General features: G+C 43.8%; 1 long non-coding RNA gene across 1 annotated transcript; it reads left to right on the top strand.

Annotated features, from left to right (window-relative positions):
• The first annotated feature begins 54,708 nt into the window (after window positions 1–54,708).
• LOC142830606 (uncharacterized) lies at window positions 54,709–60,298 on the top strand. Its single transcript, XR_012906001.2, has 3 exons — window positions 54,709–55,094; window positions 57,119–57,300; window positions 59,714–60,298. It is a non-coding gene; the product is annotated as an uncharacterized LOC142830606 (long non-coding RNA).
• The last annotated feature ends 11,791 nt before the right edge of the window (window positions 60,299–72,089 follow it).

Raw genomic sequence — 72,089 nt, 5'->3', positions numbered from 1 at the left:
GTGTAAATGTATTCTGTGCTCTGGCATCAACCAGATGCTGGATATTCCTTTATGGACAGATACCAACTGGTGGGAATTTATGGCAGTCCCAAAGAGCTATTAGTAAGATTACGTGGGTTAAATTTAATAACCTGGTCAAATTCCAAATCAAGTACATTCTGTCAATCTAAAATTCCCCCTGCAGTTTTATATGGGTAAAACATCCTTCACATGCTAATCTTCCAGTAGTGTTTTGCTATTTGTGGTGCAGTGCTAAACAGTTACCCAAGAGAGCTACATTTTATTGGTGGGATAAAAGACATATATATTAGGAGAAGATGCCTTTTATAGAAAACTACAACATTTAAACTTTCATGAAATATATTGAGTGTATTCAAAGATAGTATGGAAAACTTCTATCACTGTTATATCTGTAAAAAGAGTATATCAATGAAAAATTAAATCATACCTAGGCCCAATACCATCAGCCAATTTTCAACCCTGAGACATTTTTGAGTATGTTAAGGTTTGTAATATAAGAATCGTGACAGACTTAGGTGCTATAATCTGTTATTTGTATTACTGGTCCAAGTCACATGAATCATTTAAAAAGCCTTCTTCATCTGTTTTAATACAATCAACATGTTGAAGAATTAAATTAATTTAATATATGCCAGAGGTAATAAAATTAATGAAGATGCTCACATACGTTTTATATGCAGCTGGCACTGATGGTTATTTTGAACAAGCAATAGCAACTCTGTCTCCTTTCTGAGTCATGTAAGCTGCATTTTCTAGTACCATTAAAGAAAATCATCAGTCTAAATAAGACAAACAGAATTCTTGGCACAATTAGGTTTTTCTTTTCTTGCAAAGAGTTCAGTGACTTTACAAGTGTATCCTACTTACAGATGTTCAAGTTAATTTTACCATCAGATTTCAGATGGATTGCACAATTGAATTTTCCTTTTGATTATGCCCTAAATAAGGATGAAATATATAAAATTGTAGTAAATTTATCTCAGAAGTCTAAATGGAGCAAGCAGATTGTCAGGAACAAAATGAACCATTTTTGTGGACATATGGATAGTGATGAATACCAGTGTTTCATTTCAAATTTCAGTCAAAGTGATGACCTGTTTTTCATTCTCTCTTCACTTTTCATAGATTTAAAATCATTTTTCTGAAATTGTCAGTGACCATTTAAAATAAGCAATTTATAAGTAAATACTTTGTCAGTTTATATTATGATTTGTAGTGTGATTAAAAAGCAGACTGTAATTGTTTGCCTCTTATATTTTGATGTAACTAGAAGTCATTAATGGAAATATTTAATGAATCTATGAAACTTCATATACTGAAATTAGGTTTTATTGCCAAAGGCTAGAATAGCTTTACAATGATTATCTAGGAAATTCTTGGAAGATGAAGTAATGTAATAAATACTTGAATAAGATAAAAAGTGGTATTGATCAAATAAATGGTCATAAACACAGTTTATGTATATTGTTTACTGGCTTTTAATCCAGGTTTATTTTTCACTGTTGACACCTACTCTTCACAACTTAAGTAAGAAACCACATTTTCAAGCAACCAATTGCCATTGTTCATATAAAAGTCATATCAGTCACAATGTCTGCAAAGTGGATAAAGAAGAGGATGTATTTATTAAGGGCTCCTTATTTACCTGCAGAGGTCCCTTTCAAATTCAATTATCAGAACAGTCTCCTTCTGACCCTCTTACAGAGCTATAGAGAATTACCCAACAGAGGAGTTCAATAAATCTGTACACAATCTGCAGTTTAAATCTTTAACATTTAGTTAGTTAGCACTCCAAGATGAAGTCACTTGAGTATAAAGTTGTGAACTGTTTGAGTATTTGTGATTTTTCTTATGCTTCCAATTTCCAGGGAGTAACCCAGATCATGTCAGAAAACTGAAGCAGTGGAAATCTCACAAAATAGCCTGTTCTTGAGGTTTTCCATCCTACCTCTGTAGACTCAGTAGACGTAACTATAGATCAGAGAAGAGTGCTTTTTTAAAATTTAAATTGTACCATATATCCCTTTGAGGTTTGCTCATCATCATTGTTGTCCAGACTGTGCCAATACAATCCATGTTATTAAAAGAAAAGATGTATTTTATTTAGCTCTTTTGTTGCAGTCAATACTTAAAATCAAAGTCTGTACTGTGTGCATTCATATCAAATCTCCAGACAAAATATTTACCACTTCCTTCTGTTATCCATCTTTTTTCATTAGGATTCTATTGGACCAGCTGGGGAATACATATTCTTGGAATCCTTAAGGGCAGGAGTTAGAACCTCTCTCCATCTGTCTTCCTATTATTCCCATGGATCTGGGTAAGAAGAGATGGGGTAGGAGGGCCTGTGACTTGTTACCAGTAGCAAATGCTGATTCACCCGTGCTAAGTCTCTTGGCATCCTTTGGCTAGTCACCGGAGTTGGGAGGAATTTTGCTCACACCTCAGACTGGCATGAACATCTTTTCCAATACATGTGGGATTTATTAAACTGTCATTTTGGCATATCATTTTGACATATTTATTACAACTTTTGAGGGTAGACATCCAGGATATAATTGTGATAACAAGGTCCAGCCTACAGTCACCAAAGAGCAGTATAGGAGAGGAAAGCCTTTGTTTGGGATCTGCTGTGGTATGCAGGAGGGAATGTTGTACAGATTGAATTAACCTTTGTCAGGATGCTGAGCTCTTGCATCAGTCAAGTGTGGACTGTCCTATCTGAGCCTATAGACAGGATTAAAAGCAGGAGGCAAAATTAGCATTCCCAAACAAGATGGGGACTCCACATCTAATGACACATACCACACTGGACTGGGATGTTGCTAGATTTTTGGGGTAATGAATTAAAGCTGGTTGAAAAGTCGGAATTTAAATAATTTACATTCTGTGCTCAATCTGCAGTTTAAATCTTTAATGTTCAGTTAGCTAGTATTCCAAGATGAAGTCATTTGATAATGGGTAGATGCTGACATTTCAAACTCTCATTTTGAAATGTAGTGAAAAGTAAAAATGTGGCCATTAAACATCTGAAAAATTTGGATTCAGAAACATAAAATTGTTTCATTTCAATGTCAAAACATAATATTAAAATATCATATATATATGTATGTAAATTATTAAATGTATTAAATAATGTTAAAGTTGATATCCTTTGCATTATAAAAGTTTAAACAAAATGTCAAAATGAAACTTTTTGCATTGTCAGAAGGAAACATTTTCACCTTTTCAAAATTAAATGATTTATTTAAAATTTGGTCAAAACAACACATTCCTCAAAAAACTGCATTTTCTAAAGGAGGCAATTTTTAACCAGTTCTTTGTTTAACCTTTCACAGTTATTTGTACTCACTTACATATTTCAATAAGCCTTAGTTCTGTAGTTAAACTATATCACTACATTTCACTACATTTAAAAATAAAATTGAAATTCAGCATTTATCCACAGAATGTAAAGTATTTCAATTTCATATCAGGTGCGTTTTGTGTCTTATTGACCTTACATAAAAACAACAATACTGAGTCAGAGCAAAGGTCCATCTAGCCCAGTATCGTGTCTCCTGACAGTGGCCAATTCCAGGTGCCCCAGAGGGAATGAATAGAACAGGCAATAATCAAGTGATCCCACCCCTGTCACCCAGTCCCAGCCTCTGACAAAGAAAGGCTAGGGGTACCATTCCTGACTCTCCTGGCTAATAGCCATTGAAGGACGTATTCTCCATGAGTTTATCTAGCTCTTTTTTGAACACCATTAGAGTCCTCTGGTAAGGAGTTCCATAGGTTAACTATGCATTGTGTAAAGAAATGTTTCCTTTTTTTTATTTAAAACCTGCTATCTATAAATTTCAGTTGGTGACCCCTAGTTCTTGTGTTATAGGAACAAGTAAATAGCTTTTACTTTACTTACTTTCTCTACCCCGTCATGATTTCATAGACCTCTGTCATTTCCCTTGTTAGTTTCCCCTTTTCTAAGCTGAAAAGTCCCAGTATTATTACTCTCCCCTCATATAGTAGCTATTCCATACACCTACTCAATTTTGTTGCTCTTTTCTGAATTTTTCCAATGCCAAGATATCTTTTTATGAGATGAAACAACCACATCTGCACCCAGTAGTCAAGATGAGGGTGCACCATGAATTTATATTGAGGCAATAAAATATTCTCTGCCTTATTCGCTATCTCTTTTTTAATGATTCCTAATATTCTCTTTCCTTTTCTGACTGCTGCTGCACATTAAGTGGGATGTTTTCAGAGAACTATCTACAATGACTTCAAGATACTAGAGTGGTAACAGCTAATTAATCCCCATAGTTTTACACATATAGTTGAGATTGTTTTCCAATATGCTTTACTTTGCATTTATTACCATTGAATTTCATTGGCCATTTTGTTGTCCAGTTGAACTTAACTATTTTGAGCAATTTTGTATCATCTGCAAATTTTGCTACCTCTCAGTTCACCCCTTTCTTTAGATCTTTTGTGATTATGTTGAATATGCTCACATCATTTTCTTCTGATCCTACTTATTACTATGGCAAAGAAATTCAATTTTTAATTGAAAGAAATAAAATCTAGGTAATTGAACAGAATTTGACCAGGGAGGTTGTTTTGTTTGCTTCATATTGGTTGCAGCTCTCTCTGAGTGCTCAAACTATTTGTGTTTTAAATTACCTATTTAAATCCTAGCTTCTGTCATGGGATCTTCTTTAAAGACAAATACAACTACACAAAATTTGGAACATCATTCTTCTTCATGCTAAAGAATATTACCAGGAGAATTCTGTTTTCCTGCAGCTATGCTTCAAAAAGTTAAACAGCATGCATGAAGTTCATTATCACAAGCTCAGGACTTAAAATATGCACACAGTGGGTATGTGGGAGAGACTTAAGGTCTGTGCAGACCAAATTTATGAAGTATGATCTACAGCCAAAAAGTAATTAAAATCAGTCTTCACTACCCATGAATAACATATGTTTCCTTTTGACTAGATGATCCACTAGTGCTTCAGAAGAGCAGATTGCTAATCTGAAAACAGACAGTTTTATAAGGATTTGAGAAATAAGTCTTGATAGCAAAGTAGGGAACATAACTGAAAAGACTCCAGCGGGTCACACCATCTGTCCTGCATGGTATCAGTGTTCATCAGCTCAAATTTTCATGAGCTGGAGTGATGATCAAACCATTAAAACTGACTAGGTCCACTGCTTGAACACACAACTCTTACTGAAATTGTCACAGGTGCAGAGAAGCAGGAACATTTGATGAGTCCCTAAGCACCAATTTAAGGTAAGACCCCCCTACCCCTGGTATCTCCCTCATTTTGCCTGACACAACCAAAATCTCAATTTAATTTTTCCTTCCTGACAGCTTAACTCTTCTCACTCCATTCCCTAAGACTGCTCCAGAGCAGGCAGTATACATAATAGGTTGTCTGTTCAAATGCAGGTGAGGTAAGAAGAAAAGTAACCCAGGTAAGAGACAATACAGCTATGCTGCCTTGCCTCTGACTTCAACCCCACCAGTGACTGCTCTAGTGGCCTGAACAAGAGAAGCAAATATTTTTCTGAGCAACTTACTATGGAATACTTATGAACAATTGTTTGAAACTAGTACAAGCAATATGGAGAACTCAAGTTAAGAAAAATAAAATGTCAAGTAGTGAAACACTAGGAACAGCGAGAGTATCAAAATAAATCGATGTTGGTGCTCTTTCTGATAGGCAGGACCATTCAGATGAACTGTTGTATTATTTATCAGCCTACAGTCTGGGTCCCAAGTCTAAGTTTTTCATTTATGTGCAAAGCAGGGGCATGAAAAATTCACCTCATGTAAATCCATGAAGGTGAGTAAACTGAATAGGACAATGTTTCTTCCATACCAATATATGCAGAAAGTGTAACTGAACAGACAAATGTGTGGTTTGTCTGGAAAAAGGTCAGCATTTAGATATGGTTTAGCCTGACAACTAAATACAACAAATACAACAAAAAATCTTTCAAGTCTTTTCTTATAACAGCTTTGTCAAAAGAATTATATATTTTCAAATGCATGTTGCTATTTTGGGGCCTAATCCAAAGCCCAATTGCTTAAAGGACGAGGCCCTTCATAAACCAATAGGTTATAAACATTCACTGTGAAATGTGATAGTATGGAATAATGTATTTAAATGGTATCCAGATTATTGCCATACCATTGCATGAGGTCTCATACTTCTTCCAGCCATAGAAGTCACCTGTTTGTACTATACACATATATTATGTTCACAATACAGGTTGAATGTCTGTAATATGGATTTCCCTAGTCTTGCAACAGCCCTGCTCCAGCATTGGAGCACTCAGGGTGTGTCTAGACTACATGGCTCCATCGACAGAGCCATGTAAAGTAGTTTACTCGACATAGTCAATGAAGCAGGTATTTAAATAATCCCTGCTTCATTAAAATAAAAATAGTCGCCGCGCTGTGCAGACAACCAGCTGATCCGGCACAGCATGGCAGTCTAGATGCGGCACGGTTGACAAGGGAAGCCTTTGACGACCGCTCCGGGTTGCCTTGTGAAATGACAAAGGCTTCCCTTGTCGACCGCACCGCGTCTAGACTGCTGCGCTGTGCCGGGTCAGCTGATTGTCGGCACAGCGTGGCAGCCATTTTTATTTTAATGAAGCAGGGATTATTTAAATCCCCGCTTCATTGACTATGTCAAGTAAAATACTTTACATGGCTCCGTCGACAGAGCCATGTAGTCTAGACACACCCTCACAGGGAAAAACTGATGGGCTGGGGCCAGGAGCATTGCTAGAGTAGGGAAAAATGGAGTCCCAGGACTGATGGCCAGAAGCAGAACCTCAGCACCACAGGAGCTAGTGGCTGGGAGTGGAGCCTCAGAATGTCAGGGCTGGCAGTCAAGAGCAGAGCCCTAGTGTCTGAAATTGGAGGAGCTGGCACTGACCTCCCCTCATTCAGCAAATTCCCTGGTTTAGTACCAGTCAGGTCCCAAGGGTTCCAAGCCAGGGATGTTCAACCTGTAGTCCTCACAATATACATTCCATTAGTGATGCTCCTTAGTGATGTGTCTCTGCAAGGCACAGCCTCAACCCACCACTGGACATTCACATTAAGTGCACTGCTCTGTTAAAGAATCAGTACATCATAGTTCATCTATTTAAATGGGATAAGTGCCATCCCTTCCCTTCAATCACACCATTCGGTTGATTTATAGGAAAAGTAAAATAAGGTTACTAACAAAAGAGCACGGGTTAAGAGATATCAAGAAAGAAAGCTAAAAATGGTTACCAGCAGATAAAGGTGAAAATGTATCTAAAAATCTAAAACTTAAATTAGCAAGATACAATCCTTATTCAAAAGCAGCAGGGAGTCCTGTGGCACCTTATAGACTAACTGAAGTGTAGGAGCATAAGCTTCCGTGGGCAAAGACCCACTTCATCAGATGCATGTAGTGGAAATTAAACAAAGACTGTGAATGGCTCGCTAACTACAAAAGCAGCTTCTCCTCTCTAAGAATTCACACCTCCAGATCAGCTACTAGAAGTGGGCCTCATCCTCCTTGATTGGATCCACCTCGTCATCTCCAGACTGATTCTGGCCTGCATATTTATACCTGCCTCTGGAAATTTCCATTACATGCATCTGACGAAGTGGGTCTTTGCCCACGAAAGTTTATGCTCCAACACTTCAGTTAGTCTATAAGGGTGTGTCTAGACTACATGTCTCTGTCGATGGAGGCATGTAGATTAGACAGATAGGCAAAGGGAAATGAAGCTGCGATTTAAATAATTGCGGCTTCATTTAAATTTACATGGTTGCCGTGCTGAGCCGACAAACAGCTGATCAGCTGTTTGTTGGCTCTGCGCGCTAGTCTGGACGTGTCATGCCGAACTGAAAGCCTTTTATCAACATCCTCCTTATGCCTCGTAGGATGAGGTTTACAGGGCATGTCGATAAAAGGCTTTCATTTCAACAGGGGAGCGTCCAGGCTAGTGCCTGGAGCCGACAAAGAGCTGATCAGCTGTTTGTCAGCTCAGCATAGCAGCCCTGTAAATTTAAATGAAGCCGCGATTATTTTAATCATGGCTTCATTTCCCTTTTTCGAATACACAAATCTATATGCCGCCGTCGACGGAGGCATGTAGTTTAGACGTACCCTAAGGTGCCACAGGACTCCTCACTGCTTTTTCAGATTCAGACTAACATGGCTATCCCTCTGATACTTGAGTCCTTATTCAAGTTATTTTCTTTTATACAGCTTTTTCAGCTTTTTACTTGCCATTCTGACCAGGACACATTAAAGAGATCAAATCACTGAGGGTATGTCTACACTACAAAGTTAATTCGAACTAACAGCCGTTAGTTCAAATTAACTTTATAGGCACTACACAGGCAAACCGCTAGTTCGAACTTAATTCAAACTAGCGGAGCGCTTAATTCTAACTAGGTAAACCTCATTCTACGAGGACTAACGCCTAGTTCAAATTAAGTAGTTCGAATTAAGGGTTGTGTAGCCACTTAATTCAAACTAGTGGGAGGCTAGCCCTCCCCAGCTTGCCCTGGTGGCCACTCTGGGCACCACCAGGGAAACTCGTCTGCCCCCCTCCCGGCCCCAAAGCCCTTAAAGGGGCACGGTCTGGCTATGGTGCCCATGCCAGGTACAAGCTTGCCAGCACCCGGCGACCAGACCCTGCACCTGGCATGGCACGAACCAGCCACCCGCTGCCACCCAGTCCTATGCCTCTTCCCGGGACCAGTTCGCAAGAGGCGGGTGCCCGCCTGGTCTAGTGCGGACATCGTGGACCTCATCGAGGTTTGGGGGGAAGCCTCCAACGTCCACGACCTCCGCACTAGGCACAGAAAAGTGGCTGTCTAGGGCAGGATAGCTGCCAGCCTGGCCTCCCAGGAGCAGGTTTGCATGAAAATCAAGGTGGTCCAGTGAGACCCCCGACCCTGAGCCCTGAGCTTAGAACATAAGAACATAAGAATAGCCATACTGGATCAGAGCAAAGGTCCATCTAGCCCAGTAGCCTGTCTGTCGACAGCAGCCAACACTAGGTACCCTGGAGGGGATGGACCGAAGACAATGACCAAGCCATTTGTTTCGTGCCATCCATCTCCAGCCTTCCACAAACAGAGGCCAGGGACACCATTTCTACCCCCTAGCTAATAGCACTCCATGGACCCAACCTCCATGAATGTATCTAACTTCTCTTTAAACTATGTTATAGTTCTAGCCTTCACAGACTCCTTCAGCAAGGAGTTCCACAGGTTGACTATTTGCTTTGTGAAGAAGAACTTGCTGTTATTAGTTTGAAGCCTGCTACCCATTCATTTCATTTGGTGTCCTCTAGTCCTTCTATTATGGGAACTAATGAAGAACTTTTCTTTATGCACCCTCTCCACATCACTCATGCTTTTATAGACCTCTATCATATCCCCCCTCAGTCTCCTCTTTTGTAAGCTGAAAAGTCCCATTCTCTTTAGCCTCTCCTGCAGCCCCCCAATTGACCCCCCTGCTCCCGGATGGCAGCCTGTGGCAAGTGCAGCCAGGCTGATGGCCGAGTGCTGTGATGTGCCGACTGTGAGCATTCAGGGCACTCTAAGCCAGGACTTCTTTGCTGTCTCTCATTGAGTTAGACAAGCGAGCGGGGAACCCCTGAGAACTGTCTGTCCGGGGTGGGGGTCGGGTCCCTTTAAGCACAGCCCTCGGTTAGCCTGAGACAGCAGCTCCACACTCTAAGTCCTAATCTGATGCCCTGTTGGCACTGCTTCCGGCCAGCCTTAACCTCGGTTCAGGGTCCACTCAATGTGGACATGCTAGTTCAAATTAGCAAAATGCTAATTTGGACTAGTTTTTAGGTCTAGATGCACTAGTTCAAATTATCTTAGTTCGAATTAACTAATTCAAATTAAGTTAGTTCGAATTAGTGCTGTAGTGTAGACATACCCTTAGTTTCTTAGCCCTTGTTTCAGAGGAGGATAAAGATGCAGTCTCTGTGGGTACATCTACACAACAATTCCATTATTTTGAAATAAATTTGAAATACCTTACAGCTTATTTCAAAAACTGTAAACCTCTTCCCATGAAGAATAAGGCCTATTCCGAAATAGCTATTTTGGAATAGCAGTTGTTTGGCTGCTCCACTGTTGCTATTTTGAAATAGCTCCTCCCCAGGCCCATTTAAAGTAATTACTCCACAATGCCTCTTTGGGCTCTAAATCGAGGTAGCATGTCTGCATTAGGGAAGGCTGCCTTGGGTTAATTTTAAGGCTTCCCTGTAGTGTAGGTGTGCTATTTCGAAATAAGTTATTTCAGAAAAAAAATCTGAAATATCTTATTTTGAAATAAACATGCTGTGTAGATGTACCCTGTGGCTGAGTCTACACTGGCAAGTTTTTCCACAAAAGCAGCTGCACTGCTACATTGGCCACTTGAATTTCCGCAAGAACACTGACTTCCTACTGTCTGAAATCAGTGCTTCTCGCGGAAATACTATGCTGCTCCTGTTCGGGCAAAAGTCCTTTTGTACAAAGCTTTTGCGCAAAAGGGCCAGTGTAGACAGCTCAGATTTGTTTTGTGCAAAAAAGCCCCAATAGCAAAAATGGCGATCAGGGCTTTTTTGTGCAAAAGCGTGTCTACATTGGCACGGACGCTTTTCCGCAAAAAGTGCTTTTGCGGAAAAGTGCCAGTGCCAATCTAGATGCACTTTCCGCAAATGCTTTTAACAGAAAACTTTTCCGTTAAAAGCATTTGTGGAAAATCATGCCAGTCTAGACGTAGCCTGTGAGTTTCTTATATCTCCAAAGGAATACTTTTATCTTACATGTAAGGAAGGCCTCCTGAAGAGTCAGTCTGCTGCATTTTTCTAGAGTGAAGGAGGCATGTTAATTCTCCATCTCTCAAATTCAGGAACAGGATGACACCGAGTAGTTTATGACAATAACTTTGTTTACTTCTAATATGTAAATTGACAGTCCTGTTTATCACTTTTATGTAAGCTAGGCTAACTTAAGACTAACACGTGCATTTTACAATGATATTAATAACCAACATGTTATTAGCTTTCACTTTATGTCTCACAAGGCATACTTTGTACAAGTACCAATGCATTGCAGAAGTGTGAAGGGTATGAGTATAGGGGTGGCAAGGGTAAGAGGGTCTGACCCTAACAAGTGACTTTAGATGTATCTGGAATTGGTAAAATTCATAAAGTTGTTCAATTAAAGCCACTAGATGAGCTTGTCAGAGAAAGTTCACTACAATATAATCTTTATATACAAGAAATGTGATGGATTAGAATTATAGTGTTGGACTGTTTTGCAACACTGTTATAGTAAAAGAAAATTTAGGATATCCAACTTCCTCTGAATCTTTTTCTTTAATTATAATATATTTCAGTTTCCAAAATGTGCATGAATTGAAGCTTAATGTATGAATAATGCAGTTTATACATTTTAGAAAACATGCTAGCTGAAATTTATACAATAGTTATCTATCTACTGTTCTTGTGCCTAATCTGTAGACTGAAAAACAGTTGCAAGGAAGGATTAAATTTTCTCGTTATTCTTATGCAATGAAGTTAATCAAAGTATTATTCAAGTCTTCTCAGGGATCCTGTTCTGGAGAGATATGTTACAGTCATACACAAGTCTAGTGCATGTCTGACCCTTTTCATACTATGTATGACTTATACATTAATTAGCTTGATTGTTTACCCTTCTTCCATAAAAGTTTTAGTATTTTAATTTGTCTCATTTATTGGCAAATTCTTTGCTGTTTCTTTTTTCTAGACTCTCAAGTCTAAATCATGCTCAGATTATAAATATTTTTGTGACAAAGTGAATTAAATTATTTATTTGCTCTGAATTTGATGTGATTGAAGAGCTCTTCTTGATCATTTTTATTATCAAAGGATATGTCTACACTTGCAGCCTATTTTGGAATAGGGCTGCAAATGTAGGCATTCAGAATTGCAAATCAAGCCCAGAATTTTAATATCCCACGCTTGATTTGCATCTTCCCGGCCGGGCACCATTTTTGAAATTTACAAGCCCAGAATCACTGCCCGCGTCTACACGAGGCAGTGAAATGGGCATTCGAAATAAAGCCCTATTTCAAATGACTTGTTATTCCTCCTGCAACCTTCATCCTAGATCTTTTAATGGAAAAGTGTGGCCTTTGAACACCTACCAAAATTTTGGAGAGGGCACATCAAAAATTATTCTCCACCCCTTAAATAGGCACTAAATTTCCTAATTAATAATGTAGTCCTATATTTTAGGAGACTGCTTCTATGAAACCATGTCTCCGTCCAAAGCTGCATGCATGTAGGTGGCCAAATTTTTCCATCTGACATACACACATGCAAAACAAAGAGATGGGGAAGACTGCACATATTTTAAAGTTATGTGGTGAGTAAAAGAGAAGTTGAAATTCAGGTTCATAGAAATACATGTTCTCAGAATATCCTGAAGTATATAACTTTTCTGCTTCAGTTTCCCTGTATGCTAGGGACAAAAGTGCCCATCTTCCTATCTAATAAGGATCTGGGAAAATAATTAGTTCATGTTTTCACTGAAATTTGAACCAGTGAATTATTATATTGATTACTGACCCCAGAACTGATCTTGGAGGGTTTATATAGTTCCTTTGTTAAGCATATTTTATGGAAGTTACGAAATCTGTAATAGCAACTTGCACAGATTACATAAGTAAGTTATTAAGCTAAAAGCTGGTAGGCCCAAGAAGATAGCCCCAGGTCACAAATCCTACACTTTCATTTTGAGACAAAATCAAGAAATTACAGAAAGTATTTGAAAACAAAGCAAGAAAGTATTTGAGCAATACAGAAAGTATTGTACACCTTAGATTTCTGTAAGAAGGGAGTTTTGGACGCTAAGGAATTTGGTTGCTAGGCAACAACTAGGTAGTTTGATCACAACATCATATAGGGATTATTAAAAAATGTGTGATGCAGTTTAGCAATATTCAGTATTTAAAGTGTAGCTATGGAAAACTGGAATGACATAAATGGCAATTGGTGGTGTGTTTAATCTAGTTAAGGTCATGGAAATTGATCAAAGATGGCTATATAGCTGGAGGGTTACATAAAGTTAGGATATAAAATGTTTAGTTTAGTTCTTTTTTCTTAGATTCATTGTATCCCCAAGACAGTATAAATTGAATGAGGACCTCCTTTTAGATAGCTTTCACTAACTTTGCCTTCTGTCGTTGTTTCCAGTGGTTTCCATAAAGTTTACTGATTTTCAGTAATTTCAGTTGCATTTGTCTGTATAAACTCAAAAAGTTCATAAATGTTGTTTGTGTATTTCACCAGATTTTATCTTCTCAATTAACTCTAAGTAGCTGCCTGAAAAAAGAACCTGCCATCTGGGACAAATGCATTTTGCAGCCCAGTGAGTAAGAGCAATAACTGATCAGGCTACAGCAACATGAATCATGTTATAAATAGCTTCTTACACTATCCTGATGGGTGAAATATTTGTACTTATGCGCCAACTGCTTCAGCCTGACTGGAGTGATTTCCCACAAAACTACAGTCTGTACAATTAGGAAGGCAGAAATTAGTAACAGATAATTGACTCTCAAAAAGAGTAACATAGGGCAAAATAGATTATTTCTGTGAAAAAATAAATTGACCATATATTGGTATGCCTGAATCATATTTCAACTACAGAAGAACACACAGCAATCTTTTTCTACAATTTAGCTAATTCATAAGATCAGTGAGAAAAGTAAGCAGCAACTAAGCTTCTGTGTTTGCACAGAACAAAACCATTATCTGACCTAAGACCTATGATCAAAGTTTGGAACTGTTCAGAACCTGGCAGAAACTCCCAGATCCTACTTAGCAGAGAGGCCTCTAGTGAAGTCCTTCTGGAATCAGACCCATCTTCAATATTTCCCAACAAAACAAAGAAATATGCCAGTCCTATGTCAAGAAGTGAGCTCCCTCCACAGCAAACTCCAGGCACAAAATCAACAGAAGCAAGTACATGCTCCAGAAGATTCATCAGCCCTCTGAAAGGCCTGAAAGTTCATAATAGTGCTCAAGACTAATGAAATAAAATTTTTAAAGTGTTAGTAGTGTCAATAATTATAAGGTATTGGAAGGGTTTTTTTAAAAACTCTTCTGTGTATATACTTTGGTTTTGAAAGTTTTATTTGTGCTGTATTACAGAAAGGGAGATTTAGTATTATTATAGACTTCCTGAACCTCCACAGCTCCCAGAAAGGACAAGGATGTTTGGAAAAGTTTTTCCAATAAAAGTATTTCCGCAAAAGAGCGTCTAGATTGGCATGGATGCTCTTGCACAAAAAATGCTTTTGCGCAAAAGCTTCCGTGCCCAGTATAGACGCGCTTTTGTGCACGAAAGCTCCGATGGCCATTTTAGCCATCGGGCTTTCTTGTGCAAAAAATTAAGGTGCCTATCTACACTGGGCCTCCTGCGCAAGTATTCTTGCACAAGAGGGCTTATCCCTGAGCGGGAGTGTGAAAGTATTTGCGCAAGAAGCACTGAATTCTTACATTAGAACATCAGTGCTCTTGCGCACATTCAAGCGGCCAATGTAGATAGCTGGCAAGTTTTTGCGCAAAAGCGGCCGCTTTTGTGAAAAATCTTGCCAGTCTAGACACACCCAGGAACTTTGAGGTAGAGAGTTCTCCAGTTACTGCTGAAAGCATGTTTCTTTTTCAGTATAACCTCAAACTACACTATGGGGCTGAGAGCCTGAGGTATAGGGATACAGAAACAGGTGAAGTGGCAGGAAAGCAGAGACTGACTACCCATTGGAAGGGAACAATTTTATTTGGCAATGTACATAAACAGTATAGATCCACCTGACCAGAAGCTCCAGCATGTTACTGTTAAACAGGATGGATACAACATTTATCACACTGACAGTTTGCCTATGAATTGCAAGGGCTTGCATTTTCCATTTGCAGCACCTCACACACATCTTGGACTGCTTACTTTTCTAACTGAGTGATGAACTGAAACACAGAATTAATCTGGTGTCCAAGTGTTTGTTATGAACAGAAGCATTTTTGTTCACTTTCATATTTCTTTGCTTGGCTCTTATGCAATTGCTAACAGCTAAGCTCATCACAGGGCCTTGCTGAGCTGTATTCTTAGTTTTGATAGACTTTTTTTTTTCCAGGTTAGCTATTTTCTTTGGTCTCCCATCCTCACTTTTTACAGTGCTTCACACAATTGACAGCATATGACTTACCTTAACTTATGCCTCATTATCACTGTTTATCTAGTGCTGAAAGATGGAGCATTCCATTCATCTTTCATAACAGAGACACTGGATGGGAGAAATATACCATTCTATATACCTCCTCTATTATAGGCCTCCTCCATTACCACCTTATCTGATCACCTCCCAGGATTTCATATTTTATCCTCATAACACCCCTGTGAGTGTGATTATCTTCATTTTTTCACTGGAAAGTGAGGCACAGAGACTAAGTACCTTAACCAAGGTCATTCAGGAAGAATGGAATGGAGCAAAGACATTGAAACATGGGTCTCTTGCCTCTAGTATCCTAAAACAATTGAACCATCCTTCCTTCTAATCCAATTTCTAATTCACTTATTGCTATGACAAAATATTTTTGCAACTACATTGGTGACATGCTCCCATTTTTTGCTCCCAGTTCTGAAAGATCTATCTTCGATGTTAGTACACTATTAAAAAATGTCCTCTAGAAAAATGCCCAGGGTTGCACCAAATTGTATATGAACAGCTCTCAGCAGGTCTCATTGTTCTAGTATAAAGGAAGTGGGGATTGTAAGGATTTAGAGACTTTAAAGAGGAATTATAAAGGGAAAGCAGGAGAAAATAAATCTTCCAATTGTGTTGTGAATGTGCTTTTCTCTCATGAATCCTCTTCCCAATCTATTTGTTGTGTTCTCATGTAGTAGGCAATCACCAGAGCTGAACACACAAGGGCTATGTCTATACTGTAACCTTTTTGCGCAAAAACATATGCAAATGAGGCTGTGCGGAATATTGCCATGCCTCATTTGCATAATTAATGAGTGCCCGTTTTTGCACAAGAGACTTTTGCGCAAAAAGGAGACATCTGCACAGCTCCTTTTTGTGCAAAACCCCCCTCTTATGCAAGAGCCGTTCTTCCGGAAAAAATGCGCAAGGAGTGAAGATGGCTCCTTTTTGCACAAAAGTCTTTTGTGCAAAAACGGGCGCTCATTAATTATGCAAATGAGCCATGGCGATATGCCAAGGTGGATGACCCTGCAAAGCAGGATGGTGTTGATGGCCCTGACCATCTGCAGAAGGGACAAACAAAGAGAGAATCACAAGAGTACCAGGGATCCTGGGAGTTACTCCAGCCCACCCCCACCCCGTCCCTTTTCCCTCCACTCACCAGGAGCAACTCTCTCCCCCCCACACACACTCACCCCAACCCCCGGCAGGGTACTGTGAGTGCAGAACTGAAAAAAAAACTCCTGGGGAGGGGGCTTGCACCATCACCACCACCACCACCACCACCACTCTGCAGCCTGCCTATTCCTGCAGTCCACTTCCCCCTTCAAACAATAGCCCGAGAATGCCATACCTGTATAAGCATGACCCCAACGGTTGATCTCCCCACATTGAACTGGTTCCCAATGGATTGGTAGCTGTCAGGTGTGGAGAGCTTCCAGAAGGTGATGGCAACATGCTTCTGGAGGGCATGACGGGTCTCATGTGAATGTGCGATTACCTGAGGGCAGGGGCTAGCCATTCACAGAACCTTCCTCATCCTGAAATTCTGGTTTCTGAAATTCTGAGCCATTGCTGGTTTCCCCACCGCTCCATGATAATCTGGTCCCACCAGTCTGCACTGGTCTCCATACATCAGAGGCGGTGGGGCATGGTTTTCAGGGAAGGGCAGGTCGGATCCAGCTGCGTGAACTGCATTTGCAGAGATCCAAGGAAGGTTTGGCAGGGATCAGAGGAGTTTGGAGTTGGGTTCCTGCGGCCTGAGCTGAAGCCTGCAGAAACTGCTGCATGAGTTGCAGAACAAGCTGCCCAGAGGCAGCTCTGGATCCATGTCTGGCAAGCTGAGGTGTCCACAAGGACAACAGCAGCAGGCAGAGAAAAAGCCTTTGCTCTCCTTTGAGGAGGTAGACAAATAGATAAAGTCTGAGACACTGCTGTACAGGGGTGTCCTTTTAAGCAAGAGTCTCATACAGCCTCAAGCAGCAGCCACACTAAGTAACCGTTGACCTGATGTCCTGCCTGAAGTGATTCCAGGTGGCCTTAGATGCAAGTTAGCATCCAATCAGTGTGTACACTCTATTTTGAAATAGCTAAGTGCTATTTTGTTGTGCATTTTGTGTGTATATGCACTGTTTTGAAATAACCTATATTGGAAGATATCTGTGGGTATGTCTACACTACCCCGCTAGTTCGAACTAGCGGGGGTAATGTAGTCATCCGCAGTTGCAAATGAGGCCCGGGATTTGAATTTCCTGGGCTTCATTTGCATGAAGCCGGCCGGCGCCATTTTTAAATGCCGGCTAGTTCGGACCCCGTGCTGCGCAGCTACACGCGGCACGGACTAGCTAGTTCGGATTAGGCTTTTAATCCGAACTAGCTGTACGCCTCGTTCCACGTTCCATGAGGCGTACAGCTAGTTCGGATTAGAAGCCTAATCCAAACTAGCTAGTCCGTGCCACGTGTAGCCGCGCGGCACGGGGTCCGAACTAGCCGGCATTTAAAAATGGCGCCGGCCGGCTTCATGCAAATGAAGCCCGGGAAATTCAAATCCCGGGCTTCATTTGCAACTGCGGATGACTACATTACCCCCGCTAGTTCGAACTAGCGGGGTAGTGTAGACATAGCCTTTCAGAATAGTTTATTTCAAAATTAATGTGCAGTGTAGGCACAGCCAATAATTATTCAGTGTGTAAAGTATGAGTATATATATAAGCAGGGCTCGCTGAACCGCGGCGAGCCCCATTTGCCAGCTGCGCTGTCCAGCAATCTGTGCATGCGCAGATCGTTCTGCACATTCGCAGATCGCCCGAACCTGGCTCTTCCGGGTTACAATCTACTCGCCACGGGTGAGTAGATTGCATTATTTGTTGAGCCCTGTATATAAGTACAGGTTGAACCTCTCTACTTCTGGCACTTTCTGGTCCAGCAATATCCATGGTCTGGCATGATTTTAAATAGCTGGATGTCCATCTTTTGGGTGTGGCCAATTTTCCTGCAGTCCCCTAAAATTTGTTTACAGCCACCAGTGTGTTCTGTGCTATTATTTAGCTCTAATTTACTCCTAAATATCTTCTAAGATCCCACAAAGCAATGGAAGTGTTGGTAATGTTTCTAGACAATATTGGCGAGGTCCCTAACGTACCAGACTAGAGAGGTTCAACCTGTAGAAATATAGTTGGTGCTCAGAGAATTCACCATATTATGACAGAGGAAGGTAATTCTGAGCCTAAGGAAGGTTCCACAAGTTATGGGATTAAATGATATTTTATACAAAGCGTCTTGTATATCTAGGAGTACAAGGATATAGTTGGTGGACTGATAGTATCATATCTATTGATCCACCCCTGTCCTAAGATATCCTAACTTCTCTCAGACTTTGATCCTGTAAACACTTATTCACATGTTTAACTTTATTAGGTTATGTCTGCACTGGGAAGGTTTGATGACAAAAGTGCTGTCAAATGCAAAAGTCGCCAAAAGTGAAAACCAGTCAAACTGATTTTTGTGCCTCCTACTGTTGACATTTCATGGCCACATTGATAGCTCCCCAGTCAACAGATAGAGCAAACTGGGTAAGCATCCCATAGTGCAGTGTTGTGGGAAGGCAAAACTTATTCTGGACCTTTTTGGAATTTCCTTATACCTCTGTGAGGTCTCCATGCTGAGGCATGTCAAAGCAGCACCGCAGTCTCTCCAGCCCTCCCCCTACAGCAGCATTCTGCCTGCCACTGTGCTTCTAGCAGGGGAGAATAGGAGCAGTTCCATGATTTGGTCCTTACTTGATCCACAAATGAAGCAACTCACTCAGCTGTCAGATACTTCCCAGACCTGTGTAAAGGGGAGAGGCAAATGCCTGCAGGGTAGCAAAGATTTTGGATTTTGGAGGAAGCCAGGTCTCTCAACAAAACAGCAGAGTCCACCCTGGCTATGTCTACAATAAAGGGAGGGGAAAAGACAAAAGACAAAAGTCTCTCACAGAGATGGGAGGTTTTTTGTTGCCAAAACTGGCTGTTTTTCCTGGCAAAAGTTGCAGTGCAGGGTAAACGTTCTCACTGTTTCGTCGCCAAAAGCCAGTTTTTGGTGACAAAACATGACAGTATAGACAAGGCCTTAGATGGATTAGTTCTGTTTACTTCAGTGGAACCAAGTCAATTTATGTCTAGTACACATCGTCTTAAAACCACAGAAGGCACTGACTCTTCATTTATTATGACAGTGCTGCAGTGGAGACCTCACCAAACCACTCCTCTCTCCCTGCTCTATCCCTAATGTTTAAATGAAAGCTTTAAATTGAAATTCAAGATCCATCAACAGTTAATTAAAAGCACAGAGATGAATTGGTGAAGATCCTCTGCATATATTTGTCATATTATTAATTAAGCAATTAAGAATGGGGAACCTGTGTGTAATTATTTTTAAAATGGATAACATTAAATTCTACTTATCCAAACTAGGTAAATCATTATACACTGCAGTTATTAGACCTAGTGTTAGGCCTCATACTGAAAAATTAATTTTAGCCTACATTTATTATGTGCTATAATATATTAATTACTCATGTAGTTATTACACTGTGAAATGAAATGGGACACTTTTCATTAGGTGGATCTAATTTACTATAGGTTTTTGATACTGCATTCCTGAAGGTGGACATTATTCTAATTAGTTGGATGACAAAGGTTAGGCTGTAATTCAGACATTCTTCCACTAATCTCCCATTCAAAAGCAAAAGAAAACAGTTAATGTTTAAGGACATTTTTTTGTATGTTGTTCCGATTTTTTTCATTTTATATTGAAAATATAGTTTGAAATGCCCTATTAATCTCTGTACCTTTCTGTTATGGAGCACTGTGATATATAGTTAATTCTGTAAACTGTATTTTGGAATAAATTTAAACAGCAAGTGCTATAGATTTTTATTCATTAAATGATAGTTAGATCAGTTTTATTTTGCTGATTTTTTTCTATTTCTCTACCCAATATATTGAATTGTACATTAAAGCTTGACATCTAGAAAGTAATATATTTTTTCTCTTAAGTAGGTGATACAAATAATATACATGAATAATGGGGGTACTTTATATTCTGCTAAAAGTTTACAAAACAATATGTAGAGAGAAAGGAAAGACCACCTCTATTATTCTAGTAAAATGTACAGATAATATGATTAAAGCTGCAGTCCTCTACTGGGACCATTGTGGAGAGTGAAAAACAGAGATGAAGAAGCAATTCCTACTCTAGAGGGCATGCAGTGTAATGGGCACAAGAGGATGGTGGATTGAGAACAGGGATATAATATCCAGGAAAATGAACCTGGTGAAATGTGGGGAAAGATTTGCAAGTATGTTGTAATGTTTAGCAAATGAATGTGCAAATCACAAACATTGTAGAGAAAAGAGAAAAGACACTTCCTAGCCAAGTGTGGAGTGATAGAACAGATAGGTGATAGTGAAAATTCTCTGGATCTCTTGTCCCATAAGAGAGAGAGAAAGAGAGAGAGAGAGAGAGCACTAATAGTGGTTCTATGTCTATAAAATATAGAACTGTAAGATATAGAACTTAACTATCTATAAGATAACTATATATAGTTAAGTCCCAGGCAGACTGTGAAGATCTACAAAAGGATCTAATAAAACTGGGTGATGAAGAAACAAAATAGGAGATAAAATTCTAGATTGATAGATGCAAAGTAATTCACATTGGAAAATGTAGTCACAACTAGACATAAAATTATGGGGTCTGAATTAGCTGTTACAACTCAAAAAAGGTATCTTGGCGTCATTGTGGATAGTTCTCTACAAACATTCACTCAATGTTCAGTGGCAGTCAAAAAAAAAAGCAAAGAATATTGAGAATAATTTAAAAAGGGGTAGAGAATATCTTATTGAATATTGAAATTTAATGTGGATAAATGTAAAGTAATGCGCATTAGAAAAAATAACCCCAACTATACATAAAATATGATGAGGGCTAATTTAGCTACAACTAATCAGGAAAGAGATCTTGGAGTCATCGTGGATAGTTCTCTGAAGATGTCCATGCAGTGTGCAGTGACTGTCAAAAAAGCAAACAGGATATTAGGAATCATTAAAAAAGGGGTAGAGAATAAGATGGAGAATATCTTATTGCCCCTATATAAATCCATGATACGCCCACATCTTGAATACTGTATATAGATGTGGTCTCCTCATCTCAAAAAAATATACTGGCATTAGAAAAAGTTCAGAGAAGGGCAACTGAAATGATTAGGGGGTTGGAACGGGTCCCATATGAGGAGAGATTAAAGAGACTGGAACTTTTCAGCTTGGAAAAGAGGAGACTAAGGGGGGATATGATAGAGGTATATAAACCATTAGTGGTGTGGAGAAAGTGAATAAGGAAAAGTTATTTACTTGTTCCCATAATATAAGAACTAAGTGCCACCAAATGAAACTAATGGTCAGCAAGTTTAAAACAAACAAAAGAATGTTCTTCTTCAGACAGCGCATAGTCAATCTGCGGAACTCCTCGCCTGAGGAGGTTGTGAAGGCTAGGTCTATAACAGGATTTAAAAGAGAACTAGATAAATTCATGGAGGTTAAGTCCATCAATGGCTATTAGCCAGTATGGGTAAGGAATAGTGTCCTTAGCCTCTGTTTGTCAGAGGCTGGAGAGGGATGGCAGGAGAGAGATCGCTTGATCATTACCTGTTCAATTCACTCCCTCTGGGACACCTGGCATTGGCCACGGTTGGCAGACAGGGTACTGGGCTGGATGGACCTTTGGTCTAACCCATTATGGCCATTCTTATGTTCTTATTGCCTCTACATAAATCCATGGCATGCTCACACCTTGACTACCGTGTGTGTAACCACCACTGGGCAGATTTGAATCTGAGACCTCCGCGTGGGAGCCTCTACCCCTTGAGTTATTAGGGCAGCTGCCTCTAAGCTTAGGCTGTAGAGCTCCCTTGTTCTTAGCTCTCGCTATAAGTGGTCTAAGTGCCCCTACATGGGACAGTGAACCACACTAGGGCTACAGCTACACTGTAGCCTTCTTCCGGAAAAGCTTATGCAAAAGAAAAAAATGAGGAAGAATGGGTCTTGCGCAAGAGGGTTTTTTTGCGCAAAGAGGAGCCGTCTACACAGCTCCATTTAGTGCAAAAAACCTCTTGCACAAAAGTAGTTGCTAATTAATTACGCAAACGAAGCATGGCGATATTTTCAGAAGAAGGCTACAGTGTAGCCATAACCTAGGTTTGTGGGTTACATACTTTCCCTAGCTGAAGGGAGCATGCCTTGAGCTTCAGGGTAAGTCTACACTGCAGAGGTTTTTTCCGAGAAATGGTCATTTTTCCAAAAAACTTCAGTTATGTCCACACTGCAATTGTGTTCTTTTGGGAAAAAATTGAAAGAACAGAAGGGTTTTTCCGACAGCGGTAAGCCTCTTTCTACGAGGATGAATCCCTTTTCTGAAAGAGCTCTTTCAAAAAAAGGAGTGTGTGGACGGGGAAAAGGGTTTTCTTTTGAAAGAAGAAGCCTCCAGTAAATAATACAGGTGCCCATGTGGCCACGCCTTCCAAAGTAATCACAATTCTATAGTCCCTGTCTCCTGGCCCCTTTTAAAGCTGCAGGCACCAGGGACAAGACTTGTGTCAGGGCCAAACCTGGGGCAACACCCTGACTATGCAGCTCTGTCTGCCACAGGCCATAGAAAAACCAAAAGCCCCCCAAGACCCTTTGACCCTCACGGGGAGCAGCCCCAGCACTCCCAGGACCCACCCATCAAGCAGGGGGCACCCTCATGGTCTGGAGCAGAGATCCTGTCCCTCCTCGAGCTATGGGCAGAGGAAGAGGATCTCCACTACAAATGCCACAATGTAAACATTTATGGCCAGATGGCTCCTGCTTCCAGGCTCAGGAGAGGCCACACACATGTCTGGTTCCGGAGGGGGATGCCCTCCCAGCACCTGCCATTGCTAGAAGCAGGCTAGCCACAAGGGTGCAGGCATGACCCCAGACACACCAAGATGTGCCGTACACAGCGCATGGGCATGCCTGCACATGTGAGACACCACCCGCTCCCATGGGCAGTGCTGCGAGGTGCAGGTGTGTGTGTGGGCCCCAGGGAGGGCCAGGCTGCTCTTGGCTCCCCTTCCACTCATAGGATACCACTGTGGCTGGACATTTCTCTTGTCTGCTTGTCCATGGGGGAGGGGAAGTGTCCAGCATGGTTCTCTGGGCACCTCGGGGTACCTGTGAGGCAGGGCCTGCTGTGCAAGCCACACATGGCCTTGCTCTCAGGACAACCCCCTCCTCTGGACTGAGGACTGTTGATTGTAGCTCACAGAGGAGGGTACGGCCTCAGGAACAGTGTCTGCACTGATGACTTACTGCCTCTCCCTCTTTGTATTCTCCCCAGCCAGACCAGCTGAGACTGAGGGGTGAGCCACACCACCCGTGCCAGCCACCTGACCCCAAGGGACCTGAAAGTGCTCCAGAGTCAGTGTCCAGCCTCCAAAAATGCCTCTTGACTATGGTGTGTGGTTGCATGGGTTTTGCTCCTTCTCACAGAGAGTACGTCTACACTACAGCGCTAGTTCGAATTAACTTAGTTCGAATTAGTTAATTTGCACTAAGCTAATTTGAACTAACACGTCTAGAACTAAAAACTAGTTCGAAGTAGCGTTTTGCTAATTCGAACTAGCAAGTCCACATTGAGTGGACTCTGAACAGGGCTTAAGGATGGCCGGAAGCAGTGCCGGCAGGGCATCAGAGGAGGACTTAGAGCATGGAGATGCTGTCTCAGGCTAGCCGAGGGCTGCGCTTAAAGGGTCCCGACCCCCACCCCGGACACACAGTTCTAAGGGGTGCCCCGCTTGCAAAGAAGTTCTGGCTTGGAGTGCCCGGAGTACCCACACTGGGCACATCACACCACTTGGCCATCAGCCCGGATGCACTTGCCGCAGGCTGCCATCTGGGGAGAGGGGGTAATTGGGGGGCTGCAGGAGAGCTTCCACCCCCAGAAGCCCGCAGAGCCAGCCCAGTCCTCCCCATCGGGGGCTCGTACCCCATTCCTCCCTCACCTCCTTCCACTTACCCTTCCCTAGCCCCCCTTCTTATTGATGTACAAAATAAAGATAACATTTCTTCCAACATTGACTCTGTCTTTATTGAACAAAACTGGGGGAGACTGGGAAAAGGAGGTGGGAGAGGGGAAGAGAAAGGCTGGGAGAAGGGAGGGCAACTAACATGATCAGGGGTTGGGAACAGGTCCCAGATGAAGAAAGGCTACAGAAACTGGGACTGTTCAGCTTAGAAAAGAGGAGACGGAGGGGGGACAGGATAGAGGTCTCTAAAAGCAGGGGTTGGGTGGAGACGGTGCATTCAGAAAAGTTCTTCCTGAGTTCCCATAAAGAAGGACTAGAGGACACCAAAGGAAAGGAATGGGTAGCAGGCTTCAAACTAGCAAGAGAAAGTTGTTCTTCTTCACAAAGCAAATAGTTAACATGCGGAACTCCTTGCTGCAGGAGGCTGTGAAGGCTACAACTAGAACAGAGTTTAAAGGGAAGTGAGATCAAGTCATGGAGGTTGGGTCCATGGAGTGGTCTTAGCCAGGGGGTAGGAGTGGTGTCCCTGCCCAAAGTTTGTGGAAGGCTGGAGAGGGATGGCACGAGACAAATGGCTTGGTCACTGTCTTCGGTCCATCCCCTCCAGGGTCCCTAGGGTTGGCCGCTGTCAGCAGACAGGCTACTGGGCTAGATGGACCTTTGGTCTGACCCAGGATGGCCATTGTAAGCTCAGGGCTCAGGGTCGGGGGTCTCAGTGGACCCCCTTGATTTTCATGCACACCTGGTCCTGGGTGGCCAGGCTGGCAGCTCTCCTGCCCTAGCCGGCCACTTTCCTGTGCCTAGTGCGGAGATCATGGACAAGGTCCACGATGTCCGCACTAGCCCAGGAGGGTGCCTGCCTCTTGCGGTCCAGGGCAAGCTCCCGGGAGCCGCTAGCCTGGTCCCGGGAAGAGGGGGTGGACTGGGGGACATCGGGTGGGTGGCTCTGTGCTGTGCCAGGTGCAGGGTCTGCTGGCTGGGTGCTGGCAGGCTTCACCTGGCACGGGCACTGTAGCCAGCCCGTGCCCCTTTAAGGGGTCCGGGACCGGGAGGGGGGCATAGAGTTTCCCTGGTGTTGGCCAGAGTGGCCACCAGGGAAACCTGAGGAGGGCTAGCCTCCCACTAGTTCGAATTAAGGGGCTACACACCCCTTAATTCGAACTGGCTAGTTCGAACTAGGCTTAATCCTCGTAAAATGAGGTTTACCTAGTTCGAACTAAGCGCTCCGCTAGTTCGATTCAAATTCGAACTAGCGGAGCGCTAGTGTAGCGCCTATTAAAGTTAGTTCGAACTAACGTCCGTTAGTTCGAACTAACTTTGTAGTGTAGACATACCCAGAGAGAGGTTCTCTAGAATGAGCTCGGAGTCGAGTTTGTGCAGGGAGACAGCTTGCACAAACTGCTGCATGGCCATGTGGAGCCATCATGTGCCCAGAGGCAGCTCCGGCTCCATGGTACAAAGAAACATGCTGTGTCCAAAAACACTGGGCAACCAAAGCATGCACTGCAAGAGCTTTGCTGTCCCTTGATGAGATAGCCAAGCAAGCAGCAGAAGCAGAGACAGTATGTCTACACTACAAAGTTAGTTCGAACTAACAGACGTTAGTTCGAACTAACTTTCCTAGGCGCTACACTAGCGCTCCGTTAGTTCGAACTTAATTCGAACTAACGGAGCGCTTAGTTCGAACTAGGTAAACCTCATTTTACGAGGATTAAGCCTAGTTCGAACTAGCTAGTTCGAATTAAGGGCTCTGTAGACCCTTAATTCGAACTAGTGGGAGGCTAAGGCTTCCCAGGTTTCCCTGGTGGCCACTCTGGCCAACACCAGGAAAACTCTATTGCCCCCCTCCCGGCCCCGGAGCCCTTAAAGGGCCATGGGCTGGCTACACAGTTTGTGCCAGTTGCAAGGCTGCAAGCACCCGTGCCACAAGACCCTGCACCTGCCACACCATGAGCCAGCCACTCGATGACACCCAGCCCTCCACTGCTCCCCAGGACCAGCCTGGCGGCTCCCGGGAGCCTGCCCAGGGGCGCAAAAGGCGGGCGCCTGCCTGGTCAAGTGCGGAGATCGTGGACCTCATCGAGGTTTGGGGGGAAGCCTCCAATGTCCACGATCCCCGCACTAGCCACAGGAACACGGCCATCTACGGCCGCATGGCTGACAGCCTGGCCGCTAGGGGCCACTAGCGCAGCCGGGAGCAGGTCCGGTGCAAAATTAAGGACTTGCGGCAGTCCTACTCCCGGGCCTGCCAGCCAGGGGCCGACCCGGAGGCCTGCCCCCACTTCCACGCCCTGGACCGCCTCCTGGGGGCTCATGCCGTCCCTGCCCCCCGGGACGTGATTGACCCCGGAGCAGAGGGCCCGCTCCTGGAGACGGAGGAGGCGGAGGAGGGCTCTGAGAGCCAGGAGCCTGCCGCCAGCCTGCCCAGGACCCGGGACCCCCGAGGCACCCCACAGAGCCACTCGCCTGTGTCGTCTGAGGCCGGGGAGGCGTCCACCTGTGAGTACCATCGTGTTCCCCTTATGTGTACAGGGGGCTGGGGCGAGAGGGAGCCCCGGGACCGTGCGCCTGGGCCTTGCCCACCAAGGAGCAGCAGCTGGGGATCCTGCAGGGGCCCTGGCCTTGCAGAGGGGAGCTGGGTTTCACACACCTGGGCCCCTGGGGTAATTGACCGCTGGTCTTGTTGCACCACAGCTGCAGCACCTGGGCCTGCAGGGTGCACCACACCGCCTGCAGCAGCTGCCCGTGCCCGGGCAAGCAGGAGAGCCAGGAACGAGGAGGAGTACCAGCGGCGGCACCTCCAGTTCATGGACCACCAGCTCCGCACCCAGGACCACTGGGTCCAGGAGGACCTGAGGCTGCGCCGGAGGAGTCTGGAGGCCCTGGAGGAGCAGGGCCGTGCCCTGCGAGGCCACCTCCAGAGCCTGCTCGACCGCTTCCCATTTCCTCCTCCCCCTGCTCCCTTTGCTCCCCCTGCTCCTCCTGCTCCTCCTGCTCCCGCTCCTGCTCCTGCTTCCGCTCCTGCTTCCTCCACACCCCCTGTCTCTCCTGCTCCCCCCTCCACAACCATTTCCCACCGACGCCCCCGGACCCGCAGTGTGGCGAGACGGGAGAGGCAGCCGGACTCCCACCCCTGAGCTTTCCTTTCCCTTCCTCCCTTCCCTCCCCTTCCAGCTCCCTCGTCCCAGGTTTCCCCCTCCCCTCTCCCACCCTCCCCCCTCCCTCCCCGCACCCCACTTATGTTAAATAAACAGACGTTTTTGTTTCAAAAACAGGTGTCTTTATTTTACAGTAGGTAGGGAGGGGAAAAGGGAAGGGAGGTAGGGTGGAAGAAGGCCCCAGTGGGGCATGCAGGGAGAGGTCAATCCTCCTCCTCCACCAGGAAGCTCTCCCGCAGGGCTTCCCGGATCCGGACGGCCCCCCGCTGGGCTTCCTGGATGGCGGCAGTGTGGGGCTGACCGTAGTGTCCAGCCATGCGGTCAGCCTCAGCCATCCAGGCTGGCAGGAAAGCCTCCCCCTTTCGCTCACACAAATTTTGGAGCACACAACATGCTGCCACCACGGGAGGGATGTTGTGCTCGGCCAGGTCCAGACGGGTGAGGAAGCATCGAAAGCGGGCTTTCAGTCGCCCGAAGGCCCCCTCCACCACGATGCGGGCCCTGGTCAGCCTGGCATTGAAGGCCTGGCGGGAGGGATTGAGGTGCCCCGTGTAGGGCTTCATGAGCCAGGGCTGCAGTGGGTAGGCGGCATCCCCCACCAGGCACACGGGCATGTCCACATCCCTGACCCTGATGTGGCAGTCGGGGAAGAAGGTCCCGGCCTGCAGCCGCTGGCACACGGAGGAGTTGCGGTACACCCGGGCGTCGTGTGCTTTGCCGGACCAGCCCACATTAATGTCCGTGAACTTCTCCCCGGTGGTCACACACGGCCTGCAGGATCACGGAGAAGTACCCCTTGCGGTTGACGTAACGGGACGCCTGGTGTTCCGGGGCACGGATGGGGATGTGCGTCCCGTCGATGGCCCCCCTGCAGTTGGGGAAGCCGAGGGCGCCGAATCCCCGGATGACGGCGTTCGAGTCGGCGAGACGGACCACCCTGCGGAGCAGCACCCGGTTGATGGCCTTGACCACCTGCGGAGAGAGACACAGCAAAGCGCCAATCAGTGGGGCGCCCGGGTGGCTGGGCGCGTTCGTGCCCTGGCAGTGCCCCGCGCCCCACTCCCGGAAGCAACCCCCCTGGCAGCGTGTAGTACGGCCGGGACAGCCCGACCCCTCCGGTGCGGTGCGCTTTCGCCTCCTCCCGCCCCCCCCTTTGTCCCTGGGGCGGCCCATCCCCTCCTCGCAGCCCTCCTCCCCCTCGGCTCGGTGGCCGACGAGTGCCATACCTGCATGAGCACTGCTCTGACGGTGGATCTCCCCACGACGAACTGGTTCCCGACGGATCGGTAGCTGTCCGGCGTGGAGAGCTTCCATAGGGCGATGGCCACCCGCTTCTGGAGGGGGATGGCGGGCCTCATGCGAGTGTCCCTTCTGCGCAGGGCAGGGGCGAGCCACTCGCAGAGCTCCAGGAAGGTATCCCTCCTCATCCTGAAGTTCTGGGTCCACTGTCGGTCCTCCCAGCACTCCAGGACGATGCGGTCCCACCAGTCGGTGCTGGTGTCCAGACGCCAGACGCGGCGGGGCACGCCGGTGTCGGGGCGCTGCCGCGGCTCCTCCATGGCCCCCAGGGTGGCCAGGCGGAGAGGCAGGGGGCTGACGTTCACCAGGTGGTGCCAGGCAGCCTCGAGCCATTGGTGGCAGGCTTTCAGCAGCAAGTCCAGAAAGTGCACCAGAAGGTGCAGGGCGAGCCGTGGCTCCATGTTGCCACCTGCGGCGGCCCCCCCGAAGGGAAGCACCGACACAGACGGGCACAGTGACCAACGCTTTGCTGTCCCTCAGCGAGGTTGGCAAGCAAGCAGGAAAAGCTGAGAACCGGCTGTCCAGGGGGAGTCCCTTTAAGCTCGAGCCTCAGAGATAGCCTCAGACAGCAGCCACACAAAGCAACTACTGACCTGATGCCCTGCCAGAACCGCTTTCAGCTGCCCTTAAATGCGCCCCTGAGTCCAATCAGTGTGAACGTGCTAGTTCGAATTAGCAAAATGCTAATTCGAACTAGTTTTTAGTTCTAGATGCGTTAGTTTGAATTAGCTTAGTTCGAATTAGCGCTGTAATGTAGACGTACCCAGAAATAGCTGTCCCTTTAAGTGCATGTCTCAATTAGACTTCAGCACCAGCTCTCGGAAGCAACTGGTGACCTAAAGCCCTGCCTGACGTGGTTCCACATGACCTTATAGGCGAGATAGCGTCCCATCAGTGTAGGCACTCTCTTTTGAAAAAGCAGATCGCTTTTTTGATGTGCTTTGTTAGTGTGGACGTGCTTTTTCGGAAGAAGATTTTTCAGAAGAGCTCTTCTGCAAAAGTTTCTTCTGAAAGAAACTGGCACTCTAGACACAGCCCCAGAGACCCAGTTAAGCCCCCACTTGTAATCACCACCAGGCAGATTTGAACCTGGGATCTCTGCAGCTTAGCACTGAAGTCTTTACACTTATAGCTCAACTTGTAAAGGCTCCTATGCTAAACTCTTGAGATCCAAGGCTCAAATCCCCTTCATGGCAGTTATACATGCAGATATGGTTGTCATCTTTCAAAGTTAAATTGGAAAAGTTCAGGAAAAAAAGTCAGCAAAAATATTAAGGGTATGGAATAGCTTTGATCTGCAGAGAGAGTACTCAGACTCTGACTTTTCAGCTTGGAAAAGAGACAGCTAATGGGGAATATCATAGAGATCAATAAAATCATGATTGGTATAGGGAAAATAAATAAGGAAATGTTATTTACCCCTTCTTATGACACAAGAACTAGGCACCATGAAATGAAATTAATATGCAGCAGCTTTAAAATGAATAAAAGGAAGTATTTTTTTCACACAATGCATAGTCAACCGGTGAAACTCCTTGCCAGAGGATGTTGGGAAGGCCAAAAAAGAATATAAGTTCATGAAGCATTGGATACTGGGCTACTTAGATCTTTTGTTTGACCCAGCATAGTTGTTCTTATGTTCTGATAGCCACCTGAAATTCTAAGGAATTTCCAGGCATTTTTTAGGAAGCTCCTTTCTTGCCATAAGTCATTAAGGGTACGTCTGTACTTCGAAAGACTGTACTTACTTTCGAAAGACGCTTTTTCGAAAAAAGCTTTCAAAAAAGTGTCTTTCGAAAAAGAGCGTCTAGACTACAATATGTGGATCAGAAAATTGATCCGCTTTTCTGAAAAAGAGCATCCTGACTGCTGACTGCATTTCCTTCTGAGTTCTGCTGCCTTCCCTTTGCAGAGACGCGTGGTTAAAGCGACGCCCCTGAACACCCGTTGCTCTGCTCCTGCAGCTGCCTTTGCTGTCCCTCTAGGAGGCAAGCAAGGTATTGCAGTGCTTGTTTGGAGTGCCCAGCTTCCTGGGACACCCCAGCAGGTTTTTTGTTTGGAGGTTTTTCTGATTTAGACCTCTTTTTTCGGCATGGAGCCAGAGCTGCCCCTGGGCAGGCGATGGCCCCACACCATCATACTGCAAGTGTTGCTGCATCTGCATGAAACAGCCATGAGGCTACTTCCCCATCTGGACCCAGACCAGAGGTACAAAGGATTCACCCATCATGCAGCCCCACTGCCTTTGCCTCCAAACTTTGTGGACAGGCATTTTTGGAGGCTTGACACCAGCTCTGACTGGTGGGACCGGCTCGTTATGGAGCTCTGGGATGACCAGGAGTGGCTCAGCAACTTTTGGACACTGAAGGCCACTTTCCAGGAGCTGTGTACCTGGCTCATCCCAGCTCTGCAACGGCAGGACACCCACCTGCGGCCTTCCATCCCCCTGCGGCCCGCCATCCCCCTGGAAAATAGGATCGCTATTGCCCTCTGGAAGCTGGCCACCCCCAACAGCTACCGCTCCATGGAACACCAATTTGGAGTGGGCAGGTCTACTGTTGGATCCATCCTGATGGAGGTAAATCATTGTTAGGGGACAGTCACAGTTTGGGGGGGGGGGAGGGAGACTGTCAGGAAAGGGCAAGGTGGAGTGAGAGTGGGAGTGGGAGTGGGAGGGAGCTCCTCCACTCACCCTGAGCTGCGGGGGGAAGTGGTGGGGGAAGTTCTGAGGAGGGGATTCTCGGGATGCTTGAGGGGGAAGGTGGGTGGTAGGTTCTCCTCCTAAGAGATAAGGCACCCCTTCTAACATTTTGTTGTCTGTCTCTTTCTGCAGGTGCTGAGGGCCATCAATTCTGAGCTGCTGAACAGGCTCATCTGTCTAGCAGACCTGGACAGCGTCGTGGCCAGCTTTGCTGCACTCGGCTTCCCGAATTGTGGAGGAGCGCTCGATGGGACACACATTCCAATCCGTGCACCGCCCCATCGAGCAGCCCAATTCATTAACAGAAAGGGCTACTTTTCAATGGTCCTCCAGGCCCTGGTCAACCGTCGTGGCCAGTTTACTGACATTTGTGTTGTGTGGTCAGGGCGGGCACATGATGCCCGCATCTTCAGGAACTCGTACCTCTACCGGAGGCTTTAGGCAGGAACATTTTTTCCGCATTGTGACTTTGCGTTTGGGGATGTGCACATGCCGGTGTGCATAGTGGCTGATGTCGCCTACCCCTTGATACCATGGCTGATGAAGCCCTACAGCGGTCACCTGGATGCGAGCAAGGAGCAGTTTAATGCTCATCTTAACCAGGCTCGCAACCAGGTGGAATGTGTGTTCAGATGTTTAAAAGGGAGATTCCGGTGCTTGCTCACACGTCTAGGCATGGGGGAACACAACATCCCTGAGGTGGTGGCCATGTGTTGTATTCTCCATAACCTGGTGGATAGGAAAGGGGAGGCCTTCCTACCAGGGTGGGGTACAGGTGCTGATGATCAGGAGAGGCACTGTGTCCACCCCCGGACAGCTGCATCCGCCAGACTCACCGGTCTGCTGTTTGCATCCAGGAGGCTCTATGGGAGTGATTCTCTATTGGAGGCCACTGACTCTCCTGAGGGGCTCCTGTCTGGGAGCTTGGCCCTGGCCCAATACAAGCTTCCCTCCTCAACCCTTATCCTGACTCTGTTTGTAGAATTAATAAACACCAGGGTTTGTCTGAAAAGAATAACTTCTGTTTTATTGTTATAAATGTCAATAGCTGAAAGAAGGTATAACTGTTGCAAATATAAAAAAGCTTTTGTTTATTTTTGCTGGAGAAAGTATACTTTAATGACAAACTATGCACAATAAACATTTTCTTAAACACAATGTTTGGTATTTAACTGGGGTGATGGGGGTGCTTGAAATCTGGAGGGGGAAAGAGGATCAGGTTGCACGGTGCTTGCCTACTCGCAGTCTCCTGCTGGTGACTCGTGTTCGGGGTCCACCATTGTCTGGGAGGCCTGGGGGAGAGGAGGACCAGGGGGAGAGAGGAGCTGGGGAACTGGGGGTATGTCTACACTACCCTCCTTTCATGAGGAGTAACCTCGTTCCACGTTCCACAGTAGTTCGGAATAGGAAGCCTAGTCCGAACTACCTAGTTCGTGCCCCGTGTAGCCGCGCTGCATGGGGTTCGAACCAGCGGGGTTTTAAAAATGGCGGCTCCCCGCTTATGCAAATGAAGCCCGGGAAATTCAAATCCCGGACTTCATTTGCAAGTGCGGTATGCCTACATTACCCCGCTAGTTCGAACTAGCGGGGTAGTGTAGACATACCCAGGGAGAGCTGGGGGAAAGGGAGGTACAAGGGGGGAAAGGGATGATGCTGTGGAAGGGGGTTTGGTGGGATGGGCTCATGGGGTGCTGGAGGAGCAGGACCAGGCACAGGAGCGGGCAAGCCACAGACCTCCCTGAGAGTGGTACATAGGGATGTGCGCTGCTGGACAAGCTCCTCCATCAGCCGATCATGCCACCAAGCCTCTGCTTCTGCTCTCTCTCACAGGATGGTGTTGAGCTCCTGCACGGCCGCCACATACTGCCTCAGGATGTCTGCATAGACATGCCTGTGTCTGCAGCTCCCATGTCCCCGGGATGGAGGTGGGGCTGGGATGCTGTGGCCCTCTTGCACGGCTGGTCCAGCTGTGGAGGAAAAGAGGAAGACACAATCAGTCATGTGTGTAACAGCTGTCCAAAAGGGCATGCCCTCTCCTTTAGACAGGGGACTCAGACATTCTGAAGGTAACACCATGTGTGACCTGGGCATCAGCCTGAGCATCACAGGGGTCCCAAAGTGCCAATGGGATCTTGCACTGACAACCCACCCGGATGTGTTCCGGACATGGTTTATGCCACCACGTGGTGCACCCTCATATGTCACACTCTACCACTGAACATGTTGGCACATGCACAGCCAGCTGTATGATGCCCACGGTGAACATTACAGGTTTCTCTTGTGCATCACCCACTGTGCACCCTCCTCCCCCACCCTGTGTGTTACATGAGCTCACTGGACTCACCTGCTGCTTCGTCTCCAGCATCAGATGACACCTGGGAGGCCTCTGGGGTCTGGGTGACTGGCTCCAGAGTGAGGGTCACCGTCTCCTCGCTGTCCTCCTCCTCCGGTACCATCTCCCCGTCTCCAGACTCCCTGGATTGCTCTAGGTCCTGCTCTGGAGCGTCCACCACAGGGTCCTTTACTTTAGAGCTTACCTGGTCCTGGGGATGGGGGTGGTGCCCTCTCTTGGCCAGGGCCTTTGCCATGCGGCCAAAAATGTCTGCATTTCACCACCTGGTGTTTAGGGCTTGTAAGGCCTCCTCCTCTGACCAGAGCTCGAGAAGGGTCTTGGGCTCTGGCCCAGACCATGCCGGTGCCCGGCGTTTGGAGTCCCTGGTTGGGTCCCCAGAAAGCTGTCTGGAAGAGCCAGGAGGGTCTTGGGGCTGAGACATGGCTGCACTGGAACAGCCGTGTGCTCTGGCTGCTTTGCTGCCACAACTGGCTGTGAGGGTGACTGTCCCTTTAAAAGATGGCTGCAGACAGGAACCAGAGACATGCAAGGCATGCCCCAGATTGTCCATCAGGGCTTCTTCCTGAAGGCCCTTATTTTCGAAAGAAAGGTCTCCACGCGTCCACACAACTTATTTTTGATGGATCTCTGTTGAAAAAGGCATTCTTCCTCGTGCAATGAGGAGTATCGCCATTGAAAGAAAGTGCCGCATTCTTTCAATTTAATTTTGAAAGAACGCGGCTGTAGTCTAGATGCAGGTAAAGTTTTTTCGAAAAAAGGCTACTTTTTTCGAAAAAACCCTGCAGTCTAGGCACAGCCTAAGGTATCTTTTCCTATATTTCTTTGAGTATTCTGGAGAGGCAGTTAAACATAGATAAAGCCCATGTATGTGGACAATATTATTAATTGAGAGCTGTGTGCAATAAAACTGAGATTTCTCTGCCCCTTCTTCCTCACACACTTTCAGCTTTGATAAACATTTTAAAAAATTGAATCAGTACTTTTCCTGTATTTCTCCTGTCAAGACAGCATGCCTTGTCTTGGAAGGAACTCTTCAAACATTAGAAGTTAGTTGTAAGCATGCTTGAATGGAAAATGAGAGAATAAGAACCATATTCAAAGTTACAGGCTGAGTTCTATGCTCAGTTCTATCAGTGAAAGGAACGTCAGTGAAGCAGTAGCAGGCTAAATGCTATATAGCATTTTTTTAAAAGAATGGTAATGTGGCAAAGTCAAGCACTCACATTTCTGGAAATGCCAGAATTAAGGTTGTCTGTGAAATATTAATTTATCTTTCTTATGTATATGCATCATGATACAATCATTAATTTTCTGATCAAGCAGAACTTTCCCCATAGGATTGCCTTATTCACTGCACAGTATAGATAGCGCTCACTTAAAAGCAGCTAATCAACATTTTGTTTTATACCCACTGTTCAATGTGCGGCTCCATACTTTGTATACTGTATACCATCCAAACCATGAATAGAATACAGAATTACTATTTGCCTCGTGGATTTTTCTGTGGTCCCTCATAGTTTCTTAAGCATTTAAACATGCCTGATGATCTGGGACTTAGTTCTTTATAAATGTCAATGATTTCATCTTCACAGCATCCCTGCCCAGTAGGTATTTTCCCATTTCACACATAGGGAATGGAGGCACAGACATTAAAGCAAAAAATTATCAAAGATGTGAAATAAATGGAGGTGCTCAATTTGGGACAGCTAGAATCTGATTTTGCACAGTACTTGGCATTTTATATCACTATATCCATTCAAAGAACAGCTCCCGTTGACTTCAGTTGCAACTATGAGTGCACAGTGCTTCTACAGATCACCCCTCGGAGGTGGTAAGTTTAGTGCAGAGAATATGAAAAACACGTGGGGGCCACTAGTGAACATTTTGGTTTACATGACCATCGCTCACAAACCTAAAGGAATTCTGTGACAGGGACAAATCCCTTACCCATGAGTCTATCCTTTCCCTTCTTGCCATTCCCTGCTTAATTTACCACACACTGTCAAACTTCTCTGCCCTAATCTTCTTCTGAGCAAAAGATGGACCATTTTAGCTGAAACATTCCAAAAGGTTTCAGACTGAGTTAGACTCCTAGGGTACGTCTAGATTACATGCCTCTGCTGACCGAGGCATGTAAAATAGGCTACTCAACATAGTCAATGAAGCAGGGATTTAAATATCCCCGGCTTCATTAAAATAAAAATGGCCATCGCGCTGTGCCAGCTCAGCTGATCGTCAGCACAGTGCACGACTCAAGATGCAGATTGGTTGACAGGGAACGTCTTTGTCGACCACTCCTGTAAACCTCGTTTCATGAGACATAAGAGAGCGGTTGACAAAGGCATTCCTTGTCGACCAATCTGTGTCTTGACTCACGTGCTGTGCCGATGATCAGCTAAGCCGGCACAGCGTAGTGGCCATTTTTATTTTAATGAAGTCGGGGATATTTAAATCTCGCTTCATTGACTATGTTGGGTAGCCTATTTTACATACCTCTGTTGGCAGAGGCATGTAATCTAGATGTACACCTAGTATGGTGGAATCTTCATCCCTAGAGATTTTTAAGTCATGGCTTGACAAAGCCCTGGATGGGATGATTTAGTTGGGGTTGGTCCTGCTTTGGGCAAGGGGTTGGACTCGATGACTCCTGAGGTCTCTTCCAGCCCTAGGATTCTATGATTTTATGAAAATTTCATCCTGAATAATTAAAGTTTTGCAGTGTTACATGCAAATGAAAACAGGGTCCTATGTAGCTGAAGATCCCTTTCCTTCTATGCTACTGTATTTAAAGAGTATTCGAGAAGATTCCATGTACAAAAAGTCATGCAACTTCGTCCTGAACCAGAGTTTACCAGAGGTGCCTACATTTTGCAGGAAGGGAGGGAGATGACAGGAAGTAATCCCCCTATGTAAGTTAATTCTGCAAAGCACTTTGAGATTTGCTAAAGGCTCAATATAAATTAATAACAAAGTAACCTTATTGATTTTCTATGCAGATACAAGTGTTGAAATAATTACACCCTTCCTTTTCATTTTACATTCAAAGTACAGATATGTGGCATGTAGTTGGCCTAAATAAAATATTGCTATGACTTTTATTCTTCTATACACATGTATCTTTTTGCACATCTCAAGCATATTGCTACCACTCTGTATGGTGTAGGAATACAAATTCCGCCTACCCCCATATTATGACTGCATTTTCAGCAACACCATACAATTAATGAGAATTGTGGATTTGAAACCCTTTGCTAGCTTTGAGAATCCTACCCATATAATACTGATATCTGATATATCAAACTTTTTCAAGTTACTTTCTTCCAGTTTGTTTTCTAGAGGTCTAAAGTGGAGTGAGAAACAGAAAACTGAAAATACTGTTATCCCTAGGAAATGTTTTGAAATGTCTACTGGGAAAAAGAGTTCCACCTTAGAAAGAAAAAACACTCATAGACTCATAGACTCATAGACTTTAAGGTCAGAAGGGACCATTATGATCATCTAGTCTGACCCCCTGCACAGTGCAGGCCACAGAATCTCGCCCACCCCTCTTAGAATAATCCTCTCACCTATGTCTCAGATATTGAAGCCTTCAAATACTTTGAAGGCCCCAACATGCAGAGAGTCCTTCAGCTGTGATCTGTGCCCAATGCTACAGAGGAAGGCGAAAAACCTCCAGGGCCTCTGCCAATCTACCCTGGAGGAAAATTCCTTCCTGACCCCAAATATGGCGATCAGCTAAACCCTGAGCATGGGGGCAAGACTCACCAGCCAGACACCCAGAAAGTTCCCTATAGCAACTCCTATCATCCCTCCATTGACCTATTTCCAACTGGTAATGAATGGTCAATTAGTTACCAAGATCATGTTATTTCATCCAACCATCCCCTTATCATAGAATCAGAACTGGAAGAGACCTCAGAAGGTCGTCAAGTCCAGCCCTCCGCTCTAGGCAGGACCAATCCCATCTAAATCAACCCGGCCAGGGCTTTGTCAAGCCGAGACTTAAACACCTCTAGGGATGGAGACTCCACTACTTCCCTAGGTAACCCATTCCAATGCTTCACTACCCTCCTAGTAAAATAGTTTTTCCTAATATCCAATCTGGACCTCTCCCACCACAACTTGAGACCATTGCTCCTTGTTCTGCCATCTGTCACTACTGAGAACAGCCTCTCTCCATCCTCTTTGGAACCTCCCTTCAGGAAGTTGAAGGCTGCTATCAAGTCCCCCCTCACTCTTCGCTTCTGCAGACTAAACAGACCCAAGTCCCTCAGCCTCTCCTCGTAGGTCATATGCTCCAGCCCCCTAATCATTTTGGTTGCCCTCCGCTGGACCCTCTCCAATGCGTCCGCATCCTTTTTGTAGTGGGGGGCCCAGAACTGGACACAGTACTCCAGATGTGGCCTCACCAAAGCCGAATAAAGGGGAATAATGACATCTCTGGATCTGCTGGCAATGCTCCTCTTAATGCAGCCTAATATGCCATTAGCCTTCTTGGCTACAAGGGCACACTGTTGACTCATATCGAGCTTCTCATCCACTGTAACCCCCAGGTCCTTTTCTGCAGAACTACTACTTAACAGGTTGGTCCCCAGCCTGTAACTATGCTTGGGATTCTTCCGTCCCAAGTGCAGGACTCTACACTTGTCTTTGTTGAATCTCATGAGATTTCTAGTGGCCCAATCCTCCAATTTGTCTAAGTCACTCTGGACCCTATCTCTGCCCTTAAGCGTATCTACCTCTCCCCCTAGCTTAGTGTCATCTGCAAACTTGCTGAGGGTGCAATCTATCCCCTCATCCAGGTCATTAATAAAGATATTGAACAAAACCGGTCCTAGAACTGAACCTTGGGGCACTCCACTAGAAACCGACCGCCATCCTGACATCGAACCGTTGATCACTACCCGCTGGGCCCGGCCTTCTAGCCATCTTTCTATCCATCTTACCGTCCATTTATCCAATCCGCATTCCCTTAACTTGCTGGCAAGAATATTGTGGGAGACCGTATCAAAAGCCTTGCTAAAGTCAAGGTATATAACATCCACTGACTTTCCCATGTCCACTGAGCCAGTTACCTCATCATAGAAGCTAATCAGATTGGTCAAGCACGACTTGCCCTTTGTGAATCCATGCTGACTATTCCTGATCACTTTCCTCTCATTCAAGTGTCTCAAAATGGATTCCTTTAGGATCCCTTCCATGATTTTTCCAGGAACCGAGGTAAGACTGACCGGCCTATAGTTCCCTGGATCGTCCTTCTTCCCTTTTTTGAAGATGGGCACTACATTTGCCTTTTTCCAATCATCCGGGATTTCGCCCGATCTCCACGACTTTTCAAAGATAATGGCCAAAGGCTCCTCAATGACGTTTGCCAACTCCTTCAGTACCCTTGGGTGCATTAAGTCTGGACCCATGGATTTGTGTACGTTTAGTTTTTCTAAATAGTTCCTAACCTGTTCTTTACCCACCAAGGGCTGTCCATCTTCTTCCCATCTTGCGTTGCTTAGCACAGAAGTCCAGGAGCCGACCTTGTCCGTGAATACAGAGGCAAAGAAAGCATTGAGTACTTCAGCTTTCCCCACATCCTCTGTCACTAGGTTACCTCCTTCATCCATTAGGGACTGCACACCCTCTCTGATCACCTTCTTCTTGTTGACATGCCTGTAGAAACCTTTCTTGTTATCCTTCACATCCTTAGCCAGTCGCAACTCCATTTGCGCTTTCGCCTTCCTGATAACCCCCTGGCATTCTCGAACTATACATTTAAACTCCTCCCTAGTCATTTGTCCAAGTTTCCACTTTCTGTAAGCTTCCTTTTTGTGCTTAAGTACACCAAGGATTTCCCCTGTAAGCCAATCCGGTCTCCTACCAGGTTTGCCTCTCTTGCTACGCGTCGGGATGGTTTCTTTCTGTGCCTTTAATAAGGCTTCTTTAAAATACTGCCAGCTGTCCTGGACTCCTTTCCCCTTAATGTTAACATCCCAGGGGATTCTGCCCATCAGGTCTCTGAGGGAGTCAAAATCTGCTTTTTTGAAGTCCAAGGTGTGTATTTTACTACTCTCTTTCCTTCCTTTGGTCAGGATCCTGAAATCTACCATCTCATGATCACTGCTTCCCAGGTTGTCACCCACCTCTACGTCCCCTATTAGTTCCTCCCTGTTTGTGAGGAGAAGGTCAAGCTGTGCATGGCCCCTGGTCGGATCCTTCAGCACTTGTACCAAGAAGTTATCCCCAACATTCTCCAAAAACTTCCTGGATTGCCTGTGTACTGCCTTATTGGTTTCCCAACAGATGTCGGGAACACACTTTATTAGCCTGGTTAAGACTGTCGCTCACTCCAAATGGCTTTGGATAATGCCTTTAGATCCGTGGTCCCCAACATGGTGCCCGCAGGGGCATTTGTATGCGCCCGCCAAGTGCTCGGGAGTGGCCTGGCCCCGGGCACATGGTGCACGGTGAGCGTCGGACCCGGGAGCGCCGTGGATTGGCCGCCCGCGCTCTGGGTGCGGGGCGCTTGCAGGGGGCGCCGGCCCCGGGCGTGCGGCACTTGGGGGGGGAGAGCACCAGCCCCGGACAAGCGGGGCTTGGCGGGGAGAGCGCCGGCCCCAGGCGCACGGCGCTTGATGGTGGAGGCGCCGGCCCGGGGCACGCGGCGCTTGATCGTGGGGGCGCCGGCCCTGGGCGCGCAGCGCTTGAGGGTGGAAGCGCCAGCCCCGGGCGCGCGGCGCTTGCCGGGGGGAGCGCCGGCCCCTGGCTTGCGGCACTTGAGGGTGGAGGCGCCGGCCCCAGGCGCGTGGCTATGGGGGGGGGCCGCCCCCGGGCATGCGGCTATGGGGGGGGCACCCCCGGGCACGCAAGTGTCCCCACCCCCTGGCGCCCGGTGGGCGAACGGCCACGCTCCCTGGCGCCCGGCAACCTCAAATGGTTGGGGACCACTGCTTTAGATGAACATGGTATAGAAGAAATTAACTGGGTTCTGCACTGTGATGTTAATATGTCTAATGTTTCAGTGCATTACAGTTAATGGTGTTGAAATGAGGGTAAATCAAATTTACTGGGGTCTAAACTCCAGCTGTGAGAGCCAGATCTATGCTTTTATTTCTGTAAAGCTGAAGCTCTCCAGATGGAATTAAAATCATTAATAAGATTATGAACTGTACTATAATATGTGGGAGAATAATATTGATTTTCCACATTATCAGGAGTTCTTAAATGCTTAAAGTATAATTATTATTGATGCAAAAATAAACGTGCAAAGCTTAAAATGATACATGTTGTATATTGTTATTGAGATCCTTAAATATAAAATGAAATAAGTAACTGAAATAAGTTCTTCTTTAGTTAATAGAAACTGTGATCTTTAGCATCATCTCTGCAGCCTAAGATTTAAAATATTTAACTATTAAAAGATAAATGCTCCTTGCATAGAAAGCAATAAAACCTTTGTTCTTTACGTATGTGAGCAAGATTAAACACTAATTGCCTAATCCAAAGCCTATTGATGAATTAGATTAAATAATATACAGAATAAATATCCCAAATATGTGTTCCAAGATTCAAGCCTAACCTCAAAGGGCTTGTTAGAAAATTACTAGGAATGAAACAGAAAATATATATATATATATACTGTCAGGACCAGTGAGTGACATACCTGGATGGAATTTTAATGAAGATACATAGAGAGCACTTGTACAATATGAATTTTCAGCTTTGGGAAAGTCACTTGGTTCAGATCCAACCCTATTCCAAAATTAGTAATATGCAGGGCAAAAAATCATAATGACCTTGCCCCTTTCTGGACCAATGCACTGTAAATCCTACAATCCCCCTGAGTTGTGCAGTATCCATGCATAAGAGTTTCTCTTGAGGTGAAAGGGGTGTTTGTAGAGTGGGTAGACCATGTTTGCCCAAACTCAGTGAATTCAGTTCCTCTTTTTGTTCTTCTCTACAGTGTGTAACAGTAGGAAGCATTGTTGCTGCTGTTGTTTGAACAAGATACACATCAAAAGGAGGAAGAACAAGAGACATGAAGAGATACATAATGGCATTACAAGCATCCAGGGGAGGACTTTCCGTAAGAGGATCCTTTCTACCTTTAATTTTCATATGTTCATATAATTAATCATCCTCTGGATTTTAAGCTTCACCTAAAGAAACACATTACAGCTTATCATTCTGAAAGCCAGAAAGTGACTTAATGTTTAAATTAAAAACCACCGCTGGCTTCCTGAGTAATAAGGAGGTACAGTAATGTAATTATGGTAAGTAAGGTTTGAATCTCCAAAGAGTTCATAAGACTCTTGCAGCACAATACTTTGGAAAACATACACGAATAGCCACAGTCTACCGTGCATAAAAGCACTCCATGGAGAAATATTTGATACTTGCTGTTTATTGCTGATAAAATTAACAGCTGTCTTAAATACCCTTAATACATTCAGAAGCCATCTAGGAAATTTCAGATTTGGAAATCTACACAGTTTTAATATTCCATCACTAAATGTGAAGTGAGTTTCTGATAAATATGATACATGCTATTTATTTGTATTTATAAATATGATACATGTATTTCCATGATGGACCAGGCACAAAATGAGATTAAACTAGCAAAAGCCATAAAGGAGAACAAAAAAATATTATACAAAGGAAGGCCAATGGCAGAATAAACTGTTACACAATGTGGGGAGGGGGGGAAGACAAAAACAATAAGAGAAAATGTGGAAATAGCAGAAGTTCTAAATGACATTTTTATTTCAGTTTTCACCAAAACGTTTAGAAGGAATTGGACACCTAGCATAATAAATATCAGTGAAAATGGGGGACGTTCAGACATTTAAAAAAGCAAAAGAATAAATTAAAAATTACTTAGACAAGTTAGATGTCTTCAAGTCACCAGGGCTGAATGAAATGCATCCTAGAATACTTAAGGAGCTGACTGAAGAGATATTGGAGCCATTAGTAATTATCTTTGACAAGTCATGGAAAACAATAGAGATTCCTGAGAAGGGGAAATATAATGCCAGAAAGGGAAATAAGGACAACTCAGGGAGTTATAGACCAGGCGATAAAACTTCAGTACCCAGAAAGATAATGGAGCAAATAATTAAACAATCAATTTTCTAACACCTAGAAGATAAGTAGCAGCATGGATTTCTCAAGATCAAGTCATGTGGAGTTTTCTTAGACAGGATATCAGGCCTTGGGGATAGGGAAGAAGTGGTAGATGTGGCATATCTTGAGTTTAGTATGCATTTTGATACTGTCTTACGTGACCTTCTCATAAACAATCTAGAGGAAAACATCTAGATGGGAGCTTGATAAATGTGGGTGCCTAACTGTTTAGAAAACCATTCCCAGAAAGTAGCTATCAGTGGTGACAGTCAGAGTGGGACGAGTTATCAAGTGGGGTCTACAAGAGTCAGTTCTGGGCCCAGTCATTAGATACTGTGATTAGATACTGGCATAGAGAGGACACTTATACAATGTGCAGACAATACCAAACTGGAAGGGATTGTGCTTTAGAGGATAGAAATAAAATTAATAGAATCATAGAATCATAGAACTGGAAAAGACCTCAGAAGGTCATCAAGTCCAGCCCCCTGCTCTAGGCAGGACCAATTCAAATGATCTGGACAAACTAGAGCAACGATCTTGAGCAAACAGGATGAAATCCAATAGAGACAGATTGAAAGGACTCCATTAAGAAAAGAACAATCACTTGCACATATACAAAATGGGAAATGACTGTCTGGGAAGGAGCACTGTGGAAAGAGATCTGGGGGTCATAGTGGGTCACAAGCTTAATGTGGGTCATGAATGTAACATTTTGAAAAAAAATCCATCATTCTGAGATATATTAGCAGGAGTGTTGTAAGCAAGACATAACAAGTAATTCTGTTCAACTCCATGCTGATTAGGATTCAGCTGGAGCATTGTGTCCAGTTCAAGGTGCCACATTTCAGGAGATATATGGAGAAATTGGAGAGAAGCAACAAACACACTTAAAGGTCTAGAAAATATGCCCTATGAGGAAAGACTGAAAAAACTGGTTTTGTTTAGTTTAAAGAAGAAAACACAGTGGGGGGAGGGATGGGAGGACTAATAGCACTTTTCAGGAATATAAAATGGTCGTTACAAAGAGGATATAGAAAAATTGTTCTTGTTACCTTCTGAGGATATACAAGAAGCAAAGGTCTTAAGAGGCAGCAAAGGACATTAGGAAAAACTTCCTGTCAGGATCCTTAAGCCCTGAAACAAATTGCCTAGGGAGGTTCTTGAATCAAGTTTTTGTCGATTTTTAAGAGGAGGCTATACAAATACTGTCAGGAGTGGTATAGAGAATAGTTAATGCTGCCATGAGTGCATGGGGGTGGACTAGTAAACCTGTTGAGGTCCCATACAATCCTTCAATTTTATGACTATACAAACATGAGGCAAGGACCTTCAGGTGGTCTGAATATAATTTTGTAGGGAAAACTGGGGAAAGTTCATACATTTTCCTACTGAATGCTTTGAGACAGACTTCAGAAAGAAGATATGGACACCCCTGGTGTATCTAGACAACAGGGTTTTTTTGAAAAAAAGTAGCCTTTTTTCGAAAGAACTTCCCTTGTGTCTAGACTGCTGCCACATTCTTTCAAAAGTAAATCGAAAGAAAGTGGCAGTTTTTTTGACCATGGAAAACCTCGTTGCACAAGGAAGAATGACTTTTATCAAAAGTGCTCTTTCAAAAGTCTCTTTCAAAAAAAGGTGCTATGTAATGCAAACTGTGCCTTAGTATCCAGACTGCCTGGGTGCTCTCTTTTGAAAAAACAGCTTGCTTTTTCGAAAGTACTGGTTGTAGTCTAGACACTCTTTTTCGAAAGAGGCTTTTTCAAAAGAATCTTTAAAAAAAATCATCTTTTGAAAGAGGCTTGCAGTCTAGACATAGCCCCAGTGTGGTCCAGTAGAGCAGGCCTGAATAAGGGAATCAGAAGGCACTAAGCAGAGAATCAGAAGACCTGGATTTTGTTGTCATGTAGGTTAATGACCTGCTGTGTGACCTTTGCCTCCCTTACTTTATCTCTTTAGATTGAAAGCTCTTTGAACTAGAGACTATCTTACTATGGGTGTGTCTAGACTACATGCCTCCGCCGACGGAGGCATGTAGATTAGCCAGATCGGCAGAGGGAAATGAAGCCACGATTAAAATAATCGCGGCTTCATTTAAATTTAAATGGCTGCCCCGCTCTGCCGATCAGCTGTTTGTCGGCAGATCGGGGCAGTCTGGACGCGACGCGCCGACAAAGAAGCCTTTCTTGATCGGCACAGGTATGCCTCGTGAAACCAGGTTTACCTGTGCCGATCAAGAAAGGCTTCTTTGTCGGCGCGTCGCGTCCAGACTGCCCCGATCTGCCGACAAACAGCTGATCGGCAGAGGGGGGCAGCCATTTAAATTTAAATGAAGCCGCAATTATTTTAATCGCGGCTTCATTTCCCTCTGCCGATCTGGCTAATCTACATGCCTCCATCGACGGAGGCATGTAGTCTAGACACACCCTATGTGTTTGTACAGTATTCAAAAGAAAAGCTGCTTAATAGAGGAACAACATTCATATAACTCTTTAAGCACTGCTCCAGTATCAAGCCCCTTTGCTTTGCCCAAACTGTCTTAAATGTACATAGCAAACCTTCCTTAATCTTGCTTCCTCTTCCCCTTCCCCTCATTTCTGTCTGACTTTCTCATTTCTCTCCCCCGCTGCCCTCAGTTATCAAATTTCCAATGCCCACATATTGCACTAGCTAGAAAAATCTTAAGAGATATTAAATCTTCTCTGCTGAGCTACTGCCCTTTTATCTACTCCAGAGCAGAAGAAATTATGTTAATTATGCTCCAATCACCATCTTCCTGTGGATATTTGCAAGTTTCCCTTGAGGAAAAGGGGTATGTTTCCATAAATCATATTGATAGAACCTCCGTCTGGTCTAAATTGCAGTTTACAGTGTTTAAGAGATGGCACAGAGCCCAATGTCAGATTCCACTCAGGTCATTGCTTTGATGAAAAGAAATTGACAAGGCTTGTCTAAAGAGACTGTAACTACTGGGTAGATGAGTTTGTTATAATGCCCCATAGACATGTTGAATAGAGATAAATGGACTCAAACTAGCTTTAAAAATGGAATTTTATTTTAAATGTTGCTGAGAAAAATAACAAATTACAGAAAATAGGTACCTTATTAAACCAATTTCCGGCTAAGATTATATGCAATTTCATTCTATTCACATGTACAGAATTTAGTGAAGCTTAAAGAGGCAAAGTACATTTATCTCCTCACCTGTTTTTAAACAGAATACCTGCCTTTACTCTCTGTTTAAGTTGCAAGACTTGCATGGCTGCTCTAACATTGGTTTAATATGCCGTAGTGCTGTCTAAATAAATGGTGGCTCACAGTAAAATGTAGAGAAGATGATTTTTCACAGCCTCCTAATGGGAATCGTTCATCCAAATCTTTTCCTTTCAGTGGCAACTGGGCACCCAAATCCTCTTGATGTTTTGAGAAAGCTCCTTCGGGATAACTAGTTCTTAGTGGATAAGCACAAAAGCATCTAAGGTTTATTGGCAGGGATACACCTAAGCAGATGTTTTTGGACTAATGATAATACCTTATCCTATCTCCAATTTGTTTTAGAGATTACATTAAATGATATGTCAGACCAATTATGTCTGACAGAAATATTGCTGTATCTAAAGTTCTTTAAAAAGGAGGTGGTGGTGTGTGTGTGTGGGCGGGGGGGAGGGGGGTCATAGTCATTCTCAAGTTAAGCTAAAATCCCTTACCTCCTAAATAGGATGATATTGAAGATATTTGTGAATGCTCCTATTTCAGTATAATTTTGTTACATATGTTATCTTTCCTTGTACTTTTAATATTTATTACTACATTGCATCTTATTTCAGGTCATTCTTTTTTCAGTATATTAACAGAATTTATTTATTTTTCTTTATTTTTAAAAACATTTTTGCATGGTTACAAAAAGTTAAAATATCATATTATATATACTGCAATATACGGTGCACATTATAACCTCTTCATCACACTCTGCAAACTCTAAAAAAATGTGTACTAAGATTCATAAATCTACCTTGTATCTGTTGGCCCCAGTCAGTATATATGACCATTTCTTGGATACATCCGGAGTGATCTAATGCCAGTTCAAGTTCAACAGATTAAAAGTTTCTTATTTTCTCTCTCAATGTCTCTCTGACGATGACTTTCTACATTACTATGAACACCATCCACCTATCCCTTATACACACAACCTTGAAATAATATTCCACTCCTCACTCTCCCACACATCCTGAAAATCAAGCCCTTCCTCTTCAGTCTGAATAATCACCTCAGTAAGAACCACCTCCTACTTTATAGGATCAATAATCTTCACTCTGTCCAAAATATGCAACAAAGACATTAATTAATTCCCTCTCAAGGCTCCACTGATTACTATTCTGAGCCCTGAGGGACCTGCCCCAGCCTACATTTCAGACCGTCTTCCGCCTCAGTGATACCAGAATCAGTGCCACATTTCCCACTCACCTCTTTTGACTTCAGTACTCACAGTGCAGAAAGTCAAGCACATGAGTAGGTGTTTGCAAGCCAAAGTTAATACCTTTTTTTGTGTTTGGATTTTTTTGTTTGCTTTTGGTGGCTAAAAGGATCAGCAATCAAAACTCCTCCTCCTCCGTCTTCTCCTTTTCACATGATTTATTCCTTTTATTTATATTTGTCTACTCACCCTTATGTGTCATTCATTGATCAGAAAACTAACAGAGACAATATTACATTAAATTTAGTAACCAGGCATTGATCTGGAAAGCCCTCCATATGCATAATCCTCAGTGATTTACAAAATCAGGCTCTAGTATATTCTGGAGTATTCACTCCTTCACCTACAACCCAGTCAGTATGTCTAATAGTAGGTGGTGCTCCATCATTGCCGTTGCACTGACAGAAGGGTAGAAGTTCCTTGCTTTTTTGCCAAGAGACTCGTCTGTTAAAGAAACTGCCAAACTTTACATCAATGGATGACACACTGTTCTCAATAGGGTTACAGTCATGCCTTTAATATGGGAAACTTTCAACTAACTCCAGCAAATACATTGTTGTTCCTCTTGGGTATGTCTACACTACCACCCTAGTTCGAACTAGGGTGGTAATGTAGGCAACCAGAGTTGCAAATGAAGCCCGGGATTTGAATTTCCCGGGCTTCATTTGCATCTCGCCGGGCACCGCCATTTTTAAATGTCCGCTAGTGCGGATTCCGTGCCGCGCAGCTACATGCGGCACGGACTAGGTAGTTCGGACTAGGCTCACGAGGAGTAAAGGTAGTTCGGAATAGGAAGCCTAGTCCGAACTACCTAGTCCGTGCCGCATGTAGCTGCGCGGCACGGAATCCACACTAGCGGACATTTAAAATTGGCGGCGCCCAGTGAGATGCAAATGAAGGCTGGGAAATTCAAATTCCGGGCTTCATTTGCAACTCCAGTTGCCTACATTACCACCCTAGTTTGAACTAGGGTGGTAGTGTAGACATACCCCTTGTTATTAGGTATGCATATATTAAACAAATAGTGATTGCTACCAAAGCTCAATACATGCTTTGACTGGTGCAGAACAGACACATCCACTTGTATAATTAACCAAAAATTTACACAGTTATGAAAAGAGTAATTGGTGCATTAAAATTCTAAGGAATATTCAGCAATATAATAAGTATTTAACAAGCTGGCCACAGCAAGATAATAGGATGGCAATAAACTTTCTCTCATATTGCCACACAAACCCACTAGTTACTCAAGTAAGTGGTTGAACCTCACTTTGAGTCAACTTGACACCATTATTGTTGAGAAGCCTTTGAATACAGAAAGCAGAGGATACTATGTACAGTAGTATGCAGCACTGGCTAATCACTTAAACTATTAATCACTTAAACTATTACTATAGTAACTTAAAACACTTAATACAGCACTTTATTCACTTAAACACAAAAACTATACACTTCAACACTAATACAGTCTGTAAATTATTCACTTAAACACTAAAAAAAACTCTAGGCTCTTGCCATTTTGCTGCCGGACTATCGGGAGTGGCATACAATTGGATGCCGGACTATTAGAGTTTTACTCTCTATATTATTTGTTATTTGTTCATGGAAAGAAACTGATAAGAGAGGTGGGTTGTCACAAAGCTGATTATTTTTAAAGACAATAAATAGTACTTTATATAGGTGAAAAATTGTCCTTTTTGCTCATAATTTTTGGTTTTGCATGGCCCTAATTCTCTTTCCTTCTGGCTCTGTTATACCATTGTGGAACTTGAATGCTCCAAGTGAGAAGCATGCCCAAGGCTACTTCTTAAACAGCAAGAGGTGCCAGTGTAAAAGGTATTCCATAGTATAGCTAAATGCCCAACATATTACAGGAGTTCAAGACATTAGGATCACATCACTAGGATTTTGTCTGTGCCACATTCTTAGCATGCCTAGCATGGAATCTGCTGTTTAACATTTATATAGAATTCCAACAACTGGAAGCCCTCTTTATTCAGCTGACATTTTGACAAATTCTGCTGCTGCAGCTCAGTCAGGAATTGTTAAAGCATTGACAGGACACTTAAAGTGTCTACAAATTTTACATGTGGTTCTACAGTCTTTAAGAAAAATCTATTCCACTATTATTTCAACATCGTCAGCACTCTCTTGAAAGAAGTTGCCTTAATAAAGGGTACCTAAGAAAGAGAGAACCATTACTTTAGCAAATTTTATTAAATAGATCAGCTTCAGGCAGAAAGTAGATTGTTTGGTTTTGTTATGTTTTGTTTTGTTTTTTCCATTTTAGCTATGAATTTAAGAGGATTTCATTCACAATACAGAGAAAGTCAGTCTTGGGTTAGAATTAAGTTGGAATTCAGAATTGGGTTTCTGGATTCTGTTTCTGTTTTTCACTGCAGTAGACTACTTGTGTGATCTTCAGTAAGCCTAGCCTCTATTCTTAGATTTGGAACCCAAGCAATTTTCAGAGCTAATTCCATATGATTGGCTTGTTTCAACTAATCAGGCTTTCGAAACAATCCACTCCAAATTCTTCCATTGATCATACTGTATAAATGTCAATTGCTCCTCTTGCCTTGTGTATCAAGTTCAAGCATTCTCTGGTTGTTTTCAGGAACAAGATCACCTTCCTTCATTACTGATCCACATACCTGATTTTGCCCCATGTCTTGTTTCCCTCTACTTCTTCCATCACTCTAATACTTTGACATCCCCATGCAACACCCAAACTCCTCCCCACATTTTTGCCCATGCATTTTGTATGTTTTATCATTCAAAGCAACCTTGCAAACAGAAATAGGATATTGACTTGTATGCTTCTGCTGCTTTATTAGCATCTATGGGCAATATCAGCATCTATGGACACCATTTTTTAAGATATGTGAAGATTTCTTGAAACAAAATACAGGACTATGTAACACTTTAAAGACTAACAAGATGAAGATTTCTTGTGCTCTCACTGAAGTCAAGAGACAAAAGATGTATATATTTATGTATAAAAACAGAAATTTATATGGCTCAGCTGAAACAAGGCATTAAAACTGTATGCATGTAATAAAATAAAGTGTGATATGGACATAGGGAAGTCAGTGGATGAGATAAACCTTGACTTTAGCAAAGTTTTTGATACAGTCTGCCACAATATTATTGCCAGCAAGTTAAGAAAGTATGGATTGGATAAATGGACTGTAAGGTGGATAGAAAACTGGCTATATTGTTTGGCCTAATGGGTCAATATCAATGGCTCAATATCTGATTGGTGGTTGGTTTCAAGCAGAGTGCTCCAAGGATCAGTTCTAGGGCCAGATTTGTTAAACATCTTTATTAATTACATGAATGAGGGGATGGAATGCACCCGCAGCAAGTTTGAAGATGACTCTTAGCTAGGGGGAGAGTAACCAAAGGTCCAGGGTGACCTAGACAAATTGGAAAATTGGGCCAAAAGAAATCTGATGAGGTTCAACAAGGATAAGTGTAGAGTCCTGCACTTGGGACAGAAGAATCCCAAGCATAGTTACTGGCTGGGGACCGATTGGCTAAGGAGCAGTTCAGCAGAGAACAACCTGGGGATTACAGTGGGTGAGAGGCTGGATATGAGTCAACAGTGTGCCCTTGTAGCCAAGAGGGCTAATGGCATATTGAGATGCATTAGGAGGAGCATTGCCAACAGATCTAGAGAAGTGATTATTCCCCTTTATTCAGCTGTGGTGAGGCCACATCTGGAGTGTTACGTCCAGTTCTGGGCCCCCCACTATAAAAAGGATGTGGACACATTAAAGAGGATCCAGTGAAGGGCAACCAAAATGATTAGGGGACTGGAGCGCATGACCTAGAAAGAGAGCCTGAGGGATTTGTGCTTATTTAGTCTACAGAAGAGAAGAGTGAGGGGGGATTTGATAGCAGCCTTCAACTTCCTGAAGGGAGGTTCCAAAGAGGATGGAGTGAGGCTGTTCTCTATAGTGACAGAAGGAGCAATGGTCTCAAGTGACAGTGGAGAAAGTCTAGTTTGGATATTAGGAAAAATCTATTTCACTAGGAAGGTGGTGAAACACTGGAATGGGTTACCTAGGGAGATGGTAGAACCTCTATCCCTAGAGGTTTTTAAGTCTCAGCTTGACAAAGCCCTGGCTGGGACAATTTAGTAAGGCTTGGTCCTGCTTTGGGCAGGTGGGCTGGACTCAATGACCTCCTGAAGTCTCTTCCATTCCCGGCATTCTATGATTCCACACTAGCATTCATAACAGTATCAATAAATGTTTTCTCACTCTTGGATTTCATTTCCAGTAACACAGTCAGCACCTTAATACCATAAAGAACCTTGGGTTGAACAAACCTTACAGTATCTCAGCACTAATTTTTTGGACTCAATGCATCACCGCTGTTTGTCTCTCAATGCTTTATTGTTTAATAATCTTTCTTCACAGATGGTGACATACAAATTATATTTGTCCAATCTAAATAGTGCTTGGAATGCAAATTTAAAAGTGAATTAATCAGATTTATGGAAGGCGGCAATAGGAGCATATGTAAAGGACACACAGAAGTGCCAAAGAAACTTATAATCTCAAGCCACCCGTTTTGGGGGTTTTTATTCCAAAGCAGGTGGGTAATCATCTAAGCAGATTGCATTTCATTTTTAACTCAATCTCATCAACTGTTTTCATTCAATTAGGAGTAGATCTTGTCAATCAAGGTAATTATTTTAAAGAAAATCCAAATCTTCATTCTGGTGTTTAGGAAGTAAAAACATAGAGGAGGAATACAGACACTGCAGGAACTTCTCTTCTTTAATACGGTGACATTCACCATTGTTTCTTCTTGTCAGGATTTTCCCAAATATGCTTAGAAATGTATTCTAAGGAAAGAAATTGTTTATACAGATTTTAACAGCAAGAAGAAAAGTTGTTATATTTCCATAGATGCAACTATACAGGCAGTCTCCGGGTTACATACAAGATAGGGACTATAGGTTTGTTCTTAAGTTGAATTTGTATGTAAGTCAGAACTGGCTGCAGATTCAGCCGCTGCTGAAACTGATCAGCGGCTGACTACAGGAAGCCCTAGGCAGAGTGCTCTGCCCCCGGCTTCCTGGAATCAGCCGCTGATCAGTTTCAACAGCGGCTGAATCTGGACTCCTGGGACAGAACAGCTGGGGCGCTGCCGGGTAGGTCTACCCCAGGTGTCCCGCAACAAAAGCTTGGTCTGCTGGGGGGAGGGGCGCACTAGCTGCGCCCCCGCCCCCCCAGCAGACCAGGGAGACCCGAGCAAAGCCGCGGAGGCGCAGAGGTCCCGCCGCCTCTGCGGCTTTGCTCCTGTCTCCCTGCTGTGCACAGGAAGGAGCAAAGCAGGGAGACAGGAGCAAAGCCGCAGAGGCGGGGGAACCCGCCGCCTGTGCGGCTTTGCTCCGGGGCAAAGGAGCAAAGCCGCACGGGCAGTGGGGTCCTGCCGCCTCTGCGGCTTTGCTCGGGTCTCCCTGCTGTGCTGGGGGGCACTCCCCCCCAGCATAGCAGGGAGACAGGAGCAAAGCCACAGAGGCGGGGGACCCCGCCGCCTGTGTGGCTTTGCTCCGAGGCAAAGGAGCAAAGCCGCATGGGCAGCGGGGTCCCGCCGCCTGTGCGGCTTTGCTCGGGTCTCCCTGCTGTGCTGGGGAGTCCCCCCCAGCACATCAGGGAGACCCGGAGCAGCTTTTCTCATCCCAGAGGACGCGGTGGTGGGACCGGTGCGCTCTGGGCGGTCCCGCCGCCCGCCAGCTCCGGGGCGAGAAAAGCCCCGTTCGTAAGTGCGGATCTGACATGTCGGATCCGCGTAAGTCGGGGACTGCCTGTATTTGTGTGTGTGTGTTATATGCCCATTATGTGTGCAGAAAGCTTACAGAAGCTAAATCAAAAAGAAGAGTTTTGCATCTAGTTCTGCATAACAGCAACTTTTCTGCCCATGTTTACTTAAAGGATTGCGTTCCATATTATGCATTCTGTATCCTGTGGTATGAACAGGGGCAGATGAGAGTGCCGCGGGGCCCCGGGCAGCTAAATTTCGCGGGGCCCCTCCTTTGACGGCACATGTGCGGGGCCTTGGGAAGCGCGGGGCCCGGGGCAGCCGCCCCGCTCACCCTGCCCTAAGTCCACCGCTGGTTAAGAACATTCCCTAAATGACAGTTGCTTTCACAGTTCCAGTGCAACATTGTATTAACATTAATGGAAGCTCTTCCTATACTAAGTGGTACGGTTAGGGTAACTTTAGCTGTATTTTCCCTCATGGGCAACCACAATAGTCTCCTGGCTTTTCAGCTATTCCCTTTTCCAAACAGATGGATGTGTCTGTTTTCTGGATCAGAAAGAAGGTCCTGGGTCAGTTTAAACTCAGGCTACATACCCAAAAGTCCTCTCTTTGTTTGAACGGATAGTATTGTTCTACAGGTGTTACTGTCCGAGCCCTGGTCTATACTAGGGAGTTATTTTGAAATAACTCTGCTTATTTCAAAATAACAAGCAGAGCATCCACACTACCAAGCCCATTATTTCGAAATAACGAGCTAGTTATTTCGAAATAATAACTTCAGGATTCCATGAGCAATAACACTTATTCTGAAATTGTCACTTCAAAATAGCATGAATATGGACACACAGCTGCTGTTATTTTAAAATAATTGGTGTCCAGAGGCCTTTCACAGATGTGTTTGTGGCCACTCCAGCCACACCTGATCTCTCCACTGCTCCCCTTCTCCTGTGGAGCCTTTAAAGCAACAAGCTGTGTCGTGCCACAGCAGCACAGGAGCCATGGCCAACCCCAGCACTCCCTCTGAGAGCCCCTCCCCTACCAGCACTCCCACAGCACCTCCGGATGCCCCTGGCCAGGAAGGGAAGAGAGCACCGGCTGGACTGGTGCAGAGATCCTGGATATCATCGAGGTCTAGGGCAAGGCTAAATTCTGATATTGTGATGAAGTCTAATATTTTTCTCCTCAGTGGGAATGAGCACATTCACCTTTTTATTATTTTCTTTGAAAGCTGTTCTATTTTCAATTCATGTAAAACAAGGCCTTCTGTCATGTGTGATTCCATGAGTAGTTTTCAGGGAAAAAACAAATACCTTATTTATTTTTAAATTTAGGGAACTTCCTACAAGGAAAACATGTGAGAAGGCAATGAGCACGTATTAACTCCCATTGTCCTTTTCAAAGTCATAAGGATACAGGCAAAAGAAGGCTTTTAAATGTTTATTAACTATAATGTAATCATTAAAAAAATGAGGGAATGCATAAATTTCACTATAAATGCATTTAAAAAAAAGAAAGAATTTTCAGTGAGTTGAAGCATAGTGTCGTCTGTTTTTTATATTAAACACAAACAGACAAATCAAAGCATGATTGGAGGATATAATTTGCCCCACTGTGGTAATAAATATTAGGGTAAAAATTATAGTCTACTTGGGGATGAGTTCTGCTATCTGTGTAAAACACTACTGGGTAAACTACATTTAAATGTGCCAAGTAGCATTTCCGTCTCCATCATAACTGAGTTATTCCAATATATAACTGGGGACATTCTTGTTTACAGTTTCCCAAGTCTGAACAACGCACGAGAGTGTAAATTATGGGAAGATTATTAAACTGATGTTTATACACAAGGTATTGTACAATTGTGTGTTATGAATATCTGCACACACTACCAAAGAAAAATTCACTTCTTGTATTGAAAAAGGATGACTGTGAATCAAAACTCCAGATCTGAATACTCCTCATCTTTGGGCAAGTTTGGATTGTAAATTGGATCCAAATTTACCAGATGGATCTTATCTATAAATTGCAATGAATTAGAAGCCCAAATCCTACTATGCCTGACTCTGTGAAGCTTTGCATGCAGATCTGAATGTTCACTGCATATCAGTAATGAATAAATATGTTATATAGACACGCTACATTCCTCCTGTTGCAACAATCCCATGTGCTGTACATACACCTAGATCTCTTGGAAGTTAGCCACTCACTTAAGTGTCTGAGGTTATCACATAAATTTGAAATAGCAGAGACCCAGTTCTCCTACTTGAACTAAAAGAGGGAGCATAGCAGAAGCAGTAGAAAAAAACTACAGTAAATTAGCCAGTTCATATACACCAAAACGCCAGCCAATATATTTACTTCCTGGAATACTTGTTAATATTTACACACCATCAAGGAGAAGAGGAGCATCATATGAATAGAGCCACGCCATAACAGTGCTGTTGGAAAGAAAATAAGATTGTCCCTATGTAAAGTAACACATTTGGCACTCCAGCCAACTGTGTCATAAGTTATAAACTTAAAAACTGGAACAAGATAGCAAGAAGGTCCTGGCTGAATCTAGGAATCAAATATTTTTACTATTTAAATTTTACCTGTTATACAATTTTCCTCTTTAGGTAGCAAAGCTTTTGATTACCCTAGATTGTGGCAGACAGCACTTTACCTTTATTTCCATTCAATAAATATTGTTTTCTTTAAGCCCAATTCCAACTACTATCTATTTTGTGAGTTCCCTCCAAGAAGAGCTCCAAGGAGAGGCTGGAGACACTTGAGGCTCCACTTTAACCCAGCTCAGGTTTTCAGTCACAGAAGTACATCTCCTTAGGTGGTATTTGTGCTTTAGCTGCTGTCAGACTGAAGCCATGGGAAAGCTGAAGGATGAGTGAGTGCTGAGATTTGAGTGTTAATGGTGGTAGATTGCAATAGGACTGCTTGGCTGTATCTGAGAGCAGAATTTAGTTGGGAAAAGACACTGAAAACAAATCACAAGGAAATAAAATGAACGACAGTTATAGCACCAATGACTACAATGGATCAAAGATAAATTGTCAAATTCTCGATTTTATATTACAGTCACTTTGATCTATAATTCTAGGTCCTCATTGTATCCCCCTTGTCCCCATACACCCACAATCATGGGAGTCAACAGGGCTTCACAGAGGACACAATTTAATCTTAAGAGGAAAAGGAAATTGCATTATAATAATCACGTACTAGGAAACTGGACAAACTGTTCATTTAACAATACAATAAAAATAAAAGCTTTAACAAAAATATCACTACCTGAAATGTAAAGAATAAGTAGGTTTCATTTGTATTTAAGGTCTAAAGATTAAAATTAATTCTCCGGTAAAACTTTATATTTAGAGATCAACATTCATCTCTCTGCTATACTGGTGTACACCCATTTGATATCAGCTGAGATCATGTGTGTAAAAGAGATGTATTTGGACCTTAACTAACAACATTAGCTGTAGTACCTTGAATAGACAGTTTCATTCATATAAGGATGATGGGCAGCTTTATTTAACATTATGATCTGCAGGAACCATGAATGTTAACCCACTTGTTTGCTCTGTGTATAAAAAAGCACTTTGGGATTGTTATAAGGAAGTCTGATATTTATAACATTAGCAAAAACAGAGTTGAAATATTGCATTGCAAGCCTTGTATTTCTGGTACCCTTGGGCACACCAGCAGTGTGCCTGCCCATTTTACTTGTGGAATATATAACTAAAAATAGTTGACATTTTAGAGTGTTTCTATAGTAACAAAGAAAATGGCATCACACAATAGAAATGTTCCAGCAGAGTTTAATGTTGCCTACTCAAATTCTGCCATAATTCTTTATTATCAATCCCTCAATTTAGGTGGCTAACAGAAAATACAATGGTTGAACCATAAGAATTCTATTTTTGGCCATGGATTTAAGATTCCGTTATCTACCAGAAGTGTGGGACTCAAAACAAAGAATCAAAGCTTAGCAGCAGGCATTGCACAGGACTTCAGTGCACTCGTGGGATAACTTCAGTGCACTTCTATTTCGTGACAGGTAACATATAGGAATAAGTAACATTGGTCACTTCATCAGTGTGTTTGTTTAAAGAGCACAGAAGCACAAGTTAGATGTATAATTTTATTTAACCAATAACAGTTGTCCACTATTTAATGAGTAATTTGTGATGGGAAAGATTTACTCTAGTTCAAGCACAAGCTCAATAATGTTACTTTACACGGAGCTAGAACATGATCTAACACCAGGATCTGGTCCAAGAGGTAAATATAACTGGATTGCTTGGAAATTGTGAACATAATGTAATAAAATGTAACATCCCTGTGGTGGGAAAACACCTCAGTAGTCCAACAATGTGGAATTTAATTTCAGGAAGGGGAAATACCCAAAAATGAGGAAGTTAGTTACAGAAATTAAAAGAAAAAATTTAAAAAACAACAAAATGTCTAGTAGCACCTTAAAGACTAACAAAACATGTGGATGGTATCATGAGCTTTCATGGGCATAACCCACTTCAGAAATGAAAAGGTACAGTGGCAAAAATAAAATCCCTGCAAGCTGCATGGAAACTTTTCAAATACATCATTATAGAGGCCTAACATAAATGTATATCATAAATTAAAAAACACTGTAAGAAACCAAAAAAGTGCCACCATGGCCTTACAACCAAGTAAAAGAAGCAGTGATAGATAAAAAGGCATATTTTAAAAAGAGGAAGTCAAATACTAGTGAGGAAAATAGAAAGGAGCATAAACTTTGTCAAATTAAGTGTAAAACTATAATAATAAAAGCAAAAAAGACAAAAAAAGTAATGGCAATTTTTTTAAGTACACCAGAAGCAGGAAGCCTGCTAAACAACCAGTGGGGTCCTTGGACAATCGAGATGCTAAAGAAGCACTCAAAGATGATAAAGTCATTGCAGAGAAGCTAAATAAATTCTTTGCTTCAGTCTTCACAGCTGAGAATATTGAGGAGATTCCCAAACATCAGCCATTCTTTTTCTGTGACAAATCTGAGGAATTGTCCAAGAGAAGGTTTTGAAACAAACTGATAAACTTAACAGAAACAAGTCACCAGGACCAGCTGGCATTCACCCAAGAGTTCTGAAAGGATTCAAATGTGAAATTTTGGAACTATTAATTGTGGTTTGAAACTTATCCTTTAAATCAGCTTCTGTACCTAAAGACTGGAAGATAGCTAATGTGATCCCAATATTTTAAAAGGGCTCTAGAGGTGATTCTGGCAATTACAGACAGGTAAGTCTGTACCAGGCAAATTAGTTGAAACTATAGTAAACAGTAAAATTGTAAGCAACACAGATAAACATAGTTTGTTGGGGGAAAGTCAACATGGTTTTTGTAAAGGGAAATATGCCTAAGGGTACGTCTAGACTACATGCCTCTGGCGACAGAGGCATGTAGATTAGGCTACCCGACAGAGTAAAATGAAGCGGCGATTTAAATAATCGCCGCTTCATTTACATTTACATGGCTGCCGCGTTGAGCCGACAAACAGCTAATCAGCTGTTTGTCGGCTCAGCGCGATAGTCTGGACGCTCCCCTGCCGACATCAAAGGGAGTTGTCGACAACCCAGGTATGCCTCCTGGGATGAGGCATACCTGGGTTGTCGACAACTCCCTTTGATGTCGGCAGGGGAGCGTCCAGACTATCGCGCTGAGCCGACAAACAGCTGATCAGCTGTTTGTTGGCTCAACGCGGCAGCCATGTAAATGTAAATGAAGCGGCGATTATTTAAATCGCCGCTTCATTTTACTCTGTCGGGTAGCCTAATCTACATGCCTCTGTCGCCAGAGGCATGTAGTCTAGACGTACCCTAACTAATCGATGACAGTTCTTTGAGGGGGTCAACAAACATGTGGATAAGAGGGATATAATATACTTAGATTCCCAGAAAACCTTTAACAAGGTTCCTCACCAAAGGCTCTTAAGTAAAATACGTTGTCATGGGTTAAGAGGGAAGGTCCTTCATGGACTGATAACTGGTTAAAAGACAAGAAACAAAGGGTAGAAATAAGTGGTAAGTTTTCAGAGTGGGGTCCCCAAAGGGTCTATCCTGGGACCAATCCTACTGAATGTATGGTAAACGGACATTCCTGCATGCTCGAGTCATCACTCACTCCTAGAGACAGCACTGTCAGGCACCAAAGGAAGGCCTAGCTGCTCGAGGCCCCTCTCCTGTCCATGGGATCCCAGTGTGGCTGGACACTTCTCTTACCTGCTTTTCAGTGGGACTGGGAGGGCCAGGAAGCATGGTCCCCTGGGGATCTCTGGGCCCCTGTGAAGCAGGGCACACTATCCAGGCCACACATGGGCTTGCTCCTGGGATATCACTGTCCTCTGTCCAAGGACTTTTGCTCTCAGCTCACTGTTGCTCTCAGATCAGGAACAGTGTCTCCAGAGATGACTGAGCACCTCTCTTTATTTTCCCCAGCTGGACCAGCCATGACTGTGGGGCAATCACCAACCGATGAGCCAGTCGCCTGACCCCAGGCAAGCTGCTGGCGTTGGAGGATCCAGGAGGATCTGATAAGCGAGCACATGTCTGTCCTCTGGGACATGCAGCCTATGCTGGTCCAGAAGGTCCTGGATGACAATGGTTGGCCCAGATGTGGACTGAGTTGCTGCAGTAGGGCTGCAACATGTGTGAGACCATCCAGGAGATGATGGCCTACCTGGCACCAGTCCCAGTCCCTGCTCTTGTCCTTGCTCCAGCCCCCGCTACCCCTCTCATGCCAGTCCCTGCTTCCCCTCCCATGCCTGATTCCTCTTCACCCCGCACCTCCTGTTTACCCCACTATTCTCCAAGGATTCCCCCACTTCCAAGGTTGCAGAGGTCCCAGGAACAAGGTGGAACAAGCACCTGAACCATGCACCAGTCTCAGCCTAACTCTGAGTCTCTTCTGCCCCCTCCAAGGTTCTCAACCCTCTCCCTATATCCAGGTTCTCAGCCCCCATCCTCCCTCCCCATATTCAGGTTCTCAGCTCCCATCCTCCCCAGTTACTTTTATCCCAAATAAAAAACTGAAGAGTTATTTTTTTGAAAAGTAAACAGTTGTTTTTATTGGGTCTGCAGGGAAGGGAGGTTTTAGGAGAGAAGGGAGGGGTTGTTTTGAGAAAGGCAGAAAGGGGCATGGCACAGACCCCTAGTGGGGAGGCCCTGGGGAGTGTTACTGGGGTCCTCAGGGCTTCTCGGATGTGCACCCCCCCAACCTGATGGGCCTGGCAGATGGCAGCTTTGTGTGGCTGCTCAAAGGCCCATCCCTCCTGACTGGCCTCTGCACCCGACCCCAGAAGGAAGGTCTCCCCCTTCCTCTCCATGATGTTGTGGAGCACACAACAGGCTCACACCACCTGGGGTGGTGGATCAGGAGGCACTTGAGCCATTCCTTCAAGTACCTGAAGGTGCATTTGACTTGGATTCAGGCCGTGTCTAGCCAAGCATTGAAGTGGTCTCTGCTTGGGTCCAGGTGGCCGGTGTAACGGCTTCATCCGCCACAACATGAGGGGGTAGGCTGCATCCCGCATGATGCACAATGGCATCTCAACATCCCCAAACATGATGTTTTGGTGAAGAATGTGCCAGCCTCCAGTTTCTGGTAGAGGCTGGCGTTACGGAAGACGCGGGCATATTGTGCCTTCCCCAACCAGACCACAAAAATATCTGAGAACCATCCACAGTGGTCAACCAGGGCCAGCAGGGCTATTGAAAAGTATCCCTCTCTGTTAATATACTGGGTGTCCCAGTGGTTGGGGGCACAGATGGGGATATAGGTTCCATCTATAGCCTCCCTGCAGTTGGGCAAGCCCAGGGTGGCAAATCTGGCCACAATGGAGTCTAGGTCTCCCAGGCAGATGATCCTGCACAGCAGGACTATGTTAATGGCCCTCACCACCTGCAGAAGGAGACAAAGAAACGCACAAAACAGAGAATCAAAGGGAGTGTCAGAGCCCTTCGAAGATCCCCAAGCTTCCCCCATCCCGCCACAAACACCACAGCAGCCACGATCTATGAGGCCTGCCCTCTCCTGCCCAGTGAGCTGTGTGAGGGCACAACTGTAGAACCCTCTGGGGATGGGGCTTCCCCCCCACACTGCCAGGCCATGCCCCACACTCCCAACCCCTCCTTTCCCTAGGGTCCCTCTTTCCAGGACTTCCCCTCCTCCAGGGACTGCAGCCTAACAGTGCCTTACCTCCATGAGGAGGGCCCCAACGGTGGACTTTCCCACACTGAACTGGTTGCCCATGGGCCAGTAACTGTCTGACGCTGCGAGCTTCCAGAAGGCAATCACAACCCATTTCTCCGGGGGGATTACAAGTTGCATCTGCATGCCCTGTCATAAGAGGGCAGGGACGAGTCAGTCGCACAGCTCCATGAACATCTCCTTCCTCATTCGGAAGTTTTGGAGCCACTGCTGGTCAACCCACCTCTCCATCACTAGCCAGTCCCACCAGTCGGAACTCCATAACCGTCTTTCCACGGGTGCAGTTGCAAGGGCCTTGCTCACACACACAGGCAGAGTTTCTCAAAGATGAGCTTGGAGCTCATGCATGACCATGAAGGCAGCCTGCAGAAACTGGTGCATGGACGAGTGAGGCCATCCCATGCCCAGAGGTAGCTCTGGCACCATTGGCAAGGAGTAGGCTGTGGTGTCATGAAGCAGGACAACAAAAGCACACAGAGGAAATGCTTTGCTGTCCCTCAGAGAGGTAGTAAGCAATCAGAAAAACCTGAGAAACGGCTGTCCAGGGGGATCGCTTTAAGCACGCGTCTCAGCTAACCTTAGGCAACAGCACCTGGAAGCAACTGCTGACCTAATGCGCTGCCTGACCTGGTTCCAGGTGGCCTTAAATGTGAGATAGCATCCAGTCAGTGAAGACGTTATCTTTAGAAACGGCACATCACTATTTCTTTGTGCTTTTTGTGTGTGGACACTCTATTTCAAAATAAGCTTTTTGAAAAGCTTATTCCAAAAGAAGCTTGCAGAGTAGGCATACCCTTGGACTTTTCAGCTTAGAAAAGAGGAGACTAAGGTGGTATATGATAGAGGTGTATAAATTCATGACTGGTGTGAAAAAAAGGGAATAAGGAAAAGTTGTTTACTTATTCCTACAATATAAGAACTAGGGGTTTTTCTTCAGTCAGTGCACAGTCAACCTGTGGAACTCCTTGCCAGAGGATGTGGTGAAGGCCAGGATTTTAACAGGGTCCAAAAAAGAGCTAGATAGATTCATGGAAGTTAGGTCCATCAATGGCTATTAGCCAGGATGGGTAGGAATGGTGTCCCTAGCCTCTATTTCTCTGGAGGTGGGTCATAGGAGAGGCTTACCCATTGTATTCCCTTCCTCTGGGGCATCTGGCATAGGCCACTATCGGCAGACAGGACACTAAGCTAGATGGACCTTTGGTCTGACCCAGTATGGCCATTCTTATGTTCTTATCATGGGTCACCAGTGCACACCGTGCACATGAAGAGAGAAAGGAGCTTCCCTAGTTTGACAGATGTAATAATGCTACAATATTTGGTATTGGGATCCAGCAAACCCTATGCAGCCTACCACTGACACTGCCTGCCATTGCTAAGCAGCTTCCTTCAACCCTAAAACATTAAATTAAGTCCCTACAATAAAGGAATTTTTAGGCATTCAGGCACAGCTTTGTGGTTTTAAATGAAAAAGAGTAAGAGTATTTATTCACAAATGACACCTCTGCTATTTCCCTTTCACTATTTTGAAGTGGGGAAAAAAGAAAATTTCAACTGGGGGGATCCATAGATTAGTGGATACATCATTTTTGAGGTGCTCAAATTCAATCGCTTGTGTTTTATGCCTTGATCCTGCCTATACATGCATAATTTTGTCCCTGAGTAAACATAAGCAAATTTATAAGCATGTGCTGCATTATAACGAATCAAGTTAAACACATAGGCTACGTCTCGACTGGCATGATTTTGCAGAAATACTTTTAGCTGAAAAGTTTTTCCGTTAAAAGTATTTCCGCAAAAAAAGTCTAGATTGGCAAGGATGCTTTTGCGCAAAAAGTGCTTTTGCGCAAAAGCATCCGTGCCAATCTAGACGTGCTTTTGTGCAAGAAAGCTCCAATGGCCATTTTAGCCATCGGGCTTTCTTGCACAAAAAATTAACGTGCCTGTCTACACTGGCCCTCTTGCGCAAGTATTCTTGCACAAGAGGGCTTATCTCTGAACAGAAGCATGAAAGTATTTACACAAGAAGCACTGATTTTGTACATTACAAAGTCAGTGCTCTTGCACAAATTGAAGCGGCCAGTGTAGACAGCTGGCAGTCTAGATGCACCCATATGGTATTTCTACACTAGCCCCCTAGTTCGAACTAGGGAGGCTAATGTAGGCATTCGAAGTTGCAAATCAAGCCTGAGATTTAAATATCTCGCACTTGATTTGCATCTTCCTGGCCAGGCGCCATTTTTAAAATTTACAAGTCCGGACTAACTGCCCGCTTCTACACGTGGCAGGAACCCGGTGGTTCAAAATAAAGCCCTAGTTTGAACTACCTGTTATTCCTCCTGGAATGAGGCAACTTCGAATGCCTACATTAGCCTCGTAGTTCGAACTAGGGGGCTAGTGTAGACATACCCATACATATGTGTTTTCAGGATAAGGGTGTAATCTGGATACCCAAAAACAAGGCACTTGAAATTGGATTCTACCTTGGAAAAATTCAGCTCCTTAACTTCTCTTCCTCAATGTTCACTATAGTGAAAATTTATGGGAGTAAATGCCCTTGAGGCTAATTCTCTCTCTAAAACCTATTTATTTCAGTCTCTCCCCTAGGATTGGCAATAAGGGTACTAACTGTTCTGATGTTAATATGTGTTCACCAAGAACTAGACTAAAATTAATTTCATATGGGCCAAAAGGTTAACCAATTTCCAGTCATACTGGGAATGATTTAAAGCACATTTATTTAAATACTACAATTTGAGTAGATTTGATTGTTTAAAAATTACTATAAACTCTTACAAGTTATTCTGCATAGTTATTTTTATTTTAAAATCAGCAATGTAAACTAATCTCTATTTACCTTGTTTAGTCAGCAGACAAAACAACTGGGAATGAAAAAAGAAAAGAAAAAAGAGGCAGTCTCCTTGGCATACAATGACATTTTAAAAATCAAAGTAAAGTCCTCTCTATTCTATGTTTCTTCTATGTTAAGAAACTTATTGTATATGCTTTGTAAAAATGATTTTGGCAGAGAAGTTTGTTCCAATTGGTAAACATTTATGTAAAAGCACTTTTTAAAAAGTAGATTTTTTAAAATGTCATTTGAGGGCAGCAGCTAATCTTAAAAACTTAGTTATAATGTTGGTTCCCCCTCCCCCCCCACACAAAGTTATACCAGTCAACCCTGCAGAAATTCATTTAAAACATCAGTCAAAATGTACTTGCAAAGTATACACTTTGAGAAATGGTAAATTACATAAGCCCCATTCCTCAAAACATTTAAGCACATGCTTAAATTTAATAGTGTGGGAATCAACAGAATGTACTTAAGAATGATCACATGCCTGGCTGAACTATTGCCTTCAGAGAGTTATGGAACGAAGAACACATTAGTTTTCTGCAGGGAATCTGCAGAGAGCTTCTATGGTTGCTCCAGGGTTCAGGAGGGCTAATTGGGTCATACTATCCCTGAGATCTTGTAATAATTGAACAGAATGCAATGGACACAGTAACAGCATTTGCCTGTTTTACTTCCTTCCTCCCCTCCCTGTGTTCTTCCTTAAGAAGAAAAGGCTGAAAGCAACCAAATTGTATTGATTTTCCCAACAAGAGCATTTACTACCATATAGGCAAAAGTTACTTATACACAATACCATATAAAGAAAGGGAGGAGGGAAAAGGGAGTTTTCTAGAATAAATCAATGTTAAATTTTAAACATTTAATAGCTATTTCATTCTTACTGATTTGTGATCAGTGTTGCCCCTGCTCATTTATGTGGTTGGCGAGATGGGGCGGCCTTTGCTTTGTTGTCGTGAAGCAGGGCAACAAGAGCCTAGACTAGGTACCTGCACATGGAAGCTGGCCAACTAGGGTACTTGGACAGGCCCTGTTGGTAAGATTGAGGACAGGTTATAAGTTGTTCACTCTGAGGACTGAGTCACTGAAAACCCAGTGAGACATGCATTGGCTGGAGGGGGTGCTCATGAGAGTTGGATGCTGCCCTGCTGAAAAGAACTGAAAGGATGCAGATGCACCCAACTTGAGCAGGGTCCTTGTTATAGCTTGTCCTGCATACAGAGTGCCAACTTAATGGTAGCCCCAAAGAGAGAATATTGTAGGCTAGAAGGATAATTTATGTAATTTTTAGAGAACTTGATTTATTATTAATTTAGGAAATAGTACATAATACTCATTACTTAGATCAAGCTGCAGATGCATCACACACACACACACACACACACACACACACACACACACACACACACACACACAGAAAGTAGCCAGTATATTTTATTAAACTAAATCTTAAATGTTACCAAAATGTTTCACATCTGCAATTGCAGCAGTCCTCTCAGTTGCTGGCTAGTGGTGGTTCTTAAACTCTTTTTTTTTCCAAGCTATGCTAACTCTGACACAGGGGTTTTCAAACTTGGGGTCACAGCTTGTAAGGGTAAGCTATTGGCTGACCACAAGATGCTTTGTTTACCTGAACATCCACAGGTAAAGGCCACTGGTAGCTCCCAGTGGCTTTGGTTCACCATTCCTGGTCAATGGGACCTGGAGGAAGTTGTGACCCAGCCCACACTACTTCCTGCAGCTCCCGTTGACTGGGAATGGTGTACCATGGCCTCTCTGGGCAATTTATTCCAGTGTTTAACCACCCTGACAGTTAGGAAGTATTTCCTAATGTCCAAACTAAACCGTCTTTGCCGCAGTTTAAGCCCATTCCTTCTTGTCCTATCATCAGAGACCAGGGAAAACAATTTTCTCCCTCTCCTTTTAGATACTTGAAAACTGCTATCAGTCTTCTCATTTCTAAACTAAACAAGCCCAGTTCTTTCAGTCTTCCCTTTTAGGTTATGTTTTCTAGAACTTTAATCATTTTTATTGCTCTATCCTGGAGCTTCTCCAATTTCTCCACATCTTTCTTGAAATGTGGTGCCCAGAACTGGACACAATACTCCAAGTGAGGACTAATCAATTCAGAGTAGAGCAGGAAGACTGACTTCTTGTGTCTTGCTCACAACACTCCTGTTAATGCACCCCACAATCATGTTTGCTTTTTTTTGCAACAGTGTCACATTGTTGACTCATTTAGCTTATGATCCACTATGATCTCTAGATCCCTTTCTGTAGTACTCCTTCCTAGACAATCACTTTCTATTCTGCATGAGTGAAACAGATTGTGGAGTACTTTCCATTTGTCCTTATTAAACTTCATCCTATTTAACCTCAGACCATTTCTCTGGTTTGTCCAGATTATTTTGTATTATGACCCTATCCTCCAAAGCACTTGCAACCCCTCCCAGCTTGGTATAATAATTGTATTCTCTATGCCATCATCTAAATCAGTGGTCACCAACCTTTTGGGGCTGCTGGGTGCCCGGGGGCGGGGTCGCTCACACGTCATGCACCCCGGGGCTGGGCCACACATGCGTCACGCACAGGGCTGGATTAAAGGGGGGAGCTAGGCAGGCAGCTGCCTGGGGCGCCAACCTACGGGGGGGCATCTGATGGCAGCTGTAAGGGGCGCTGCATGCTCAGCCATGTGGCGCCCCTTAGAGCTGCTATCAAGCGCCATGTGCCTGGGACTAGGGGCAACGTGGCACCCCTTAGAGCTGCCATCAGGTGCAGTGCACCCAGGGGCCGTGCATTGCCCCTTAGAGCTGCAGTCGGGCGCCGCACACCCGATTGCAGTTGTAAGGTGCGCAGCGTGCCGGGGGTGGGGCATACGCCATGTGACCAGAGGTGGAACTGCGCATGCATCGCATGCTAGCTGCCCGGGGCACAGGAATGGCTCGAGCTGGCCCTGGTCATTCGGAGGGCACATATAAATGCCCCGGCGGGTGCCATGGCACCCGCGGGCACCACGTTGGGGACCACTGATCTAAATCAGCTCTTGAACAGAACCAGACCCAAAACAGACCCAGTGGAACCCCACTTGTTATGCCCTTCCAGCAGGATGAACATGGTTTTCCAGCCAGTTATGCACCCAACCTTATAGTGGCCGTAGTATCCTTAACAAGCTGTGACTCTAAGATTGGAAACTCTGGCACTCACTAATCTAAAGATTTATGAGAATAGGCCAATTCTGAATAACTCTAAATGTTCCATGTCCTTAAAACTTGTATAACTAGCTCTCATCTTTCCCATTTGCACTGTCATTTTATTCAATGCCTGAAACAGAATTAGGAATTTTTCTGCTTTTTCAGCTCCCAGTCAGTTTCTTAGCTTTGAGTGAATAATACTATATGATGAAAATATTCTCTCTGTGCCTGCAGAGAAAGCTACTGCTGTGGAAAGCTGGCTTAGCAACTGAAGGAACTCTGTTTCTAAATTCCTGGCTAATGATTCCCAGAATACAGGGGAGTGACTTTGTTCATAATAGCATCAGTAAATACTGATTAAATGGTTTTGCTCCAGCCCTAACATTTATTATGACTGGCATAACTGAGGAGAGATTTTGAGAAGCCCATTCCATGGCAGCAAAATCATCTTCAGAAGTTATGCATCTACCTTTATAACTGGGATCAAGACTGTAAAAATATAAGGTGGAGTTAGTGCTTGGTCTATTTGCTTATTTATTGCCTGCAATTTAATTTTCTGGTGAGATTTCTTTTATCAATGTCTCTTGAAGTGCCTTCCAAATTTCAACTCCATCAGCAATGCAGCAGCCATTTCTCTGAAGTTTGTTTAAGGGTATCGATATAGGTATTGGTATATTGAGAATATCCTGTACATGCTTCTTTAATCCAGTGTTAGATACTTTAGATGAGATACTTTCATCTATTTAATCATTGTTTTCTTCACAAAGTTTTATGAGAATAGGCCAATTCTTAATAAATTGTTCAAAAGAATGAACCACACAATTACATTGAACATCTTGAGGGAGAATTAGTTTACATTCTTCAGTGAAGCAAAAGTAAAATGGTTGTTACAGAAGTATTTTTAGACTTCAACATTTTCTTTTATTCCTGGAGAAGACGTACATAAGTCTTTTGCTAAAAAATGCATTAAATGAGTACTGAGGACATATGTTATTAAAGAGCATCATTCTGTTTCTTCTTCCAAGAATCTTCTCAACCTTGCCATGTTTGCAGTACTGTCTGTGATAAAACTGTGCATGTGACAGTTGAATTTTGTTCACAGTTTATTACAGCTTTCACTGCTACTTCTTTTAAATATCCTGTTATGTGGGCATTTTCTTAGGTATCTATTATTTCTGAAAGATATGCAGCCCCAGTAGGCACATATTCCTGGATCATTACGTACATTGCTTCACCCATCAAGGATTAAAGTGGCAAAATTCCTCTCAGTATTTCATGCACACTGTTCAAGATCCTTCTCATACACCGTAATTAGCAACCTTTCACCAATGTCTGGTCTAACTGGTGCAGTGTAGCCTGGTTGTAAGGATTCAGCCATGTCAATTAAGTGTTAATTGGTGCAGGATTTGTGACATAAATGAACCAAACAATTGGTCCTAACAACAAACACATCTGTGATGGTGGCTTTACTGGGTGATTGAAATCTTTTGCTTGCTACTGATACTTTGATGTCTAAAATATGTTTTGTTGTAGCAATGCTGCTTAAAGTACCAATAGATGACTTTGAAGTTGTTTCACAAAGATAGTCAAATTCTCTTTCATGCTTAAATGGAATCCTGAAACAAAATTTAAAAAAATATTTTGAACAGTCATTCTTCTCAATTCTTCTCATTCAATTATTCAATTAATCATTTACATTTTTTCTGCAAGGGTGCACATCCGATTTCAAATTACCAGAAAAGCTAAGAGTGGCTGAACTTATAGTGCACTTATTTTTGGAGTTAGCTCAGTTGAACTCACTGGCATTTCTGTTAATTTAGAAAACATGTATAGGATGGAGTTTCATTGGGAAAGCTGAATTAGGCTGAAGTAAAATAGAGAATAAATTTATGACATCATCATTATGGCCTGTGGCCATGCTGTTCCAAAATAAAGGGTATGTGTTATGTAATATAAAATAAGAAAATGATGCCCACTAGCAACTAGCAACTGTAGTTTTCTTTTGCTACAGTTTTCTATACCATATATTGGATGATAGATCCTAAATGTTGGCCTTGACTATACTTACCAGGAGATTGGTGCTGCAAGGATTGATGATAGGGGTTGATTTAGTGGGTCTTTACTAGTTTTCTACTTGCACTCCTGTCAATTTCAGCACTCCACAGGTATGTCTACACGTGCTCCCTAGTCCGAACTAGGGATGCAAATGTAGCATACCGAACTTACTAATGAAGCATGGGATTTAAATATCCTATGCTTGATTAGTATATTCGTGTCCGGTCACCATTTTAAAAATCCACTAGTCCGAATTAACTCGTTGCGTATAGACATGGTATTCCGAAAGAAACCCCTTCTCCGGATTAACTGTTACTCCTCATTACTGCTCGCGCAATGAGGAGTAATGGTAGTTCAGATTAGGAGCTTTAATTCGAACTACCTAATCCATGCCACGTGTAGCTACGGGTCGGGAGTTCGAACTACAGGGCATTTAAAAATGGCAGCGCCTGGGAACATGCAAATAAAGCCCAAGATATTTAAATCCCAGGCTAAATTTGCAAGTTCGAATGCCTACATTAGCTACCCTAGTTCGAACTAGGGTGGCAGTGTAGACATACCCCTATATACTGTCTCGTTGTCTTTGTCTTAACTAACTCCCTTGCCATGCTTAATCAAAAAACTCCATCACCTCAAAAGCACAGAATGATACAAACCTGACCACCTGTGTCTCTCTTTGCATACGTGACTTTAGTTTCTGAGACTAAAGAACTAAAGAAGACCAAATCTTTTAAGAAGCAAGAGCTAGTAGTAAGGCTGGACAGACTACAACCATTAATTCATATTTACAAGACTGTAAATGTAGGTTTAGCGTGTTTGTGCTGAGATTTAATTGTAACTATTATTTTTTTAAACAAGAGAGAAAATTAGTCTTATTTTGATGATTTTAAAAAAATCTGATTTCTGCTTTCATGCCTCCTGTCAGGTACAGTGCACATAGTAGGGAACATGTGGGCTGTATCTAGACTGGCCAATTTTTCCGGAAAATCAGCCGCTTTTCCGGAAAAACTTGCCAGCTGTTTACACTGGCCACTTGAATTTCCGCAAAAGCACTGACGATCTCATGTAAGATTGTCAGTGTTCTTGCAGAAATACTATGCTGCTCCTTTTCAGGCAAAAGTTCTTTTGCGCAAAAGGGCCAGTGTAGACAGCTCAGCTTTGTTTTCCACAAAAAAAGCCCTGATCGCGAAAATGACGATTCGGGCGTTTTTGCGGAAAAGCGTGTCTAGATTGGCACAGATTCTTTTCCACAAAAAGTGTTTTTGCGGAATAGTGTCTGTGCCAATCTAGACACTCTGTTCCGAAAATGATTTTAACGGAAAACTTTTCCGTTAAAAGCATTGCCGGAAAATCATGCCAGTCTAGACGTAGCCTTAGTCTTTGGATAAATTATATTCCTTCAGGTGGTACCCAAACATCAAAAGCTGCCTACATTAATCTCTACGGGTATGTCTACACTACCACCCTAGTTCGAACTAGGGTGGTTAATGTAGGCAACCGAAGTTGCAAATGAAGCCCAGGATTTGAATTTCCCGGGCTTCATTTCCATATTGCCGGGTGCCGCCATTTTTAAATGTCCGCTAGTTCGGACTCCATGCCCGCGGCTACACGCGGCATGGACTAGGTAGTTCAGATTAGGCTTCCTATTCTGAACTACCGGTACACCTCGTTCCATGAGGAGTAACGGTAGTTCGGAATAGGAAGCCTAATCCGAACTACCTAGTCCGTGCCGCGTGTAAACGCGGGCACGGAGTCCGAACTAGCGGACATTTAAAAATGGCGGCGCCCGGCAATATGCAAATGAAGCCCGGGAAATTCAAATCCCGGGCTTCATTTTCAACTTCGGTTGCCTACATTAACCACCCTAGTTCAAACTAGGGTGGTAGTATAGACATACCCTAGTTTATTTTTCTGCTTTACAACTGTTTTACACTGGATTATCTCCATTGGAATTTGTTACTCTTCATTTACACCAGCGTACATGAGATAAGATTCAGCCCCCTGATGTGATCAGAACCTGAGAGATTAGCTTCTTCCTCAGTGTAATTATTTCTACTCATTTAAACAAGGCACATTAACTTTTGAAGAAGAAAAATTTTAATCAGGATGTAAAGTTGTTTCACATCTCAGGAGAATGAGAGAAGGCTTGTTTAGCTTAATATCCCCAAAGCTTTCAAAATACTCAGAGAACACTGAACAGGAAAATCTGCTCTGCTCTACCCTACACACTGTAAAAGGATGCTTATTTAAGATTGTCATGAACTAGCATCCCTATGATTTCTGTGCTGTGAGACAATACACAGACACTGGAGGACTGCTCCACACTCAGAAGGGATTTAGAAAGCTTTTGAATGTTTAGCATTTCACTGTCAATCAGTAAATTGTTCTTTAGTGAATACGTTTCTGTAATTGTGGTACATTGGGAAAGACCAACTTTTGTAAAACGACTAAATAGCTATCAGAGGTGCTGAAGCAGAAGTAGGATGAACAATTGTTTTTCACAGT

Source organism: Pelodiscus sinensis, chromosome 9 (assembly GCF_052426305.1).
Source record: "Pelodiscus sinensis isolate ZL-2025 chromosome 9, ASM5242630v1, whole genome shotgun sequence".
In the NCBI taxonomy this organism is placed as follows: domain Eukaryota; kingdom Metazoa; phylum Chordata; order Testudines; family Trionychidae; genus Pelodiscus; species Pelodiscus sinensis.
The sequence above is the reverse complement of the archived record's forward strand: the minus strand, read 5'-3'. Positions and strand labels throughout refer to the sequence as shown.